Genomic DNA, 51,212 nt, shown 5'->3' on the forward strand with positions numbered 1-51,212 from the left:
CGCGATGCTCGAGGGTTCGTTTCGAATAATGAAACCCATTGAAGTCAATGGGCGACCCGAGCATTTTTGTATATCGCCGATGCTCGCTAAGGTTTCCATTTGTGAAAATCTGGGCAATTCAAGAAAGTGATGGGAACGACATAGCAAGGAATAGGGCAGGCGAGGGGCTACATGTTGGGCTGCATCTCAAGTTCCCAGGTCCCACTATTAAGCCACTATAGCGGCAAGAGTGGGCCCCCCCCCCCTTCCAACAATTTTTACTTCTGAAAAGCCCTCATTAGCAATGCATACCTTAGCTAAGCACCACACTACCTGCAACAAAGCACAATCACTGCCTGCATGACACTCCGCTGCCACTTCTCCTGGGTTACATGCTGCCCAACCCCCCCCCCCCCCCGCACGACCCAGTGTCCACAGCACACACCAAAGTGTCCCTGCGCAGCCTTCAGCTGCCTTCATGCCACGCCACACTCATGTCTATTTATAAGTGCATCTGCCATGAGGAGGAACCGCAGGAACACACTGCAGAGGGTTGTCACGGCTAGGCAGCGACCCTCTTTAAAAGGGGCGGGGCGATAGTCCACAATGCTGTACAGAAGCAATGAGAAATCCAATCCTGTGCCACCTGCATCAGGAGCTGCACACGTGGGCATAGCAATGGGGAACCTATGTGCCACACACTATTCATTCTGTCAAGGTGTCTGCATGCCCCAATCAGACCACGGTTTTTTATAAATAGTCACAGGCAGGTACAACTCCGCAATGAGAATTCCGTGTGCACCCACAGCATGGGTGGCTCCCTGGAACCCACCGGCGGTACATAAATATATCCCATTGCAGTGCCCGGCACAGCTGATGTAATGTCATGTTAAATGCAGGTGGGCTTCGGCCCACACTGCATGCCCCAGTCAGACTGGGGTTCTTTAGAAGTAGACACATGCATTTACAACTCCCTGTGGACCCACAGCATGGGTGGCTCCCTGGAACCCACCAGCGGTACATAAATATATCTCATTGCAGTGCCCAGCACAGCTGATGTAATGTCATGTTAAATGCAGGTGGGCTTCGGCCCACACTGCATGCCCCAGTCAGACTGGGGTTCTTTGGAAGTGGACACATGCATTTACAACTCCGTGTGGACCGACAGCATGGGTGGGTGCCAGGAAGCCACTGGCGGTACATAAATATATCCCATTGCATTGCCCTGCACAGCTGAGGTAACGTCAGATAAAATACAGGTGGGATTCGGCCCACACTGCATGCCCCAGTCAGACTGGGGTTTTTAATAGATAGACACAGGAAGGTACACTGCCCTAATGTGAGGTCCGTGTGGACCGACAGCATGGGTGGCTCCCTGGAACCCACTGGCGGTACAAAAATATATCCCATTGCAGTGCCCTGGACAGCAGAGCTAACGCCTGATTAAATACAGGTGGGCTTCGACCCAAACTGCATGCCCCAGTCAGGCTCGAGTTTTTTTATAAGTATACATAGGCACGTACATCTCCCTAATGGGAAGTCCATGTGGACCGACAGCATAGGTGGGTCCCAGGAAGCCACCGGCGGTACATAAATATATCCAATTGCAGTGCCCAGCACAGCTGATGTAACTTCAGCTTTAATGCAGGTGGGCAAAAAATTAATTGGATTACACTTAAAGAGATTTCCACCATATTGTTGTAAAAATACACTCAGTGGAAGTGTAGTGTCCCAGAACATCATTTTGGACCCCTCTATAATTTTCATACATGTTTGTCTTATGTGGATGCGCTGTGCAAAACTGTCATGTCTATTTTCTGTATGTGTGTTGCACAGCTGCAGCATCTGAAGGGTTAACTCCCTTAAAACCATTGTCTGTCTGCTGAATGTATGTTTCTGTGTCATGTGGTACAAGTGGGGTGAATGAGAGCGGGAAAGAGGTTAATGATTTTCTATCTCACCATGCCGTTGGAAGACCCACAGAGATGCAGAGAAGTACCTTCAGCTTCCCTGTATCGAAAATGGAGAAGAAATAGATGCTCCCTAGTAGGAGCTCAGTATCTTCCCTCTTCCCCGATCAGCTGGAGAAACTGCAGGGGTGCAGGGATACATCTCTGGTTTCTTTGCATCTAATATGGAGAAGATGGAGAGACTTCCTAACTGTATGTGAAGCGCATGGGAGTGAGTAAGCCTAAATGTTTTTCCCAAAAGTCCTATTACCAGAGAGCCATTGTAAGTAACTTCTTGTAGTGACTGTATGTTTCCTCAAACAAGACCATTGCAGAAGTCTACCAAATCTCTGAAAATAATCTTAAATCTGCCTACGCAGATATCTGAAGTCTGGATCACCGTATAGTGGTAAACCTTTAATGCGTACTGAAGTCTATGAGAGCAGGTTGATAATTACTGCCATTCTGTGGCCATTGACTTTCATGTCAAGTTGTCTGAATATTACTAATTTGCCTGCTCTGTAAAGTCTGCCTGCTGAATTTTGTTTGAACTGTGTTTAAAAGTCACTAGTAAAGTTTTACGGGGCCTCAACCGTTCCTGACGTACGATACACTTGTCCCGTGTTATTTTATCCACCGTGTATGCATGCCGGTGTGTGGAACGGTGGCGTCACAAACGGACAACTGCTACCCCCTCATCCTGAGGAATACTGGCCCTATCCTTTGCTGCGGTAACTCCCTCCGGTAACAGGAGTTGGTAAGTGCCACCGCGACAGGTCCATGCACTACACCCTCCCAATTCCAGCCGTGTGCTTGGGTAGTTAGCCATTTCCCAGCAGCATCCCAAGCAGGGGTATTACAAGTTGGCCCCACGATCAGGCTGTTACAAGTTAGCAGTCACTCACAGGATAAATTTATTTATATTTATATATTGGACCATTACAGAAGCATGCACTGTGTTTCCCGCGACCGGATCATTGCCGCGGGGAACGCAATTCAAAAACGCCCGTGGAGAGGTACTCTAACGAGTGTTTGTCCATTATAAAATTAAGCTCCCTATCCTATCCCAGCAATCAGCTGTTATTGTTGGAGGAGGCAACAGCCGGTCACTAACTCCCCATGCAGGGGTTGCTGCAGGGAAAATGCAGCATTGCAAGCCAGGAATTCAGAGTAGTGCATGGATGTGTCGGGTCTATCAAAGTGCTTCTCTCTTCTGGCACATACAGAGGACCTTTCCTTATAGGATGTTCATATGCCCTAATATCAGTTGTGGGGAAGCAACTGCTTTAACTGCTAATAAGCTCATTTTGGTTGAAGTGTGTGGTTAATAATTAAAAGATCTACCTCCAAATATACTACAAAATCGTATGACAAGGAGCAGTGCACCATCCAATTGTTCCAAAAGTTCAAAGGTTAAAGCAGTCACATATAAATAAGCATAATCTGACCTTCTGTACTCAATCCACTATCACTGCGTCTTTAGAATGGAGAAACTGCATAGTTCTCAAAGGTAATTTATATATATATAGATGTATAATGCTTTGCTGATAAAATATTTCCTAGCAAATAAATACAAATGATGCATTTTAGGTTTGAAGAAGCAACAATGGACCAAGATACACTTGATGAAACCCTGAATGCACTAATGTTTAAACATAAAGGCATATACTTTGAGAGCCTTTTTACATCACCTGAAGCTGTAGATGCTGTAGAACATATGGAAATTAGAGACAGTGATGTGTTTCTTGTTACCTACCCAAAATCAGGTAAGTTCACAGGTAGAAATTTTTTATCAACTAGTACCTTAAGAAAATATTCTTATGTTATTGAAGTAGATTATTAAAGAGAAGCACACATACTGTATATGTACATTCATGGAAGAACACAGTCATAGAAGACATTTCTATAATTTTAAATTTTGCAATCAATGTTATTCATTTTTCTTAAAGTTTGAGAAAATGGTAAAGTTCCTCTATCAGATTTGGAAATACAGATGGGTCTTTCTTTAGCTTGAGTTGTAGGTTGCTTTTAGATGGAACTATTGTTCCAAAATCGTTCAAATGAGCAAAAGGGAACGATAATCGTTCAGTCTAAATGTGAGCCGGGGTTTGACCCTTTCAGGCCTTAGTCAGACGGGCGATTTATCGCGCGATTTGCGGATCGCATGACGGATGCGCATCCGCAAATCGCGTGACCGGTGCGCGCAAGTCGCCCGCAAATCGCCCGAAAATCTGCTCCTAGCCGCGTTTCATTAGAAACGGGCCGGAGCTGTCCAGCGCATTGCATTCAATGGAGACGGCAATACAGCCGTCTCCATTGAAAGCAATGCGCTGCAGGCGAGCCCGGGATGAATTGTCGGTAAGGGCTTAAATATATAAGCCCTTCCCTGCAATCCATCCTAAAATGTGTTAAAATAAAAAAAAATTGTATACTCACCTTCTCCCGGCAGCCGGAGCTCCGCGTGGCCGTCCTGCAGTGGGTGTGAAAGGGGTGTGAGTCAGACCTGCCCCCTGATTGGCTCAGCGCTGAGCCAATCAGAGGCATGAATTCATGAATGGATGTGAGTCAGACCTGCCCCTGATTGGCTCAGCGCTAAGAGGCAGCAGTCACTCACCCATTCATGAATTCATGAATGGGTGTGTGAGTGTTTTCAGCCTCTGATTGGTCAGGGCTGTGACCAATCAGAGGCAGATCATTCAGCAGGCGGGGATTTTAAAGCCCCACCGGCTGAATAGTGCCAAGAAGCAGTTCAGGAGAACTGACAACGGCCGCGGCTGGACTCCGGCTGCAGCGGAAAGGTGAGTATACAATTTTTTTTTATTTTAACACATTTTAGAATGAATTGCAGGGAAGGGTTTATATATTTAACCCCTTCCCAACAATTCACCCCGCGCACGCCGGCAGCCCATTGCTTTCAATGGAGCGGCTGTATTGCCGCTCCATTGAATTTAATGGGCAAACATCGTTCTTCTCTGCCACAGCTGTTACAGCTGTGGCAGAGAAGAATGATTTGTCTTCTATATGTTCTCAATGGGGTCGGCGCTGCTGCCGCCGGCCCCATTGAGCGCATATAGAGAAGAGAACAGGAATCGCAGATCGCAGATAGGTGCGATCTGCGATTTTTTTGTTCTATAATTTATCGGACGAGCGCATAAAAAGCGCTCATGTGTCCGATACCATTGCAAAGCAATGGTTTTATAAAATCGCCGGACGCATTCGCATGAGCAAATCGCGCGAAAAATCGCCCGTCTGACTAAGGCCTCAGTGTTCATCGAGCCAACGATGTGTATGTCTATCTAAACAGGCTGCACAATAGGAAACCAACTAGCGATGATGTCACCTGCTTATTCAAACAAGAATTGGCTTGTTTAAAAGAACCTTTGTTGCAAGATGATATCACAGTGTGCAGTTCTATCAGGGTGGTTTATTTACTCATTGAATTGCTTTACAATGGGGTTTTGTTGTATTTAGGTAAGAGAACAAAAGCTTTTTATGGCCGCATGCCCACAGATGGAAATTCTGCTGCAGGATTTCCCGCAGAATTTTCCCCGTTTCACGCTGCCATTGGATTACATAAGTTTATGCAATCCTATGCAGACAGCTGTGATTTGACTGCGTAAAAACTCACGCGGTATTAAAAGTCTGGCATGTCCTATTTTTGTGCGGGCCTCACATCGGCCCACCCAGAAACGTCACCGCTATCATGCCAGCTCTGCTCTGCCCATGCACAGGTGTGCACCAGTTGGCTCATCGCAGAGCAGAGGGAGAAGACGCCGGAAAGGTAAGTGGGAGGTCAATGCCGGGGCACGGGTTGCATCCCGCTGCGAGAATCTCACAGCAGGAATCCACTCGGCCGAGGGCATGAGGCCTAATGCGTTAAGATAAGATAACTTTCTGTACTATCACAATAAAGGTAAAATGTGTTTTATCTGTAAAACTCAAAACCGCTTTGTTCCCACGAGCGTATATCGGCTGCCTTTTTCACGACTGTCCAATATATGCTACTATCTGAGAGTTAAAACTTGTGAATGGGCGCACAAATCTAATATTTGTGCGCCTGTTCAGATGGCATGGGCCTCGGTGCATATACGCCAAGGCCGCCATGCCATTGCCCCTTCCGTTCCCCTCGCTAGCTCACCCCCTCTCTCTTCTCCTCTGGCTGATTGCAATGGGGGTGGGATGGGAACAGAGGCAAGCGCAGCCCGTCCCACCTCCTTCCATTGCTGGCTGTGGACAAGGGGCTGGAGCTTAGCTCCGCCCCCGTCCCACTCCTTGTCTGCAGCTAGCAATGAAAGGAGACAGGAACGGGCAGCACTTAGGTCCATCTCTGTCCCGCGCCTACCCATTGCAATCAGCTGGAGAGGGGGAAAGAAGAGAGAGGGAGTTTAGCAGTCACGTAGCTAAAGTCCCTCCCATCTCCCTTCTCCGGCCGCTGTCATTGGCTCCAGTAGGAGCCTATGCAGCGGCCTACATACTTCAGCCAAAAGATCTTTTGGGCCCGACGTGAAAATACTCGGCGCTATATTGGCCAGCCGGGAGCTTTTAGTCAGGGGAATACAGGGATATGATCTGATGCATTAGAATCAAATGCATCAGATCACAGTGTATATCGGCCGACCATGAAAAAGGCGGGCCGACATATGCTTGTGGGAACAAAGGCTAAATCTGACATTTACCCTTTAAAGTGATCCCCTCATCCTGGACAAACAAAGATGGCCACACTGCTTCTCTGACTATCTGATGCACACTGTGCACTAATATGTATTATTAGCCTAAGGCCACTTTCACATGGCCTAGAATCTCGTGAGATTTGTGCGTCTCGCAATGCACAAATGTCGCATGAACATGAACCCTAATCTTTTGAGTGGGGTCATACACATGAGCAATTCTGTTTCCAATGGTGCGATGCAGTGAAAAAGTCGTGGCATGTCCTATCTTTGGGCGCGCCCTCGCATTGCATTGCACATTGTTTTTATTGGGGCCAGCAAAGCATCACCTCGCATGCTAGGTGCATGCAAGTGTGATCAAAGCAAGTTTTCCCATTGAACATAATGGGAAACACTCTGATTTTCTGTCGTGCCTGTCAAGCATGCCACAGGATCACAACTTCCCTAAAGATGTTTTTGATACAAATATGCCACAAAGTGCACTTGCCCGTCTAAATACCTGTGGCAATGTCTGAGGCACCAATAGGGTTGCCACCCGGCCGGTAATCCACCGGCCTGGATGGTATTTTTCAGTCAGGCTGGTGCCGGTATTTTTTTACCGGCCCTATTACAGGCCGGTATTTTTAGAGCCTGCACTGCCCCCTAGCCCCGGTTAACCCTCCTCCGGCACTCCTGACATCAGGGGAAACACAGACCTGCAGAGCCGACAGCTTCCAAGACCTCCGATGAGGTCATGTGGTACCCTGTGTGGGAGGAGTTAGGGATCACATGACCATGGAGTGGGGCTCAGTAAATGTAAGACTCTGCAGGGTTCTGTTTGTGTGTGTTGGAGCTGTGGGGGTCTGGATAGATAGAGTGAGTGAGTGGAGTTGTGTGTGTGATGTGTGGGGGTTAGGATGGATGTAGTAGAGCTGTGTGTGATGTGTTGGGATCAGGATGGATGTATGAGAGCTGTGTATGTGCGATGTGTGGAGATCAGGATGAATTATAGAAGAGCTGTGTGTGCGCGATGTGTGGGAATCAGGATGGATGTAGCAGAGCTGTGTGTGCGATGTGTGGGGATCAGGATGAATGTAGCAGAGCTCTGTGTGTGCGCGATGTGTGGGAATCAGGATGGATGTAGCGGAACTGTGCGCGTGCAATGTGTGGGGATCAGGATAGATGGCCAGCCGGCGCTGCAGTGACAGTGTGGGGACCCGAGGAGGAGAGCGGTGGAGCAGTACGAGGTATGTACCAAGTACTGCATGTACTCTTGTATGTTTAGGTGGTATACGTTATACCAGCTGTACATATTATTATGTACGGGACATATCTACCTTACATCAGCATCACTATATACAGGGGAGGTATATCTCCTCCATATAGTGATATGGACCATGCTGGGGTAACCTGGGTATAATTATATATGTGTAGATTGTATGTGATGTGAGCGTCTGCAGCATGTACTCACGAGTAGATGATATGTGAATCACACTAAACGTCATCTACTCGCGAGAACACGCTGGCCTGGATCCTGCACATGCGCACAGCCGCTGGACGAGATCCAGGAGATAAAGGAGGAAAAAAATGCAGCGATAACCCACGCCCCAAGTCACGCTCCCGACACGCCCCCTTTTTTTACCATGGCCGTTTTTTTCATCGTGACAAAGGTGGCAACCCTAGGCACCGACAATAATTATATCACCTGTGCCATATTGAGGAAATCCTGAAAACATCACCTGTTGGGGGTCCCTGAGGACTGAAGTTGAAAAATACTACGCACAGTGTACATCTGGTAGTCATAGAAGTAGTGTAGCCATCTTTGTTTTCCAGGACTGGAGGGTCACTTTAAGGACCTGAAGATTTTTTTTTGTTTTTGGATTGTCACATTCTGAAATCCACGCTTTTGTTTTGCCGTCGCTGCCATATGAGGACTTTTTTATACAGTGAGCTGTATTTTTCAATGGCGCCATTTAGTGGTTCATATAACCTATTCCTTAACTTTTGTTAACACTTTACGGGTCAAATGGAGGAAAAAACAATATTACCCTTCATTTTTACACATATTACACCATTTACCATGTGGCATAAATAACATGTCACCTCCGTTCTGTGGATCAGCATGATTGCCGCAATACCAAATGTATATAGTTTTCTACTTTTGCACAATAAAAGTATTTTTTATAGAGAAAGCCCTTGTGCCGGGGTCTTCTCTCCCTCTGTATCAATCTGTTAGTCATTTAGTAGATCTTTATTGTTCCTGTCATTATATAATGTATTTACTCCCCTCTTCTCATATATAAAATATCTGAAAACTTCCAGCTTGTCAGTTACAGTAGATGCTGTAAATAATAAGAGCTATAACCTATTGTGCAGGTACAATTTGGACACAACAAATTCTAAGCCTGATATTTAATGAAGGACATCGAAACGGAACAGAACATGTTGAAAATATAACAAGAGCGCCATGGATAGAATATAACATTTACAATGTTGACTTTAAAAGTCGTCCATCTCCTCGTCTCTTCTCATCTCACCTACCTTACTATCTAATGCCAAGAGATCTGAGGTTCAGGATGGGAAAGGTAAATCACATTAGTACTATCTTACAATGGTTCTTGTATTGATTCTTGCATTAATAAGTTGATTGATTTATAATACATGCATGGTTTTTCATTTCACAGTGCATAATATCAATCTTTTAATAGCGATTGCCAAAATATATTCTATTTTTTAACATGAAACCATGTATTATAAATTCCTGTTATGTAAGTCAGGATGGTCTGCCGCATCACAGAAATTATTCCAGTTGTCATACGGCAAACAGACAGGGCTGAACAGTAGTGGTAAGCATGGAAGGAAATTAAATAATACAAGAAACACACAATACAGAGAAGCAGTTTTTCTAGGGAAGCCATACTCTTCTAGTAAATGGGCATGCACAAGGTACGGTTGGCAGGCCTCACCACCACCCCTTTATGCATGTGTAGCAGGCTTGGAGGGCTTACTCATGAGGTTTCGACGATACAATGCCGAAGAAGAGGACAAGTCGGGTAAGAACAGTAAAATACAGTTTATTTGGAGAACAGTATAAATGAGAATTCATAATAAATATGTAACTGGCTCCTATGAAATGCCTAACTCAATGAATCAAGAAGGGTGTCTGGGACAGCCTGTGGTTACTATGCCTATACAACCATATAAGACACTGTATAAACACCTCTGTAGGATCGCATAACTAGAACTGTAGTGTAGCCCGGTTTTGGGGGTATGGGCACAACAGACCTTGACGCTAAACCTGTATGGGACAAAGAGACCTAGAAGCTTTGCTGTCCTCACCCAGGATAAAGCCTCCATATTTAAGGAAGGGTCTCCTCCTAAGAATTAACTATAAATTACAGATAAACGAAGAACTACTGTTCAGATTACACAACATCAGTATAAGTGTGCAGAATTATCAAAGAAGGTTATAACAATAATTTTATACAAATATAAATGACAACAGCACATGTATATAAGATACCCAAAATAACATCAGTAAGTACACAAGTCAAAGGTCCGATAGATAGATAGTCACAGAGCGCCCTGTGGACAACTGTAGATACAGGATTCCTCCACAAGACGACCAGCATTTGATCAGATGATGGCTGGGATACAGGCAGTGAGAGTAGATGCAGCATGACTACACCTGTTTGTTTCTCAAAAATGTTATTGAATTTTGTAATAATACATTAAAACAAATATAAACAAAGCAGTCCTTGTTTGATAAACATCAAATATAGATTACATCAACGAAATGTATAATCCTGATAGAAGGTCATGCGTATCTTGTCAAAATATAAAAAACAAACTACTTCCTTTTATCCAAATCAGAAGTCTAATCATTAGAAATAATGATCCAGAATTAAGATTACCGAAACAATACCAAAATAGGGGGAGAGAAGAAAGACTACACCTGTTTGGACTTGATCCCTAACAACCAACTAATCTAGCATTGCAACTGGACCGCTAACTACCCATTGGCCGTTGGATGCCTAACCTATCTCTATCCCATATTATAAACTGATCCCTAGGCTACTATTACTGTCACGCTGAATACACTATATACAATCAGTGGGGAGCTGCTTAAAGCTTAGAACTTAAGTAACAGGTCATGTCTGTGTCATACGCAGAAGGTATCACAAGACCTATTAGACATATAAGTAAGCAGAGTCTACGGGCTCTATGTAGGAAAGCTGAGGAGAGTCAAACAGTAATACCTGTGTTAATCCCTGGGGTCTCGACTGCCACCCAGCTGGGGCAGAAGCGTGTGGCAGAAAACAGCTATCCATATGATGTTGGCCAAGTCCATTATTTTCAGTTGCTATTAGAGATGAGCGAACGCGTTCGTCCGAGCTTGATATTCGTGCGAATATTAGGGTGTTCGGGATGTTCGTTATTCGTAACGAACACCATGCGGTGTTCTGGTTACTTTCACTTACTTCCCTGAGACGTTTGCGCGCTTTTCTGGCCAATTGAAAGACAGGGAAGGCATTACAACTTCCCCCTGTGACGTTCAAGCCCTATACCACCCCCCTGCTGTGAGTGGCTGGGAAGATCAGGTGTTCGCCTAATATAAAAGTCGGCCCCTCCCGCGGCTCGCCTCAGATGCGGTGTGAGTTAGATGAGGGACAGTGCTGTTTATACCGGAGCTGCTGTAGGGAAAGAATTGGTAGTTAGTGTAGGCTTCAAGACCCCCCAAAGGTCCTTATTAGGGCCACTGATAGCTGTGTGTTGGCTGCTGTTAGCAGTGGCATTTTTTTTTCTCTCAAAATCGCCTCTGCAGACCGTTGCACCTGGCATTAGGGACAGAAGTGCTGCATAGGCAGGGAGAGTGTTAGGAGTGAGTGTAGCCTTCAAGAACCTCAACGGTCCTTTCTAGGGCCATATTTATCCGTGTGCAGTACTGTCCAGGCTGCTGTTGGCTGTGCTGCATTTTTTTTGGGCTTCTCAAAATCGCCTCTGCAGAGCATTCCACCCTCCATTGATACTGCAGGGAAAGAATTGTATAGGCAGGGCCACAACACAGTTATTATTCATTGAATATACGCAGTGCTGCCTTTTGGTGGGAAAAAACTGAAAACAAATCTATTTGTCCAGCCTCTGTCCGTCCTTACGGGCGGTGGAGACGTGTGAGCTGCGTGAAGAACAGTGCTAAATCATACGCACCCAGCTACGCTTTACTGCTGGCTTCGCCATTTGCTTTCCTTAATTGGGAAAAAAAATACCTGCTCTGCCAGAGTTATAATAACTCTGCTACCCTCACGTTCTGTGACACATAAGCAGGGACACAGCACAGTTATTAAACTTCTCATGTTCATTGAATATACGCAGTGCTGCCTTTTGGTGGGAAAAAACTGAAAACAAATCTATTTGTCCAGCCTCTGTCCGTCCTTACGGGCGGTGGAGACGTGTGAGCTGCGTGAAGAACAGTGCTAAATCATACGCACCCAGCTACGCTTTACTGCTGGCTTCGCCATTTGCTTTCCTTAATTGGGAAAAAAAATACCTGCTCTGCCAGAGTTATAATAACTCTGCTACCCTCACGTTCTGTGACACATAAGCAGGGACACAGCACAGTTATTAAACTTCTCATGTTCATTGAATATACGCAGTGCTGCCTTTTGGTGGGAAAAAACTGAAAACAAATCTATTTGTCCAGCCTCTGTCCGTCCTTACGGGCGGTGGAGACGTGTGAGCTGCGTGAAGAACAGTGCTAAATCATACGCACCCAGCTACGCTTTACTGCTGGCTTCGCCATTTGCTTTCCTTAATTGGGAAAAAAAATACCTGCTCTGCCAGAGTTATAATAACTCTGCTACCCTCACGTTCTGTGACACATAAGCAGGGACACAGCACAGTTATTAAACTTCTCATGTTCATTGAATATACGCAGTGCTGCCTTTTGGTGGGAAAAAACTGAAAACAAATCTATTTGTCCAGCCTCTGTCCGTCCTTACGGGCGGTGGAGACGTGTGAGCTGCGTGAAGAACAGTGCTAAATCATACGCACCCAGCTACGCTTTACTGCTGGCTTCGCCATTTGCTTTCCTTAATTGGGAAAAAAAATACCTGCTCTGCCAGAGTTATAATAACTCTGCTACCCTCACGTTCTGTGACACATTAGCAGGGACACAGCACAGTTATTAAACTTAGATTATTCATTCACTAAAGGCAGTGGGGCCGTTCGTTTTCCAAAAAGTGCAAAAATAATATTTGGCCTGCAGTCTTGCGCCAATTTATTTCCTGCCTGTGAAATCAAATCACTGGTAATACAGCATGCTGAGGGGTAGGGGTAGGCCTAGAGGACGTGGACGCGGCCGAGGACGCGGAGGGCCAAGTCAGGGTGTGGGCACAGGCCGAGCTCCGGATCCCGGTGTGTCGCAGCCGACTGCTGCGCGATTAGGAGAGAGGCACGTTTCTGGCGTCCCCACATTCATCGCCCAATTAATGGGTCCACGCGGGAGACGGTTATTAGAAAATGAGCAGTGTGAGCAGGTCCTGTCCTGGATGGCAGAAAGTGCTTCGAGCAACCTATCGTCAACACGCAGTTCTGCGCCGTCCACTGCTGCAAATCCGAATCCTCTGTCTGCTGCTCCTCCTTCCTCCCAGCCTCCTCACTCCACTACAATGACACCTGCTCAGGAGCGGGAACACTCCCAGGAACTGTTCTCGGGCCCCTGCTCAGATTGGGCAGCAGCGGTTCCTCTCCCACCAGAGGAGTTTATAGTCACTGATGCCCAACCATTCGAAAGTTCCCGGGGTCCGGGGGATGAGGCTGGGGACTTCCGCCAACTGTCTCAACAACTTTCTGTGGGTGAGGAGGACGATGACGATCAGACACAGTTGTCTTGCAGTGAGGTAGTAGTAAGGGCAGTAAGTCCGAGGGAGCAGCGCACAGAGGATTCGGAGGAAGAGCAGCAGGACGATGAGGTGACTGACCCCACCTGGTGTGCAACGCTTACTCAGGAGGACAGGTCTTCAGAGGGGGAGTCAAGGGCATCAGCAGGGCAGGTTGCAAGAGGCAGTGCGGTGGCCAGGGGTAGAGGCAGGGCCAGACCGAATAATCCACCAAGTGTTTCCCAAAGCGCCCCCTCGCGCCATGCCACCCTGCAGAGGCCGAGGTGCTCTAAGGTCTGGCAGTTTTTCACAGAGACGCCTGACGACCGACGAACTGTGGTGTGCAACCTTTGTCGCGCAAAGCTCAGCCGGGGAGCCAACACCAACAGCCTCACCACCACCACCATGCGCAGGCATATGATGGCCAAGCACCCCACAAGGTGGGACGAAGGCCGTTCACCGCCTCCGGTTTGCACCCCTGCCTCTCCCCCTGTGCCCCAACCTGCCACTGAGATGCAACCCCCCTCTCAGGACACAGGCACGACCGTCTCATGGCCTGCACCCACACCCTCACCTCCGCTGTCCTCGGCCCCATCCTCCAATGTCTCGCACCGCACAGTCCAGCCGTCGCTAGCGCAACTGTTGGAGCGCAAGTACGCCGCCACGCACCCGCACGCTCAAACGTTAACCGTCCGCATCGCAAAATTCATCAGCCTTGAGATGCTGCCGTATAGGGTTGTGGAAACGGAGTCCTTCAAAAGTATCATGGAGGCGGCGGCCCCGCGCTACTCAGTTCCCAGTCGCCACTACTTTTCCCGATGTGCCGTCCCAGCCCTGCACGACCACGTCTCCCGCAACATTGTACGCGCCCTCACCAACGCGGTTACTGCCACGGTCCACTTAACTACGGACACGTGGACAAGCACAGGCGGGCAGGGCCACTACATCTCCCTGACGGCACATTGGGTGAATTTAGTGGAGGCTGGGACAGAGTCAGAGCCTGGGACCGCTCACGTCCTACCCACCCCCAGAATTGCGGGCCCCAGCTCGGTGCTGGTATCTGCGGAGGTGTATGCTTCCTCCACTAAAGCACCCTCCTCCTCCTCCTCCTCCTCTGTCTCGCAATCAAGATGTGTTAGCAGCAGCATGTCGCCAGCAGTCGGTGTCGCGCGGTGTGGCAGCACAGCGGTGGGCAAGCGTCAGCAGGCCGTGCTGAAACTACTCAGCTTAGGCGATAAGAGGCACACGGCCCACGAACTGCTGCAGGGTCTGACACAGCAGACCGACCGCTGGCTTGCGCCGCTGAGCCTCCAACCGGGCATGGTCGTGTGTGACAACGGCCGTAACCTGGTGGCGGCTCTGCAGCTCGGCAGCCTCACGCACGTGCCATGCCTGGCCCACGTCTTTAATTTGGTGGTTCAGCGCTTTCTGAAAAGCTACCCACGCTTGTCAGACCTGCTCGTAAAGGCGCGCCGGCTCTGCGCACATTTCCGCAAGTCCCACACGGACGCTGCCACCCTGCGCACCCTGCAACATCACTTTAAGCTGCCAGTGCACCGACTGCTGTGCGACGTGCCCACACGGTGGAACTCTACGCTCCACATGTTGGCCAGGCTCTATGAACAACGGAGAGCTATAGTGGAATACCAACTCCAACATGGGCGGCGCAGTGGGAGTCAGCCTCCTCAATTCCTTTCAGAAGAGTGGGCCTGGTTGGCAGACATCTGCCATGTCCTTGGTAATTTTGAGGAGTCTACCCAGGTGGTGAGCGGCGATGCTACAATCATTAGCGTCACCATTCCTCTGCTATGCATCTTGAGAAATTCCCTGCAAACAATAAAGGCAGCTGCTTTGCGCTCGGAAACGGGGGCGGGGGAAAACAGTATGCCGCTGGATAGTCAGGGCACCCTCCTGTCTATTTCTCAGCGCGTACAGGACGAGGAGGAGGAGCATGAGGAGGATGAGGAGGAGGGGGAAGAGACAGCTTGGCCCACTGCTGACCGTACCCATGCTGCTTGCCTGTCATCCTTTCAGCGTGTATGGCCTGAGGAGGAGGAGGAGGAGGAGGAGGAGGAGGATCCTGAAAGTGATCTTCCTAGTGAGGACAGCCATGTGTTGCGTACTGGTACCCTGGCACACATGGCTGACTTCATGTTAGGATGCCTTTCTCGTGACCCTCGCGTTGCACGCATTCTGGCCACGACGGATTACTGGGTGTACACACTGCTCGATCCACGGTATAAGGAGAACCTGCCCACTCTGATTCCCGAAGAGGAAAGGGGTTCGAGAGTGTTGCTATACCACAGGACCCTTGCGGACAAGCTGATGGTAAAATTCCCAGCCGACAGCGCTAGTGGCAGAAGGCGCAGTACCGAGGGCAAGGTAGCAGGGGATGTGCGTAGATCGAGCAGCATGTACATCCCAGGCAGTGCAACAGTCTTTAAGGGCCTGGCCAGCTTTATGGCTCCCCACCAAGACTGTGTCACCGCTCCCCAGTCACGGCTGAGTCGGCGGGAGCACTGTAAAAGGATGGTGAGGGAGTACGTAGCGGATCGCACGACCATCCTTGGTGACGCCTCTGCCCCCTACAACTACTGGGTGTCGAAGCTGGACACGTGGCCTGAACTCGCGCTGTATGCCCTGGAGGTGCTTGCTTGTCCTGCGGCTAGCGTCTTGTCGGAAAGGGTGTTTAGTGCGGCTGGGGGAATCATCACAGATAAGCGTAGCCGCTTGTCAACCGACAGTGCCGACAGGCTAACACTCATCAAGATGAACAAAGGCTGGATTTCCCCAGACTTCTGTTCTCCACCAGCGGACAGCAGCGATACGTAAGCAATACGTAGGCTGCACCCGCGGATGGAAGCTACGTTCTCTCTCACCATCCAAAACGGGGACATTTCTGCTTCATCAATCTGTGTCTAATATTCCTCCTCCTCCTCCTCCTGCTCCTCCTCCTGAAACCTCACGTAATCACGCTGAACGGGCAATTTTTCTTAGGGCCACAAGGCTCAGTCAAATAATTTTTCAGAACAATTTTTAAAAGTTTCAATGCGCTTAAAAGCATTGGAACTTTAACTTGAACCAATTTTTCGTTACACTGGGCTGCCTCCAGGCCTAGTTACCACTTAAGCCACATTAACCAAAGCGATTAATGGGTTTCACCTGCCCTCTTGGCTGGCCATGGCCAATTTTTGGGATGTACATTAGTACTGTTTATACAGCAATTTTTGTGGGCCCTCGCCTACAGTGTAATCAAATTAATTTTTAGCCCACCTGCATTACAGCTGACGTAACCTCAGCTGTGTTGGGCAATGCAATGGGATATTTTTATGTACCGCCGGTGGGTTCCAGGGAGCCACCCATGCTGTAGGTGCACACGGAGTTTTTAATACATCTGTACACTTCTAAAGAACCCCAGTCTGACTGGGGCATGCAGTGTGGGCCGAAGCCCACCTGTATTACGCACAACATTACTACCTCAGCTGTGTTGGGCAATGCAATGGGATATTTCTATGTACCGCCGGTGGCTTCCTGGCACCCACCCAGGCAGTGGGTCCACAGGGAGTTTAACCTACATGTGTCCACTTGTAAAGAACCCCAGTCTGACTGGGGCATGCAGTGTGGGCCGAAGCCCACCTGCATTAAGCACGACATTACTACCTCAGCTGTGTTGGGCAATGCAATGGGATATTTTTGTGTACCGCCGGTGGGTTCCAGGGAGCCACCCATGCTGTAGGTGCACACGGAGTTTTTAATACATCTGTACACTTCTAAAGAACCCCAGTCTGACTGGGGCATGCAGTGTGGGCCGAAGCCCACCTGTATTACGCACAACATTACTACCTCAGCTGTGTTGGGCAATGCAATGGGATATTTCTATGTACCGCCGGTGGCTTCCTGGCACCCACCCAGGCAGTGGGTCCACAGGGAATTATAAATGCATCTGTTTCCACTTATAAAGAACCCCAGTCTGACTGGGGCATGCAGTGTGGGCCGAAGCCCACCTGTATTACGCACAACATTACTACCTCAGCTGTGTTGGGCAATGCAATGGGATATTTCTATGTACCGCCGGTGGCTTCCTGGCACCCACCCAGGCAGTGGGTCCACAGGGAGTTTAACCTACATGTGTCCACTTGTAAAGAACCCCAGTCTGACTAGGGCATGCAGTGTGGGCCGAAGCCCACCTGCATTAAGCACGACATTACTACCTCAGCTGTGTTGGGCAATGCAATGGGATATTTTTGTGTACCGCCGGTGGGTTCCAGGGAGCCACCCATGCTGTAGGTGCACACGGAGTTTTTAATACATCTGTACACTTCTAAAGAACCCCAGTCTGACTGGGGCATGCAGTGTGGGCCGAAGCCCACCTGTATTACGCACAACATTACTACCTCAGCTGTGTTGGGCAATGCAATGGGATATTTCTATGTACCGCCGGTGGCTTCCTGGCACCCACCCAGGCAGTGGGTCCACAGGGAGCTTAACCTACATGTGTCCACTTGTAAAGAACCCCAGTCTGACTGGGGCATGCAGTGTGGGCCGAAGCCCACCTGCATTAAGCACGACATTACTACCTCAGCTGTGTTGGGCAATGCAATGGGATATTTCTGTGTACCGCCGGTGGGTTCCAGGGAGCCACCCATGCTGTGGGTCGACAGGGACTTCACAATAGGGAGTTGTACCTGCCTGTGTCTATGAATTAAAAAGCCCGGTCTGACTGGGGCATGCAGACACCTTGACAGAATGAATAGTGTGTGGCACATAGGTTCCCCATTGCTATGCCCACGTGTGCAGCTCCTGATGGCGGTGGCACAGGATTCTATTTCTCATTGCTTCTGTACAGCATTGTGGGCTATCGCTCCGCCACTTTTAAAGAGGGTCGCTGCCTAGCCGTGCCAACCTCTGCAGTGTGTGCCTGCGGTCCCTCGTCATGGCTGACGCAATTCTAAATAGACATGAGCGTGGTGTGGCATGAGGGCAGCTGAAGGCTGCCCAGGGACACTTTGGTGTGCGCTGTGGGGGGGAGGGGGGGCGGTTGGTCAGCATGTAACCCAGGAGAAGTGTCAGTGGAGTGTCATGCAGGCAGTGATTGTGCTTTGTTGGAGGTAGTGTGGTGCTTAGCAAAGGTATGCCATGCTAATGAGGGCTTTTCAGAAGTAAAAGTTGTTGGGAGGGGGGGGGGCCCACTCTTGCCGGTATTGTGGCTTAATAGTGGGACCTGTGAACTTGAGATGCAGCCCAACATGTAGCCCCTCGCCTGCCCTATCCGTCACTGTGTCATTCCCATCACTTTCCTGAATTGCCCAGATTTTCACACATGAAAACCTTAGCGAGCATCGGCGAAATACAAAAATGTTCTGGTCGCCCATTGACTTCAATGGGGTTCGTTGTTCGAAACGAACCCTCGAGCATCACGGGAAGTTCGTTACGAATAACGAACACCCGAACATTTTGGTGTTCGCTCATCTCTAGTTGCTATACTTTAGAAAAATAGCAGCTCCCTTCGGTAGTAATTTATGTGCATCTGCTAATAATGTGTAATCCTGCTATCCAGTAATGTTGGCTCTCATGCAGTGTCTTATGTAGTAATACTCGTATAATGTAGAAATGCCCTGCACTCTGTTTTATGGGTAGATCTTAGGGCGGCATCACATGGGCGTATTTTCCCATGCAATATGCAGAGAATAAAACCCATTGATATCATTGGGTTTCTACACATTCTCTGTGTTTGCACACACAAACAGTAGAATCTGCTCTATTTTTGCGCAGCCATTTAAATTAGGGCCTGTTTGTCTGCTGTGCACAAATGATTGCGCTGTGCATGCGCAAACAGAACAGTGAAATGCACCGATACAACCACAAATCAACTCATTGGCGCATACACTTGTGTAACACCGCCCTTAGACTCAACTGTCAATCTGCAACACAGCTTATGTGAACAATGCACACGCTGTTTGTTCTTGAAGGCTTACGTTATGGCTATTGGTTTCAGTAGAGCTCAAAAGATTGAAAACAATCGCATACTTGTATACACCTTGTTTTGTTGTTCTCCCCCTCCACTGGTATAATAAATGGAAATACTCTATAATAAACTAAGGCCACTTTCACATATGCACTGGAACCTCCATCACAGATCCGACACAATATTTTTTGTCCAGTAAAATGACAGACAGCTGAACAGAAATGAAACGGAGCTCATTACAGTTAATGTGGTCCGTTCAGTGCTGTTTGGTTCCATCATAAGACAGCTCGGTTCCACCATGGAATTCTCTTTTCCTGCTCCTATAACAGGGCAGAAAAACAGAATCCCCCAAAAGCACATGTGAAAGCACCCTAATTCTTCTTTGGATGAACTTGAATGAGTCTTATGGGCATGTTCTTATAAGTGATGATCAAATGTCAAGTCCCTGCGCTTGAGATGTGAGGAAAAAAAGAGAAGAAAAAGAGGTGTACACAAGTGAATGTTGTTTTTATCATCATCATTATGATTATTGATCCTCTTTAGATGTGTAGTTATTGATTAGGAAATAACATTATTTCTTAATATTTATTAGCTAATTGATAAATGTGTTGTGCCCCTGTTCATACGTCCTATTAGCAGAATATAAATATCATAGAATGTGATGGGACAACCTCTTTGAGCCAAAATTTTAAGAAATGTTCATTATTCCTATTTTTTTCAGATTATATATGTGTGTCGAAACCCAAAAGATGCCATGGTGTCCTTTTACCACTTCTACAAAATGAATCCAAACATAAAATGTACAATAAATTGGAAAACATTTTTCAACCTCTTCATATCAGGGAAAGGTAATACAGAAGTAGGCATAGAATTATTTTTTGATCTAATTCTAAGGAACTCAATCGTATTTTTTCCAGTTTGTAAAGTAGTTTTGTGGTGTGGTGACCTGAAAGATCAGATTGACTGTGTGAGGGATGGTAAGCGTTACACTTGTCACAGTGTGTTGTATCCCAATCTGCTCAGTCGTGCACAAGAAAAATGTATGTGGTAATAGTTAGGTGCACTTGAGGTGGTCTCTGCTCCCTAGTGAGTAGATGGTAGTTTGTAGTTCCTATTCCAAATAAAGTAAGTCCAAAGAATCAGGAGAGGTAACAGGTAAAACTCACATTTACTTGTTCCCAAAGCTTAATGGTATAACATCCAGAAGGTGAAGGCACATTCCTTAGAAATTAGCAGTTCGAACACTGATTGTGGTGGCTTGTATGCTTCTGGATCTCCATCCTACACTACTGTGAATGTTTCATCATAGCCCTAGAGCAGTGGTGGAAAATCTATAGCCGCGCGCCAGAGGTAGCACGCGGAGCCCTCCCTGCTGGCATGCACCGCCGACGCCTGCACACCACGGTAGTAATTACCGGCTGGGGTGCCGCTGGTCTGCTCCAGTAATCACGCAGTGTGCACCTGGGATCCTCCTCCCCTGAGTCCTCTCCTCCTTAGTTCTGCAGGAGAGGACAAGGGAGGAGTGGCATTGTCTACAAGGAGGAGGTAAGTATATGGGTTGGGGGGACTATAACTACTGGGGCTACTGAGAGGGGTTAATATTACTACTGGGGCTACTGTGGAGAATAATATTACTACTGAAGTGGTTAATATTATTATTTGGTCTTCTGAAGGGGTTAGTATTATTACTGGGGCTACTGAGAGCGGTTAATATTCCTACTGGGACTACTGTGGGGAATAATATTACTACTGATAGGGTTAATATTATTAATAAGGCTACTAAAAGGGTTAATTTTATTACTTGGGGCTCCTATGAGTGTTATTATTACTCGGGCCACTGAGGGAGTTAATATTACTACTGAGGGGCTTACTATTATTACTGGGGCTACTGAGAGGGGTTAATATTACTACTGGGGCTACTGTGGGGAATAATATTACTACTGAGGGGATTAATATTATTACTGGGACTACTGAAAGGGTTAATATTATTACTAGGGCTACTGAGGGGGCTGCTATTATTACTGGGGGATACTGTGGGTGTTATTATTACTCGGGCCACTGAGGGAGTTACTATTACTGGGGCTACTGAGAGGGGTTAATATTACTACTGGGGCTACTGTGGGGAATTAATACTAGTGAGGGGGTTACTATTATTACTGGGCCTACTGTGGGGCTATTACTAATACTCAGGCTACTGATGGAGTTAATATTACTACTCGGGCTACTGTGGGGTTAATATTACTACTGAGGTCCACTGTGGGGCGGGGGGGGGTCATTATTGTTACTGAGGCCACTGTGGGGTCCCTATTGTTACTCAGGCCACTGTGGGGGACACTATTACTACAGGGGGTCAATGTTAGGGTCACCATTACTACTGAGGCTATTGTGGGGGACAGTGTTACTACTGCGGCAACTGTGGGGGACACTATTACTACTGAGGCCATTGTGGGGGTCACTATTGTTACTAAGACAAGTGTGAGCGACACTTTTACTACTGAGGCCACTGTGGAGGTCACTTTTACTACTGAGGCCACTGTGAGGGTCACTGTTACTACTGAGGCCACTGTGGGGGACACTGATACTACTGACGCCACTGTGGGGGGTCACTATTACTTTTGGGGCCACTATGCGTGTCACTATTGTTACTGAGGTCATGTGGGGGACACTATTAGTACTGAGGCTACCGTGGGAGACACTATTACTACTGAGGCCCCTGTGGGGGTCACTAATGTTACTGAGGCCACTGTGGGGGTCACTATTGTTATGAAGGCTATTGTGGGGGTCACTGTTGTTACTGGGGCCACTGTGGGTGACACTATTACTACTGAGGCCACTGTGGGGGACACTATTACTACTGAGGCCACTCTGAATGTGGCAGCATACCTCAAGCTGACTTAAGGTATGTCTACACGTGGTGGAAATGCTGCAGAATATCTGCAGCAAAAATTTCCGTGGCAATTTCCACATCAAAAATACAGTGAAAATCTGCACTATTTTGCTTATTTTTCTTTCAAAATGTATTTATTGTTTGTTTGTTTTTTACAAATCACATACGTTACAATAACTGAGCATGACCCGCTTATCAAGGTTACACAGAGATACTCTACGTTGTACAGTAGCATAGAGTATATTATGGTCTATTAATATTCCAAAGAAGGAGAGAAATTAGACTTTTGTATATAGTGATGGAGATACTGTTCTAAATACAGACCTTGATCTAGTTATAACCCTGGTAGCTCGATAATTAGATTCTGACAAATTTTAGTAAACCTTAACGTGTGCCATGCGACCTGCGCGCCTGTGCCACTCAGGAGGACCAACTAAGGCCCTGCCAGCGATAGGTTGTGAGTAGAGATGAGCGAGCACCAAAATGCTCGGGTGCTCGTTACTCGGGACGAAATTATCGCGATGCTGGAGGGTTCGTTTCGAGTAACGAACCCCATTGAAGTCAATGGGCGACCGGAGCATTTTTGTATTTCGCCGATGCTCGCTAAGGTTTTCATGTGTGAAAATCTGGGCAATTCAAGAAAGTGATGGGAACGACACAGCAATGGATAGGGCAGGCGAGGGGCTACATGTTGGGCTGCATCTCAAGTTCACAGGTCCCACTATTAAGCCACAATACCGGCAAGAGTGGGGCCCCCCCCCCCAACAACTTTTACTTCTGAAAAGCCCTCATTAGCATGGCATACCTTAGCTAAGCACCACACTACCTGCAACAAAGCACAATCACTGCCTGCATGACACTCCGCTGCCACTTCTCCTGGGTTACATGCTGCCAAATCCCCCCCCCCCCACGACCCAGTGTCCACAGCGCACACAAAACTGTCCCTGCCCAGCCTTCAGCTGCCCTCATGCCACGCCACCCTCATGTCTATTTATAAGTGCGTCTGCCAGAGGCAAAGCAGGCACACACTGCAGAGGGTTGGCACGGCTAGGCATCGACCCCCCCATAAAAGGGGCGGGCCGATAGTCCACAATGCTGTAAAGAAGCAATGAGAAATCCAATCCTGTGCCACCTCCATCTGGAGCTGCACACGTGGGCATAGCAATGGGGAACCTATGTGCCACACACTATTCATTCTGTCAAGGTGTCTGCACGCCCCAGTCAGACCGCGGTTTTTTATAAATAGTCACAGGCAGGTACAACTCCGCAATGGGAATTCCGTGTGCACCCACAGCATGGGTGGCTCCCTGGAACCCACCCGCTGTACATAAATGTATCCCATTGCATTGCCCATCACAGCTGAGGTAATGTCGTTGTTAATGCAGGTGGGCTTCGGCCCACACTGCATGCCCCAGTCTGACTGGGGTTCTTTACAAGTGGACAGATGTAGGTTAAACTCCGTGTGCACCTACAGCATGGGTGGCTCCCTGGAACCCACCGGTGGTACATGAATATATCCCATTGCAGTGCCCTACTCAGCAGAGCTAACGTCAGATACAATACAGGTGGGCTTCGGCCCACACTGCATGCCCCAGTCAGACTGGGGTTCTTTAGAAGTGGAAAGATGTAGGTTAAACTCCGTGTGCACCTACAGCATGGGTGGGTGCCAGGAAGCCACCGGCGGTACATAAATATATCCCATTGCATTGCCCAACACAGCTGAGGTAATGTCGTGCTTAATGCAGGTGGGCTTCGGCCCACACTGCATGCCCCATTCAGACTGGGGTTCTTTAGAAGTGGACAGATGTAGGTTAAACTCCGTGTGCACCTACAGCATGGGTGGCTCCCTGGAACCCACCGGTGGTACATAAATATATCCCATTGCATTGCCCAACACAGCTGAGGTAATGTCGTGCTTATTGCAGGTGGGCTTCGGCCCACACTGCATACCCCAGTCAGACTGGGGTTCTTTAGAAGTGGACAGATGTAGGTTAAACTCCGTGTGCACCTACAGCATGGGTGGCTCCCTGGAACCCACCGGTGGTACATAAATATATCCCATTGCAGTGCCCTACTCAGCAGAGCTAACGTCAGATACAATACAGGTGGGCTTCGGCCCACACTGCATGCCCCAGTCAGACTGGTAATATGTACCTTAACAGTAACCTCGTTGGTGGTAATGTGGTGGTGACTGCGGACCTAGTAGCGCGGTTTTATGTAGTTGGTTCTCGGAATGTGGCCATGATTAAGTGGTCCGTGGCGGGGGGATGGTGGTGGTGCTTTCTTGTTGTGTCGTTAAAGGTGAAATTCTTGGACTGCCACCAGACGGACCAATGCAAAGGTATTTGCCAAGAATGTTTTCATTGTTGAAGGAGGAGGGGGATGTTTTGGAGGCACTATGTGTCCTCTCCACGTGTCCGTGGTTATATGCACCTTAACAGTAACAGCGTTGGTGGGAAATGGCCTCGCCGCCATCATGTCTTTGTGAAGCCTCTGTTTCCACACCCCAGTGACATACCATTAGCTGCGGTATAGGCAGAGCCCAGAATTATTAACATTTCAGCGGTAGTATTAGGGACAGGCCCCACTAACATATCACTAGCAGCAGTATAGGGGGAGCGCAGTCTTAGTTCCATTTCAGTAACAGTAGCACTCAAGACAGGCCCCAGTAACAATTCCGAAGCAGCAGTATAGGAGGAGCGCAGTCTTAGTTCCATTTCAGTAATAGTAGCACTCAAGACAAGCCCCAGTAACAATTCCCATTGCAGCAGTTTAGGGAGATAACAGTCTCTTTCACATTTCAGTAGCTGCAGTATAGACAAGGCCCCAGTTACATTTATGTAGCAAAAGTGTAGGCCAACCCCACACACCTTTCTGTACCATGAGTGCAGGCGAAGAACATAGAAATTACAATGATTACACTGTAGGTGAGGGCCCAAAAAAATTGGTGTAGCAACAGTACTAATGTACCTCAGAAAAAATTGGCCATGCCCAACCAAGATGGCAGGTGAAACCCATTAATCGCTTTGGTTAATGTGGCTTAAGTGGTAACTAGGCCTGGAGGCAGCCCAGTTTAACGAAAAATTGGTTCAAGTTAAAGTTTCATCGCTTGTAAGAGCATTGAAACGTATAAAAATTGTTTGGAAAAATTATGAGTGAGCCTTGTGGCCCAAAGAAAAATTGCCCGTTCGGCGTGATTACGTGAGGTTTCAGGAGGAGGAGCAGGAGGAGGAGGAGGAATATTATACACAGATTGATGAAGCAGAAATGTCACCGTTTTGGATGGTGATACAGAACGATGCTTCCATCCGCGGGTGCAGCCTACGTATTGCTTAGGTATCGCTGCTGTCCACTGGTGGAGAAGAGAAGTCTGGGAAAATCCAGGCTTTGTTCATCTTGATGAGTGTAAGCCTGTCGGCACTGTCGGTTAACAGGCGAGTACGCTTATCTGTGATGATTCCCCCAGCCGCACTAAACACCCTCTCTGACAAGACGCTAGCCGCAGGACAAGCAAGCACCTCCAGGGCATACAGCGCGAGTTCAGGCCACGTGTCCAGCTTCGACACCCAGTAGTTGTAGGGGGCAGAGGCGTCACGGAGGACGGTCGTGCGATCGGCTACGTATTCCCTCACCATCCTTTTACAGTGCTCCCGCCGACTCAGCCGTGACTGGGGAGCAGTGACACAGTCTTGCTGGGGAGCCATAAAGCTGTCAAGGGCCTTAAAGAGTGTTGCACTGCCTGTGCTGAACATGCTGCTCGATCTCCGCACCTCCCCTGCTACCTGGCCCTCGGAACTGCGCCTTCTGCCACTAGCGCTGTCGGATGGCAATTTTACCATCAGCTTGTCCGCCAGGGTCCTGTGGTATAGCTACACTCTCGAACCCCTTTCCTCTTCGGGAATGAGAGTGGAAAGGTTCTCCTTATACCGTGGGTCGAGCAGTGTGTACACCAAGTAATCTGTAGTGGCCAGAATGCGTGCAACACGAGGGTCACGAGAAAGGCATCCTAACATGAAGTCAGCCATATGTGCCAGGGTACCTGTACACAACACATGGCTGTCTTCACTAGGAAGATCACTTTCAGGATCCTCCTCCTCCTCCTCCGCCTCCTCCTCCTCAGGCCATACACGCTGAAAGGATGACAGGCAAGCAGCATGGGTACCGTCAGCAGTGGGCCAAGCTGTCTCTTCCCCCTCCTCCTCATCCTCCTCATGCTCCTCTTCCTCCTCCTCAACGCACTGAGATATAGACAGGAGGGTGCTCTGACTATCCAGCGACATACTGTCTTCCCCCGCCTCCGTTTCCGAGCGCAAAGCATTTGCCTTTATGCTTTGCAGGGAACTTCTCAAGAGGCATAGCAGAGGAATGGTGACGCTAATGATTGCAGCATCGCCGCTCACCACCTGGGTAGACTCCTCAAACTTTCCAAGGACCTGGCAGATGTCTGCCAACCAGGCCCACTCTTCTGAAAATAATTGAGGAGGCTGACTCCCACTGCGCCGCCCATGTTGGCGTTGGTATTCCACTATAGCTCTACGCTGCTCATAGAGCCTGGCCAACATGTGGAGCGTAGAGTTCCACCGTGTGGGCACGTCGCACAGCAGTCGGTGCACTGGCAGATTAAACCGATGTTGCAGTGTCCGCAGGGTGGCAGCGTGCGTGTGGGACTTGCGGAAATGTGCGCAGAGCCGGCGCACCTTTACGAGCAGGTCTGACAAGCGTGGGTAGCTTTTCAGAAAGCGCTGAACCACCAAATTAAAGACGTGGGCCAGGCATGGCATGTGCGTGAGGCTGCCGAGCTGCAGAGCCGCTACCAGGTTACGGCCGTTGTCACACACGACCATGCCCGGTTGGAGGCTCAGCGGCGCAAGCCAACGGTCGGTCTGCTCTGTTAGACCCTGCAGCAGTTCGTGGGCCGTGTGCCTCTTCTCTCCTAAGCTGAGTAGTTATAGCACGGCCTGCTGACGCTTGCTCACTGCTGTGCTACCACGCCGCGTGACACCGACTGCTGGCGACGTCCTGCTGCTGCTGACACATCTAGATTGCGAGACAGAGGTTGAGGAGGAGGAGGAGGAGGGTGGTTTAGTGGAGGAAGCATACACCACCGAACATACCACCACCGAGCTGGGGCCCGCAATTCTGGGGGTGGGTAGGACGTGAGCGGTCCCAGGCTCTGACTCTGTCCCAGCCTCCACTAAATTCACCCAATGTGCCGTCAGGGAGATGTAGTGGCCCTGCCCGCCTGTGCTTGTCCACGTGTCCGTTGTTAAGTGGACCTTGCCACTAACCGCATTGGTGAGGGCGCGTACAATATTGCGGGAGACGTGGTCGTGCAGGGCTGGGACGGCACATCGGGAAAAGTAGTGGCGACTGGGAACTGAGTAGCGCGGGGCCGCCGCCGCCATCATACTTTTGAAGGACTCCGTTTCCACAACCCTATACGGCAGCATCTCAAGGCTGATAAATTTGGCTATGTGGACGGTTAACGCTTGAGCGTACGGGTGCGTGGCGGCGTACTTGCGCTTGCGCTCAAACACTTGCGCTAGCGACGGCTGGACGGTGCGGTGCGAGACATTGGTGGATGGGGCCGAGGACAGCGGAGGTGAGGGTGTGGGTGCAGGCCAGGAGACGGTAGTGCCTGTGTCCTGAGAGGGGGGTTGGATCTCAGTGGCAGGTTGGGGCACAGGGGGAGAGGCAGCGGTGCAAACCGGAGGCGGTGAACGGCCTTCGTCCCACCTTGTGGGGTGCTTGGCCATCATATGTCTGCGCATACTGGTGGTGGTGAGGCTGTTGGTGGTGGCTCCCCGGCTGATCTTGGCACGAAAAAGGTTGCACACCACTGTTCGTCGGTGGTGAAAAACTGTGAAAAACTGCCAGACCTTAGAGCACCTCGGCCTCTGCAGGGTGGCATGGCACGAGGGTGCGCTTTGGGAAACAGTTGGTGGATTATTCGGTCTGGCCCTGCCTCTACCCCTGGACACCGCACTGCCTCTTGCAACCTGCCCTGCTGCTGCCCTTGCCTCCCCCTCTGAAGACCTGTCCTGAGTAGGCGTTGCACATTAGGTGGGGTCAGTCACCTCATCGTCCTGCTGCTCTTCCTCCAAATCCTCTGTGCGCTCCTCCCTCGGACTTACTGCCCTTACTACTACCTCACTGCAAGACAACTGTGTCTCATCGTCATCGTCCTCCTCACCCACTGAAAGGTCTTGAGACAGTTGCCGGAAGTCCCCAGCCTCATCCCCCGGCCCCCGGGAACTTTCCAATGGTTGGGCATCAGTGACGATAAACTCCTCTGGTGGGAGAGGAACCACTGCTGCCCAATCTGAGCAGGGGCCCGAGAACAGTTCCTGGGAGTCTTCCCGCTCCTGAGCATGTGTCATTGTAGTGGAGTGAGGAGGCTGGGAGGAAGGAGGAGGAGCAGCAGCCAGAGGATTCGGATTTGCAGCACTGGACGGCGCAGAACTGTGGGTGGACGATAGGTTGCTTGAAGCACTTTCTGCCATCCACGACAGGACCTGCTCACACTGCTCATTTTCTAATAAAGGTCTCCCGCGTGGACCCATTAATTGGGCGATGAATGTGGGGACACCAGAAACGTGCCTCTCTCCTAATCGCGCAGCAGTCGGCTGCGATACACCTGGATCAGGAGCTCGGCCTGTGCCCACACCCTCACTTGGGCCTACGCGTCCTCGGCCGCGTCCACGTCCTCTAGGCCTACCCCTACCCCTCAGCATGCTGTATTACCAGTGATTTCCCAGGCAGGAAATAAATTGGCGCAAGCCTGCGGGCCAAATAGAATTTTTGCCCTTTTTTTTAAAGGAAAGGCCCACTGACTATATTCAATCAATAACAAATGTGTTCTGTGGCCCTGCTGTGTGTCACAGAACTGCAGTGTTATATTAACTGCAGCAGAGCGGTGATTTCCCAGGCAGGAACTAAATTGGCGCAAGCCTGCTGTTAAACTTAGCTGGCTGCGTATGATCTTTTTACGTTCTCCACCCACCACACACGTACCCAGAACGCTGAGGACTGTCAGAGGCAGGCCAAATAGAATTTTTCCCTTTTTTTTTTTTTAAAGGGAAGGCCCACTGACTATATTCAATCAATAACAAATGTGTTCTGTGGCCCTGCTGTGTGTCACAGAACTGCAGTGTTATATTAACTGCAGCAGAGCGGTGATTTCCCAGGCAGGAAATAAATTGGCGCAAGCCTGCTGTTAAACTTAGCTGGCTGCGTATGATTTTTTTACGTTCTCCACCCACCACACACGTACCCAGAACGCTGAGGACTGTCAGAGGCAGGCCAAATAGAATTTTTCCCTTTTTTTTTCTAAAGGGAAGGCCCACTGACTATATTCAATCAATAATATATGTCTTCTGGCCCTGCCTACACAATTCTGTCCCTGTAGTATTACTGCAGGGCGCAATGCTCTGCACAGCCGATTTTGAAAAAAAAAAAAAAGTGCAACACTGCTAACAGCAGCCTGCACAGTACTGCACACGGTTAAATGTGGCCCTAAGAAGGACCGTTGGGGTTCTTGAAGCCTACACTCACTCCTAACACTCTCCCTGCCTAACCACCACTTCTGTCCCTGGACTATTACTGCAGGGCGCAATGCTCTGCACGGCCGATTTTGCAAAAAAAAAAAAATGTGCAACACTGCTAACAGCAGCCTCCACACTACTGCACACGGATAGATGTGGCCCTAAGAAGGACCGTTGGGGTTCTTGAAGCCTACACTCACTCCTAACACTCTCCCTACAGCAGCTCCAACACAATAGCACTTTCCCTCAGCTAACTCACAACGCATCTGAGGCGAGCCGCGGGAGGGGCCGATTTTTATACTCGGGTGACATCTGATCTCCCCAGCCACTCACAGCAGGGGGGTGGTATAGGGCTGGAACGTCACAGGGGGAAGTTGTAATGCCTTCCCTGTCTTTCAATTGGCCAGAAAAGCGCGCTAACGTCTCAGAGATGAAAGTGAAAGTAACCCGAACATCGCATGGTACTCGTTAAGAGTAACGAGCATCCCGAACACCTTAATATTCGCCCGAGCATCAAGCTCGGATGAGTACGTTCGCTCATCTCTAGTTGTGAGGCCTCAAAGGTAGTTTAAGATGAAAACCCTGCAACGAAACTGTCAGAGGGGTAGAAAGAAGAGGCGAGTACATATGTATGTATATGGGCCCACCTGTCGCATACCACTTAACTCTTTATAACAAATATCAAATACAATTTAAGAACAAAAGGAAAGGAGGTAAAAGAAAGAGAGAGAGAAAGATGTAGCAATGGAGAGAAAGGAAAATAATGAATTGAAACTTAGACAAGAAAGAGAGAAGAGGAAAAAAGGAGAAGGTGGGAGGTAGGTATTGGTACTTACTGCCCCATATCCCACACATATTAAATTAAATTAAAATAGGACATTGGCCACCAGTGTCGTTGGAGTGCGCTGTGTCATCTCCTATGTTGAAACATCAGCGAGCCATTTAGAGAACACCGCGGAGCTCCTATAATCTATCCACACTGTCCAAGTGTTGGAAAAGTTGTCGATTCCCTGGTCCATCACCAAGTCAGATCTCCTTATCTCGTCCATGTACCTGATAAAATCTAGAGCCTCTGCCCACATGGCGCTCGTTAACGCTCCCCTCTGTTTCCAGTGAAGGGGGATAATGTAACGCATAGCCATAATACAATGTCTCAGGAGTCCCTTCTTGACTTGAGAGATAGGACCTGGGAACATGGACAGGAGAGCAATCTCAGGAGTGACGATCAGGGAGGACCTACACACTGCGTATAGCCTAGCAACGTCGCCCCAATTAACGAGCAGCTCCACCAGATATTATACATAGTTCCCACCTCTGAGCAGCACCTCCAACACTCATTTGAGGTCAAGGGGAATATTCTTTGGAGTTTTTCCGGAGTCCTGTACCACTGCGTCACAATTTTGTAATTTAGTTCCTGTGCTTTGATCGAGATGGACATCTTGTGTGAGAGGATGTAGGACTTGTTCCAAAGCTCTCTGGTGATACATCTCCCGAGCGTCTCCTCCCACCCCGCCTCCCATCTCAAGTGATCTCCTCTCAGTATCAATCAACAACTCGTACAGCAGAGAGACCAGGGATGCTTCCAGTAAAAGTTCTGACAGTTGCCCGCCAAGCTTCTTGTAGAACCTTGGCGTGAACCCTTCCGGCCCAGGGATTTTTCCTATTTTCAAGTCTTTCAGAACTTGGGATAGCTCTGAGGAAATTATATCTTCTTCGACGGTTGCTGCCTCTTCTGCCGGGACAATTTTGACGATGTTTTGTCGTAAATATTGTGTAATATTATCTTTTAATTTGGCCTCGTTGGACGCCGCTGGGCAAGAATGTTATACAATCTAGTAGAGTATGTTCTAAATGCCTCCAGAATTCCTTCTGAGGCATGGGCGACTGTCCCATTGGGTGAGTTGATAGAAAATATGTTTGCCTGGGAAATCCGAGGGTGTAAGGCTCTCGCCAACCATCTCCCACTTTTGTTGCCGAACTCATAACATCCTGCCTGAAATCTGTCTCTTATATGTAATGTATTTTGATCGAGTATAGAGAGTATCTCGTGTCTAATATTAGTAATTTCTATTAGTAGGGCGTCTGACCTCTTTTTCTTATTGGCTGCCTCTCGTGTCCCTAAGGAACACAGGAGTTGATTGAGTTTAAATGACAATTCTTTCTTGAGTCTTGAGCCATGAGCTATGAATATCCCTCTTAGGACGCATTTAAGTTCTTCCCATTTAATTGGCGCAGGGGTAGTATCAGACCTATGAGCTTCTAGGAAGACTCTGAAAGTTTCAGACAGATCAGCCATGCAAGTTGGGTCCCTAAGTAGGTTATCATTTAACTTCCCTATTTGACTTCTTTTTGACAAGAAATCAGTTGCGTATCTACTGCTGATTTCATACTATGTGGCGCTCCCCCTCACCTCCTCTTGGCTTCTGGTTCCCAGCGGCCTGGTCAGGTGAGGCCACTACAGGCCACTGGGAATCAGAAGCCAGGGAGGGCTGACAGCGCGAAGCCTGCGGAGGAAGTGAGGGGGAGCGCCACATAGTATGAAATTCAGTGAGAATCTGCACCAATGGTACTCTATGGCTCCAGCTAGGAAGTAGAACACAGTGCGTTCCTCCCTATCAATTTTAAAACGGCCCTGTCATTTTTATAATGACGGAGGTAAAATCATACGTCGTGATAAGCCCTACCCCCTGAGATGTTGGCACTTTGCTATAAATAAGTAGATTTTGGGTGGCAGTTTTGGGCACTTGGTCTCTAAAAGGTTCGCCATCACTGCCCGAGAGTGTTTCTAGTCTTGGTGGGAGCCTTTTACCATCAGCTATAAATCAATTCCTACATGTAGCGATCCTGGGGCAGGATGATAATGCCTATCACCCAGTCAATGGTGGACCACCATACATACTTTACTTAGGCTAAGAGTAAAGCCACCACCTGTAATACAATGGTTAAGTACATTTAAAGTCATATATTCATATAGCAATGACTTATAGTCATATTGAGAATACAAAAGCATAAGTGCATTGTATAAAACATTACAAAAACATTTTGAATTCGGTGGGAATAGAATTTCACTCCAGGAAACTACAGTTCTAGATCCCACAAATATCATTTTACATTATATATGCAAAAGGAACAGTCATATCAATGTACCCTAAAAGTAACCTTTAGACTCTGTTCTCTTCTGTTTTGCGGTTTCTATTTATGTAGGAAGCCCATAATGCTCCAATGGTGGGTGAAGAAAAAAGTAAAAAAGGGTCCAGCGCTCCCAGGAAAACCCTCTGTTCCAAATTAATCCACGAATTCTTATCATCAAAGTACAAAGGATTCTTTATTAAAACATGTCCGACGCGTTTCGTCACACAACTGCGACTTTTCCCACTTGAGAAAGTCGCAGTTGTGCGACGAAACGCGTCGGACATGCTTTAATAAAGAATCCTTTGTACTTTGATAAGAAATCCTGGATTAATTTGGAACAGAGGGTTTTCCTGGGAGCGCTGGACCCTTTTTTACTTTTTTCTTCACCCACTACTGCACGCTCGCATCCCTGTCCAGGGTTGTGACCGGCCACGGCTTGCCCCCCTCCCCCTTTCCTGTTGAGGAGAGAGGAGTTATAGGAAACCAGGACAAGGTCTTTCAACAAGTTTGGATACAACGCCTACCAGGACGTGGAGGTGCTAGGTGGGGGACTCACCTGTGGGGCTCCCCCACCTACACCGGGTAAGTCCCACTCTGCATATTTTTGCACTTTTACAAGTATAAAGTACTTGGTAATTCATCATAGTGGTTAGAGCGCCGTCCATCACCAGTTTTTTCATAATGCTCCAATGGATCCATCAAATGATGGATGCCAACAACACCTGAATGAAGTCTTTGATGTGATTATGAAAATAATATTTGTTTCATCTGAAGTAAAACCATGGGCAGCAAAATACATTTAAAAGGGGATTTCAATTGGAAAGATTTAACCTCTATTGAAAGTATGAGGTACAAAGTAAAACTCCTCAATGTAAAGCAATCAAATCTTTTTAGTTTCTCACATAACCACTCATCACTTAGTGGCACAAAAATATGATGTCTATAGCTCACTGCATGGGGTTACAACCTGTAGTCCAGTTAGCTGGTCAAACATGCTCGGTTCTACATTCATTTTCACATTCCAGAGGGATTTATGATCATATAAATTAAATCTCAGAAGCATTATTATTAGTGTTACAATGTATTCTAACCATCATTTTTAAATCTCTGTCTTCTTAAGCCATAGTGTATAACATCACAATATCAAATACTGAAGTATTTGGATAGTGACTAGAGATGAGCGAACGTACTCGGTAAGGGCGAGTAAGTACCTTTCGGTAAGTACTCGAAAATCGCGGTGCTCGATTGCGAAATCGCCCTTACCAAGTACGTTCGCTCATCTCTAATAGTGACACAATATTCACAATTTCGCCTCTGTACGCCACTGCAATGGATTAAAAAACAAAGCCACCAACATGTTATTGAAATGCAGACTTTCAGCTTTAATTCAAGAAGTTTAAGTAAAAATTGCATCAACCATTTAGGAATTATAGTATTTTATATAGTCCCTCCACTTTCAGAAGCATGAGCAAGAAGCACTTTTATGGTACAGTGTAGCATATTCTTTCGAGGAACAGGCGAAGATAGGAGATAAAAAGAGATAACAGGGTTAAGATGCTGAATTTGCATTCGTTAGCTGTTAATGAGAACTCTCAATAACAATGAGGTAGAATCCAATTTAGTCCATTTTGGGGGAAAAATTCCTTCCCAACTCCATAGTGGCAGTCAGAATAATTCCTGGATCAACATTTGAGAAGATACTACCTGAGGGCTCAGTCACACGGGCGTTTGTACGCGCGTCTGACAGTTGCGTTTGTGATCCACATCTATATAGACCCAATGCTTTTCAATGGAAGCGGTCACATGTGCGAATTTTACATGCGCACAAACGCATGCGGCGAAAATTATAGGTCACAACATTTTGCATAATGCATGTAACTGCATTCTGTGGCAAATCAGTGTTCTGTGTATGTCAAACCCCTGGATGCTGTCGGATGCAGGGGTTTCACCTTGCGCCCAGTGGGGCCTGCGGCAGCAGCGCCCACCCCATTGAGAACTTGTACTGAAGATCGTGATCCTCTGCCAAAGCTGTCTCAGCTGTGGCAGAGGAGAACGATGTTCTCCCATTGAATCATCATGAAGCAATGGGCTGCCAGCAAGTGCTGTAGTAATTTTCGGGGAAGGGCTTCAAATATAAGGGCTTCAAAACCATCTTAAAAAAGTGAAAAAAATAAAACAAAATCTATACTCACCTCTCTGCAGCTGCCAGGGCTCAGCCGCGTGCAGCCAGCTCTTCTCCTGAACTGTTCTCTGTAGTATTCAGCAGGCGAGAGCTGCCTCTGATTGGTCTCTGCACTTTATTGCTGGCTTCATTGAATTCAATGTGAGAATATCGCGCTGCTCTGTGACAGCGCTCTTTTTGAGCATCAAAACGCCCGTGTGACCGAGCCCTTTTCTGTGGATAAACTCTGCTAGCAGCGTATTTTTGCCGTTCCACGCGCTTAGGGCACGCATTTTTTTTTTAACGCATCAGTTATGTGCACAAAAAATCGTGCGACAAAAAGCCCATGTGACTGAGCCCTGACTCCAAGACCCGGATCACCAACGTTGCTGTTTAATTTAATGTCCATATCCTGTAATATCGTAGTGCTCTAAAAAGATGTCTAGCCCCCTCTCAAAATCTTCTATCAATTTTGCCATCACTATATTTCCTCAGGTAGAGAGTTCCACGGTCTCACTGCTCTTACAGTAAAGAACCCCTTTCTGTGTTAGTGATGGGGATCATGGGAGAGATCATTGTATTGTCCCCTAATGTATTCATATATAGTTATTTGGTTGCCCTTTAACCGTCTTTTTTCTAGGGTGAATAATCCCAGTTTTGATAGCCTCTCTAGGTATTCCAGTCCTCTCATTCCTTTTATTAATTAAGTTGCTCTTCTTCGAACCCCCTTAAACCCTGCAATGTTTTTCCTGAGTACCGGTGTCCACAACTGTACACAGTATTCAGTATGAGGCCTGACAAGTGCCTTATATAGTGGAAGAATAATGTTCTCGTCCCTCGCCCGTATACTTCTTTTAATGCACCCTAAGCCTGGGTTCACGCAGGGCGGATTTGCTGTGGTTTTGTCGCGGTTTGCCGTTGCACATCTGCACTGCGGCAAAACCGCTGCGTTTGCAGTGCAATGCAGTTGAAATGTGTTTGGGAAAAAGCTGTTCTCACAGGACGGATTTTTCCCGCACAGCCGCAGTGCGGAAAAGCAACTGCAGCGCAGTTTTTCAAGACACAGCATGTCCATTCTTTTGTCTTTTCCGCACTGCTTTTTTGTCGATAGACCTCTATGGACGCAGCAAAATACGGAACAAAATACGCTGCAAGAGTAAAAAAGCGCTGCGGAAAAAACCGTTTGCGTATTTTCCCGCAAGAAAATCCACAAGACAAAAATAATCTTCGAAGCGGTTTTGCCGCAGAAGCAGTTCTTCTGCGGCAAAACCGTAACGGAAAAAAACGCAGCTAAACCGCAACAATTCTGCCCTGTGTGAACCCAGCCTAAGGCTTTATTTGCCTTTGCAGTAACTGACTGCCATTGATTGCTCCAGTTAAGTCGACAGTCCACTAGTACCCCCAGGTCTTTTTTCATATCACGTTTCCCTAGCAGTACCCCATTTAGTGTATATTGGTGACATCTGTTCCTCCTGCCCATGTGCATAACCTTGCATTTATCAACATTGAACTTCATTTGCCATTTTCCTACGCAAGCCCCAGCTTATCCAGGTCCATTGTACTCCGTTGTATTAATTAAATTATATTATTATTGTGTGCAAATATTGATATTTTACTGTGCAGTCCCTCTATGAGGTCATTGATAAATATATTGAACAGAATGCGGCCTAATACTGAACCCAGTGGCACTCTGCTAGCAATGGTGGCCCAATCAGAGTACAAAACAATTTATTTTCACCCTCTGCTTTCTATCTCTGAGCCAGTTATTTACCCGGCTACTCATGTTTTCACCCAGACCGAGCTATTTCATTTTATATATCAAACTATTATGCGGCACGGTGTCAAAAGCTTTAGAAAAATCCACATATATAAGATCAATAGACGCTTCCACCTCCACCTTAGAACTTATTTTGTTGGAGAAGCTGATCAAGTTGGTTTGACATGGTCGACCCCTCATTAACCTATGCTGATGGACAGTTATGCAGTTGTTTTCCTTGAGGTATTCCAGGATGGCGTCTCTGAGAAACCCCTCGAATATTTTTCTAATTATTGAAGTGAGACTGAAGGGAGTCATTTTATTCCCCTGCATCTCGTGTGCCTTTTTTTTTTTTTGTAAATACACTTGAGAAAAAAATATTTAATAGATTTACCTTCCCTGCATCATCTTCCAAGGTTTCTCTTGCATTATTTGTTAAAGGACCAGTGCTTTCAGTGAAAATTATCATTTATGTAACTGAAAAATAGTTTAGGGTTATTTTTGCTCTTTTGTCAGTCTCCCTGGCTCCTCCTTGGCAGTTTTTATCTTATCCTTACATATTTAGTTTTTTTTCCTTATATTTTTTTACTGCCCAGATGTTTTAGTACTTTAAATGCTTTCTTTTTTTTACTTATTGCCACCCTTACTGACTTGCTGAGCCACATTGGTTTAGTTCAATTTGCATTTCTATTGTTTTTGAAGGGTATGAACTGTTCACATGAGGTATTTAGGATGTTTTTAAACTTCTCCCAATCACTGTTATTTTTGAGGACATTGTCTCATCAAACTTTGCCTTACTAAAGTTCAGGTTTTTTTGTCGCTCCCTGGTAAGGCTTCCTATTGAATAACAGCTGGAAATTATTATATTGTGGTCACTACTTCCCAAGTGCCCCTCAACCTGCACCCCCTTGATTCTGTCCGGTCTGTTGGGTAATAATAAGTCCAGAATGGTCCTCCCTTTAGTTGGCTCCCATACAAATTGGGTAAGGTAGTTATCTTTAATTGTTCTCAAGAATTTATCGCCCTTGTGATATTCGCAGGTTTCATCTTCCAATATTATATCTGGATTATTAAAATCCCCGATAATAATTACTTTATTTTGGTTTGACACTTATTTTATTTGTCTTAGTAATAAGTTTTAATTTTTTTCTGTTATTTTTGGTGGCCTATAGAAAACCCCTATCAAGATTTTATTAGTCTTTCCTCCCTGTATTTCCACCCATAGAGACTCCACATGTTCGGTTGTTATTTGTATTCATTATGCTACTTATGGTTCTATTACTCGCTCGGCCCCCATTTCCATTGCTTAATCCTAGAACTCTGTCTACACTATCTTCCCACCTATATCTCTTGCGGTCCTCCCCCCAGTCCCTAGTTTAAACATTCCTACAACCTTCTAGCCATCCTCTCCCCCAGCACAGATTCACCCTCCCCATTGAGAGGCAGCCCATCCCTACGGTAGAACCTACAGCTGACAGCAAACTTAGCCCAGTTCTCCAAGACCCCAAACCCGTCCTTTCTACACCACCCCCGGAGCCACTTATTCACTTCCCTAATGTCCCTCTTAAAGACACAACACGTGCACCCAGCTTTCCAGTCCCTAGCAAATCCAGACAGACTCTTCTCCATTGATAGATGGCTAAAAATTTAGTCTTCTAGCATACAAAGGTGTTAAAGGGGTTTTCCCGCGGCAGCAAGTGGGTCTATACACTTCTGTATGGCCATATTAATGCACTTTGTAATGTACATTGTGCATTAATTATGAGCCATACAGAAGTTATAAGAAGTTTTTCACTTACCTGCTCCGTTGCTAGCGTCCTCGTTTCCATGGAGCCCGCCTAATTTTCGGCGTCTAATGGCCAAATTAGGATGCAGGATGCCAGCTCTGTGTAGCTCCGCCCCGTCACGTGCCGATTCCAGCCAATCAGGAGGCTGGAATCGGCAATGGACCGCACAGAAGCCCTGCGGTCCACCGAGGGAGAAGATCCCGGCGGCCATCTTCAACCGGTAAGTAAGAAGTCACCGGAGCGCGGGGATTCAGGTAAGCGCTGTGCGGTGTTCTTTTTTAACCCCTGCATCGGGGTTGTCTCGCGCCGAACGGGGGGGGGGGGGGGGTTGAAAAAAAAAAAACCCGTTTCGGCGCGGGACAACCCCTTTAAGGTGCTCTCTCTGCTCTCCTGGTTCTAATTCATGACCATAACACTCAGCTTTCCTGTCTTTTCTACTCCCAACCTCAGCTTGTTAATTGACTATGCTTACTCTCTCTACTGCCTGCCCTGAACCTTGGGCTGTCTAACTGTTATGAAACTATTCCACTTTTTCTTACCTCGGCTGTGTTCTATGAGCACATCTCTACTTACATTCCCTAGTACTGTATTACTGTAACTTTTACCATTTTCATTAGCAGCCTCATGACTGTGACTCTCTGGCACAATGAACTGTCTCCTGCAGTGAAAACCAGAATCTGATTGGTGGGGTAAAGGGTAAAAATCTGGGAACCCCAGGTACAACCTCCAGATCAAGTCTTAAGACAAATTGGTTCTGTGGCACAGCAGATTCACATCCACTCAATTTCTCCTTAAAGCTTGCCCAGCTTTATGGGTGACTTTTCAGAATAAGCTGCTGTGTGTTCATGAGCTATAACACTATATCTGACCTTATAATGAGTTGTATTTATCAGCAATTTTCCCCACTGCAGGCTGTATCTCTAATTTTCAGTTTTCTTTGAGCTTGAAGGAAAATACTGCTGCTACAGTATTTCTATATGGACTGCACATGGAGAAAACAGATGCTGTGCCCTAACTCTCTATAGCACACACAGAGAAATAACATCATTATGAAGGAATATTGTACAACAGGACTGAGCAGTGTAGATGTGATTCCAGTAAAAAAGTGAGACAGTAAATTACTCACCAATATCTCTAGCAGCCACGTCTTTGTGACTCTCTACTTCTGTGTTCCATGTCTCCAGCGACTTATGTGGTGTTAGATTCATGCAAACTTATCCACCTGGCCTGCACAAATGAACTAATAAAAGGGTCACACCAAGACATATAACGGGGAGCCACATAGGTATTCAACATACAGATGTCCACATATGTTTCTTATGCACGACAGATAAGGATGACACATAACAGCAAACAAGACCTGGATTCAGGCGTCCGCACACCATCAGACAGAAGGGAATTAATTCAAACCAGGCATCTGCACAACAATGGACATAAGAGAATTAATTCTGATTAGGCGTCTGCAGACAGATAGACGGAAGGGGATTCATTCAGACCAGACGTCTGCATACCTGCAGTATCAGTAATAGTACTTGCAGGCAAAAAGACGATCAGAAGTTTGTTGCTTATCACTCAAATGACAGAAACCGCAAAAGTGAATCTGCACTTTTAAAATCAAGCACATTAGGCCCTTAAAACCATACAGAGTTCTAAAGTAAAAGGGATTCACAAAGTTTAGAAAACTTTCTGCATTTATAATGATACATTTAATCTTATTTTACAGTCTTAGGTGGTTCGTGGTTTGATCATATTAGCGGCTGGTACACGCACAAAGAAGATTTCAACATACTATTTTTGACATATGAGGAAATGAAAAAGGTAATTATTGGTTTATTAGATAATAACAAGCTGTGCAGTATATAAAGTGAATTTGACAACTATAGCATCCACTTGGAATTTACATCTATGTTAGGACTTCATGGCCAAACACAGCAAATCTGTCTCCGTTGTCATGCCTAATTCCATCTTCCCAGTCCAATAAGAGGATAAGGCCTCTTTCAAACAGGCTACAAAACACATGTTTGTGCAGCTAATGGTTTCCAATGGATTCTTTCAGACTACAAAAAATCGCTCATGTGAAAGAACCCATTGAAAACCATGGGCTTCACATAAATGCATTTTGTACCGATGTCGCATCTCTACAAAATCGCGAGATTTTGTAGCCCATGTAAAAGAGGCCTAAAGCTGCTTCCACATTCAAGATTTTCTCACAAGATTTTGTCACAATGCCACAGTGCTACAAATTTCATGTATGTAGAGCCCATGATTTTCTATGAGTTCTTCCACACGAGTAATGTTTTGTAACCTGCGCCATTGCAGTATCGCAGCATGCTGTATACTGCCGCAATTTACGATTTTTTTATTGCTCGTGTTTTCCTATGGAGCCTTCTCATGTGTAGCATTGCATGGCACAAAAACGTGGTTTTCGTGTGATGTGATGCAACTTTTGCAATAGGAAATCCTACTGTAAAAGCCCTAAACTAATCCCTAGCTGCATAAAAAAAACAAATAGATCACCTATCTGGCGCTATTATCTTCCCGCGCATCTCCCCTGAAGCTCCCACGGTAGTTGCTTGCAGTTCTCCTGCAGAGCTTTCTGGTTGGGACTTTGAAAATACCCACCTCCAGGAAGTTCTGCCTCTGATTGGTTCCGAGCACGTGATTAAGCCATTTAGAGCCAGCGCTCGAGGAACCAATCACAGCCTTTTATTGAATCATTTTTACTTTTTTAAAATAATTTGTAAAACTTTATTGTTCTTATTTTTACTTTTTTTTTAGTCCCAAGGGGGGGACAACAACTTGCAACACTTTGATAGGCAGGCCGCATATATGTGCTATCTTTTCCGGTCGGACGATTTTACAGGCTGGAAAATTGCCCATCTTAACAAATGCATTGGCATCCAATGCTTCAGATGGTCATGATTTTTGGTCACGATAAAACATTTGTGAGAATAATTCTCCTATCTGTGTGTTTTGTGGTTATTAATTAATGTCTGTTTCAGGACCTTCGATCTGCTGTACGGAAAATATGCACATTTGTGGATATAAAGCTCAATGAGAAAGACATAGACACCGTGGTGGAAAAAGCAACTTTTAAAAACATGAAAGAAGATCCTCTTGCTAATTATACTTTTCTTCCAAATGATATATTGGACCATACTAAAGGAAATTTTCTACGTAAAGGTAAAGTAAAATGATAGGATTGTTTGAAAATTGAATTAAAAAAAGATCAAAAACCGTAAAAAAGAAAAAAGAAAAGGCAGTTACCTCTTAAATCTCCACCAATCTAGGACTTAAGCTGATGTGTTCCCCTGGCAATCTTTTTATATAGGCTGTGAGGAATGATGCGCTATAACGGCGCAGCAGTAATGTGGTGAACATACTGGGATCACTGCTGGCTGGGCATGTTTATGGGGAGAGTGGTATAAACTGTTTCTAGACAACTCTAATAATGAATAAAGTCCAAACTTTCCTTTGAAGAATCATAGAATGGTAGAGTTGGAAGGAACTTCCAGGGTCAACAGGTCTAACAACCTGCTCAATGCAGGATCACTAAATAATGCCATTCAGATGTCTGTTCAACCTCTATTTGAAGACTTCCTTTGAGGAAAACTCACAACCTCCCATGGCAACCTGCTCTAATCATTAATCACCCTCACTGTCAGAAAGTTTTTTCTCTAATATCTAATCTGTGTCTGCTCCCTTTCAGTTTCATCCCATTGCTTGTAGTCCTTTCTTTCTTGTGCAAATGGAAAAAGGCTGATCCCTCTGCACTGCGACAGCCCTTCAAATATTTGTAGACAGCTATTAAGTCTCCGCTTAGCCTTTTTTGGAAGTTAAGCATTCCCATATCTATAATTAAAAAATCTAAATCATAAAATAAAAATACATAGTTGGTATCGCCGCATCCGTAAAAGTCCCATCTATCAAAGTAGTGCATTATTTTCCCCACACGGTGAGGATCGTCCGAAAATAAGAACACCAGAAATGCGCTTTCTCAGTAACCTTGTCTCCCAGAAAAAAATGCCATAAAAAGCGATCAAAAAGTCGTATGTCTTTCGAATTGGAACTAACGTAAATGACAGGACATCCAGCAAAAAATAAGCTCTCGCAATACTACATTGATGGAAAAATAAAAAAGTTATTGCGCGCAGAATATGGCAGCAGAAAATAATTGAAAAAAATTAAATGTCTTTGAAAAAAAAAAGAGTAGTACAGTAAATAAACTATACAAGTTTGGTATCGTAGTAATCGTACTGACCCATAGAATAAAAAGATCATGTAATTTTTGCTGCAGTTTGTGCGCCGTAGAAACAAGACGCATTGAAAGATGGCAGAATGCCATTTTTTTTCATTTTACTCCACGTAGAATTTTTAAAAAGTTTTTCAGTACATTATATGGTACAGTAAATGGCACCATTTAAAAATACAACTCGTCCTGCAAAAGACAAGCCCTCATATAGCAACGTCGATGGATAAATAAAGGAGTTACGTTTTGTTTTGACGGGGGAGGAAAAATGAAAATGGGGAAAAAAACAAAAGCGGCCACGTTATTAAGGGGTTAAAGTCTCTGCTGATAGTTGCAAAGTCCTTTTTTGCAGTGTCATTTGTCCCTACATGTACTACTAGGAATGGGTAGTTTTTTGTAGAACTGTGGAAGCTTGATAGCCTATCAGACACATCTTTGATTTGTGCACCTGGAAGACAGCACACCTCTTATGAGTTTGTGTCAGGTCTGCAGACAGCGGCCTCTGCTCCTCACAATAGGGAATCCCCCACAACCAGCACTATCCTTTTCTTCACAACAACACTTTTTTTCTCCATCCAAGAGGATTCTTAGTGCTTAACAGACTTACTAGACTTTGTGGGGAAAAAAGTAATTTTTTGATGTAGCTCTTCGTTATTCTCCTGCATGAGAGCCTGTTACCTGTTCCTGATGGGTGCTGACTGACTTCTGATCCTCCTGTATCTTTGGGTCACATGCTTCTGTTCATCTGCTTTTGGAGATACACTACATTTGTTTTTAGGAAATCCTCATCTTCCTTAATGTGTTTCAATGTAGCTGTTCTCTCCTGAAGACTTTACACATTTTCCTCCAGTATAAAAGTAAGCTTGCATTTCCATCATCTGAAGTATGGCTTTTCCTCTGGTAGGTTTGTTAACATATAGTAGATTGAACATGGACAAGTTGTTGTCCATATTCAAACTTCTAAAAATCAAGAATTCTAGTGATGATATAGCCTACGACATGCTACTAAGTTCCAGCTCACAGTGATTCTTCACTCTACCCAGAATGCAGATTGGACGGAAATAGTACCCATTATTTTGAAGGGTGTATGCAGAAGGGCAATTTTTAACTTGGATGAATAGTCTAAGTAAAAACATCATAGAATGACCTATTTTTATCCGACTTTCAGGTGAGAAAGGTTTTATCTCCCGCACATTGAATAACACAGGGACAAGATGTCCGAGTGCTGACCGAACTGAGTTATGCTTGGGAATCTCAAGTACAACTTTTTATTCGTCCAAGTGCAGGTATTCTAAGGCATCAGGCTACTTGCACATGGATGAATAAGAACCTCCGCACGAGATTCCATCTATATGCTCTCTGAAGTGTGGTAGACTGCACATCGGCATGTGCTACTCTCGTCCAAAAATCTGAGAAGAATAGGGCAAGTGGAAGTTTTTTTTACTCAAACTATTCAACTGATTTTTAAAAAAGCCTGAGTGCATACACCCATTCAAATAAATGGGTGCTGTTTCTGACTGATTTTCAGACTGATTTTTCGATCAGATGGAAAAAAGGTCATGTGCATGTACCCTAAGGCAGCATTCAGATGGCTGTATTTCCCGTCCGTGTACTGTCCGTTTATTTCATGAACAGTGCATGGACTAATTGTCTCCTATTACGCTTTTCATATGTGCTAGTTCTGACATGGACCAACAGTCCATGTGAAATAAGAATCATAGCATGTCCTATTCTGGTCCATATAACGGATGAGAATAGGGCATGCATGTCCACTGTCCGTGGAGATCGGTCAGCACACAGATTTGTCTCCATGTGCCGTTTGATACAAGTTGTCCCTGAGATTGTGGCCTTACTCATCTCTAATGACAGACAGGCTTGGTGGGAAAAATACAACATTAGCCGCAGTCACTGCAGCAAGTGTGAATGTGGAGCACTAAGAGAAAGTTGCTGGATTGTGTAAAATGCATTTAAACAATATTAAAAGGGAAATACTTCCAAATGTTCCGTCATAGACTAATTGCTTAGAAGTATGCATACATATTTCCTGAGAATGCTCTCCCTGCTGTGTAGTGAGTGTCTATCAGTTTCCCTGGATATCTGTGTTAGGCGGGGTTCACACGACCCGGTTGGATTATGCATGCGTGAGGCCTGCAGCAGACTCTGGCTGTAAGTCCGGCTAGTAACTCTACATTCGGCAATTAACTGTATTGTGCATGACCACAGAGGCTCGCAGCGGTCATACGCAGTACAGGGTTTATTGTTTGTATTTCCCGCGCTGCCACTTAGCAATGATGCGGATACTCGCAGTGCATATGCAATGTTAGTTGCAAATGGGCTGGGGGTCATATGCCTCCATTGACATCAATAGAGGTGGTGTGCACGGATTCAGCAGCAAAATAGAGCAGGCTTCAATTTTTCTTCCATTCGCAGAATACGCAGTTTGCATCCGCAAGTGTGGAGGAAAAATTGAAACTACATGCCTTTCAGTGCCTGCGTTTTGCAGCGGAAAGTCTACGTGGATGCCAATTGCAGAATCTGCAATACAAATCCAATGGCGTGAGACCGACCGTAGGGTTCATTACATCTATTGAAGGAAAATGTAATGGCTGTAAGTGCACTTGCTAAAAATGTCACTGGAATCTGTTTCTTAATATGCTGGTAAGGATGTGGATAGAGATGAGCGAGCACCAAAATGCTCGAGTGCTCGTTACTCGAGTCGAACTTCCCGCGATCCTCGAGGGTTCGTTTCGAGTAACGAACCCCATTGAAGTCAATGGGCGACTCGAGCATTTTTGTATATCATTTGTGAACATTTTGGAAATTCACGAAAGTGATGGGAACGACACAGAAACGGATAGGGCAGGTGAGGGGCAACATGTTGGGCTGCATCTCAAGTTCCCAGGTCCCACTATTAAGCCACAATAGCGGCAAGAGTGCCCCCCCCCCCGCACTGTCAGCATAAAGATCGTTCTCCTCTGCCACAGCTGTAAAAGCTGTGGCAGAGAAGAACGATGTTAGCCCATTGAATTCAATGGAGCCGGTAATACAGCCGGCTCCATTGAAAGCAATGGGCTGCCGGCGAGCGCGGGAGTGAGACCACCCCCCCCCCCCCCCGCACTGTCAGCATAAAGATCGTTTTCCTCTGCCACAGCTGTAACAGCTGTGGTAGAGAAGTACGATGTTAGCCCATTGAATTCAATGGAGTCGGCAATATAGCCGGCTCCATTGAAAGCAATGGGCTGCCGGCGAGCGCGGGATGAATTTTCGGGAAGGGCTTAAAAATATAAGCCCTTACCTGAAAATCATCCTAAAATGTGTACAAATGAAAAGAAAATGTATACTCACCTTTCCGGTGAAGCCGGAGTTCAGTCGTGTCTGGCCGGCAGTTCTCCTGAACTGCTCTGAGTAGTATTCAGCAGCCGGGGATTTAAAATCCCCGACTGCTGAATGAGCTGCCTCTGATTGGTCACAGCCTCACCAATCAGAGGCAGCTCTCACTCACACCCATTCATAAATTCATGAATGGGTGAGTGAGTGCTGCCTCTGATTGACAGCTGAGAGCTGTCCCTGATCGGTACCTGTGCTGAGCCAATCAGAGGCAGCACTCACCTATTCATGAATTCATGAATGGGTGTGAGTGAGAGCTCCCTCTGATTGGCTGAGCACCTCAGCCAATCACATTCAGCTCTTTCAGCATGCTGGGATTTTGAATCCCCGGCTGGTGATAGATCAGCAGTTCAGCACCACAGTGCAGGGGACAGCAGGAGAAGACGCGGCTGTGCCCCGGCAGCTGAAGGGAGGTGAGTATCTATTTTTTTGTTTTTTAAATCACTTTTAATTCATTTCCAGGGAATGGCTTATATGTAAAGTCCTTCCCTGAAAAGGAATGCAGGGAGCCAGCAGGCCATTGTCTTCAATAGAGCCGCCGGCAGCAGCAACGGCTCTATTGAAGAGAATGCCTGCATTTTTATTCTTTTTTACACTAAAATCTTTCTTTTTCAGGGAAGGGCTTATATGTAAAGTCCTTCCCTGAAAAGGAATGCAGAGAGCCAGCAGGCCATTGTTTTCAATGGAGCCGCCGGCAGCAGCCGCAGCTCTATTGAAAACAATGTGTGCATTCCCTATGGTGCACGCATGTCCTATCTTTGCAGGCACGCACCTGCAAAGTACGGACATGTGCACACACCATAAGGGAATGCAGTGCTGTAAATACAAGCGTGTTTTTGTGCATGCGTATGCACGCACCAAAACACGCTCGTCTGAACGCACCCTTAGGATGATTTTCAGGTAAGGGCTTATATTTTTAAGCCCTTCCCGAAAATTCATTCTGAGATCGCCAGCAGCCCATTGCTTTCAATGGAGCCGGCAATGGTCAGTGCTCGTTTAATCAAGACGAGTACCGCGTGGTGCTCGTCTCGAGTAACGAGCATCTCGAGCACCCTAATACTCGAACGAGCATCAAACTCCAATGAGTACGCTCGCTCATCTCTAGATGTGGACTTTAATCTAATTTTTTTAACTATATTGTTATAGAAATCCACTGTCTCAGCTTATTTATACTCTTTACCAGGGATTGTTGGTGATTGGAAAAATATGATGACGGTGGCACAAAACGAGATGTTTGATAAAGTCTACAAAGAGAAGATGGGAGATCTGCCAATCAAAGTTTTGTGGGACCTCAAAGAAGTAGATGCATCCTAGAGTTCTCTTATCTTCATAATAAAAGTGAATATTCATCATCAACCAATATTTTGTGCTTTCAGTCTAAATAGATCTAAATTCTGTGCTGTTCAATTTCTTAATATTTATTTAACCCCTTAAGGGCATGGCCTATTTTGGGTTTAAGGACGCAACGATTTTTGGCGGATTTTAATCTGTATTTTTCAAAAGCCATAACTCTTTTATTTTTCCGTCGACATGACAGTATAAGGGCTTGTTTGTTTGCGTGGCGAACTGTAGTTTTTATCGGTGCCATTTTTGGGTACATAGACTTTATTGATTTATTTATTTTTTTAATAACACAATACATTTTTCTGCGGAACGGTACAATTACAAGGAAACCAAAAGTCTTATTTTTTTAAGATGTTTCCACTTTTCTGCAATAAAACCCCTTTTCTTGGAAATCTTTTTTTTCTAAATCGCTACATTCAAAAGTCCTATAACTTTTTTATTTTTCCATGGATGGAGCTCTGTGAGGGCTAATTTTTTTGCGAGACAAGCTATAGTTTTTATTGGTACTAGAGATGAGCGAGCACCAAAATGCTCGGGTGCTTTTTGCTCAAGTCGAACTTTCTGCGATGCTCGAGAGTTCGTTTCGAGTAACTAACCCCATTGAAGTCAATGGGCGACTCGAGCATTTTTGTATATGACCGATGCTCCGCTTAGGTTTTCACTTGTGAAAATCTGGAAAACATACGAAAGTCATGGAAACGCCACATAAACAGATAGGGCAGGGCAGGGGCAGCATGCAGGGCTGCATCTCAGGCTTCCAGGTCTCACTATTAAGCCACAATAGTGGCAAGAGTGTGCCCCCCCCGCTAACAATTTTTACTTCAGACAAACCCTTATTAGCAAGACACACCTTAGCTAAGCACCACACTACATCCAACCAAGCACAATCACTTCCTGCAGGTCACACCGCTGCCTCTTCTCCTGGGATACATGCTGCCCAACCCCCCGCACGACCCAGCGTCCACAGCACACACAAAAGTGTCCCTGCGCAGCTTTCAGCTGCGCTCATGCCACACGCTGGCTGCATAGCCATACCACCCTCATGTCTATTTATAAGTGCGTCTGCCATGAGGAGGAACTGGAGGCACACACTGCAGAGAGTTGGCAGGGCCAGGTAGTGACCCTCTTTAAAGAGGGGGGGGATAGCCCACAATGCAGTTGGGAATCAATGAGAAATTGACGTTCAATCTTCATTCCAATAAAGCGCAATTGCAGTTCCCCCGGGACATAGGCCTCGGCCAACAGCTTCAGCAATCATAGGCATGAAGCGGACTTCGATGCGAGTTCATCTGTGACGGGCACATTAAATCAGTTACATTTTCTTTCACTGCTCCAATGACTGGATTAGCAGGAAAAAGTTCCACAGGCCCAACCTGCCGCAGTTGCAGTTCCCCCGGGACATAGGTCTCACCCAACAGCTTCAGCAATCATAAGGGGACTTCGATACTAGCACAGCATTGATCGTCTCATTAATGCAGTAACGCTCCTCTTCTTTTGCCCAAACCAGTGTATCAGATAACTGTGGTAACACGAGAGCAAATACGTAATGCCCAGTGCTGATCCCCTGACCCCAAGCAGGAGTAGGAGGTGGCCTTACAAGGCCAAGAGACCATGACCAGGACCCGCTGTAGCCTGTGTGGGAAGTATGTGAGCGGGACCAGGGTCAGGCTCGGTCCCAGCAACACACTGTGTGACCCAAGGTGCCGCGAGTTACATAGCAATGGGCAATCCGGGTCCCCTCACACTATTCATTCTGTATTAGTTTCGGATTGCTCAATCGACACCGCAAGGGGAAAGCCATCTGCACTCTGCACCTTACCCAACTCAGTCAGTGACTTGGTGCCCGACAGGTAAAACATCGCAATGGGAAGTCTTTGTGCCCCCACAGCATAGGCAGGCAGAAGGAACCCAAAAAAAGTAATACACATGAAGAAATTATAGTGCCCAAACATGGCAGACTTTCACTCCGCGAGGACATAGGCCACTGCACACACCCTCAGTAAACGCAGGCATAGAGCGGACTCTGATGCTAGTGCAGCTGTGAACGTCTCCTTAAGCCAGTAAAGCTCCTCTTCAGTGGCCCAAATGAGTTTCAAAGATATCTGTGGTAACGCGAGAGAAAATACATATTGGCCTCAGCCCACAATTTATGCCCTAGTCAGTGAGTGTTTTTGGGCAGATAGTAGAGATGAGCGAGCACCAAAATGCTCGGGTGCTCATTACTCGGAACGAACTTTTCGCGATGCTCGAGGGTTCGTTTCGAATAACGAACCCCATTGAAGTCATTGGGCGACCCGAGCATTTTTGTATTTCGCCGATGCTCGCTAAGGTTTTCATGTGTGAAAATCTGGGCAATTCAAGAAAGTGATGGGAACGACACAGCAACGGATAGGGCAGGCGAGGGGCTACGTGTTGGGCTGCATCTCAAGTTCACAGGTCCCACTATTAAGCCACAATAGCGGCAAGAGTGCCCCCCCCCCCCTCCCAACAACTTTTACTTCTGAAAAGCCCTCATTAGCAATGCATACCTTAGCTAAGCACCACACTACCTCCAACAAAGCACAATCACTGCCTGCATGACACTCCACTGCCACTTCTCCTGGCTTACATGCTGACCAACCGCCCCCCCCCCTCCCCCCCACAGCGCACACCAAAGTGTCCCTGCGCAGTCTTCAGCTGCCCTCATGCCACACCACCCTCATGTCTATTTAGAAGTGCGTCTGCCATGACGAGGAACCGCAGGCACACACTGCAGAGGGGTTGGCACGGCTAGGCAGCGACCCTCTTTAAAAGTGGTGGGGCGATAGCCCACAATGCTGTACAGAAGCAATGAGAAATAGAATCCTGTGCCACCGCCATCAGGAGCTGCACACGTGGGCATAGCAATGGGGAACCTATGTGCCACACACTATTCATTCTGTCAAGGTGTCTCTGCATGCCCCAGTCAGACTGGTAATATGTACCTTAACAGTAACCGCGTTGGTGGTAATGTGGTGGTGACTGCGGACCTAGTAGCGCGGTTTTATTTTGTTGGTTTTCGGAATGTGGCCAGGATTAAGTGGGCCGTGGCGGGGGGATGGTGGGGGGGCTCTCTTGTAGTGTCGGTAAAGGTGAAATTCTTGGACTGGCACCAGACGAACCAATGCAAAGGCATTTGCCAAGAATGTTTTCCCTGTTGGAGGAGGAGGGGGATGTTTTTGAGGCACTACGTGTCCTCTCCACGTGTCCGTGGTTATATGCACCTTAACAGTAACGGCGTTGGTGGTAATGTGGTGGTGACTGCGGACCTAGTAGCGCGGTTTTATTTTGTTGGTTTTCGGAATGTGGCCAGGATTAAGTGGGCCGTGGCGGGGGGATGGTGGGGGGGCTCTCTTGTAGTGTCGGTAAAGGTGAAATTCTTGGACTGGCACCAGACGAACCAATGCAAAGGCATTTGCCAAGAATGTTTTCCCTGTTGGAGGAGGAGGGGGATGTTTTTGAGGCACTACGTGTCCTCTCCACGTGTCCGTGGTTATATGCACCTTAACAGTAACCGCGTTGGTGGGAAA

At 46.8% G+C, this 51,212-nt stretch overlaps 1 protein-coding gene across 2 annotated transcripts; it reads left to right on the forward strand.

The window, feature by feature from the left end:
* Window positions 1–2,127: 2,127 nt before the first annotated feature.
* LOC136611557 (amine sulfotransferase-like) lies at window positions 2,128–47,670 on the forward strand. Of its 2 annotated transcripts, none has more exons than XM_066591265.1 (7): window positions 2,128–2,160; window positions 3,519–3,694; window positions 8,951–9,159; window positions 20,139–20,265; window positions 40,408–40,502; window positions 41,687–41,867; window positions 47,504–47,670. In XM_066591265.1, the coding sequence occupies exons 2-7, from the start codon at window positions 3,535–3,537 to the stop codon at window positions 47,632–47,634; spliced, it is 903 nt and encodes a 300-aa protein (XP_066447362.1). In that variant the 5' UTR covers window positions 2,128–2,160; window positions 3,519–3,534; the 3' UTR covers window positions 47,635–47,670. The 2 variants fall into 2 exon arrangements, with proteins under 2 accessions (XP_066447362.1, XP_066447352.1); XM_066591255.1 differs by lacking the exon at window positions 2,128–2,160 and adding an exon at window positions 3,402–3,438.
* The last annotated feature ends 3,542 nt before the right edge of the window (window positions 47,671–51,212 follow it).

The sequence above is a fragment of the Eleutherodactylus coqui genome, chromosome 1 (genome assembly GCF_035609145.1).
Source record: "Eleutherodactylus coqui strain aEleCoq1 chromosome 1, aEleCoq1.hap1, whole genome shotgun sequence".
Classification (NCBI taxonomy): Eukaryota; Metazoa; Chordata; class Amphibia; order Anura; family Eleutherodactylidae; genus Eleutherodactylus; species Eleutherodactylus coqui.

Bases quoted from the DNA above. Each gene is read 5' to 3' on its own strand.
- LOC136611557 (XM_066591255.1), top strand. From the start codon at position 3,413: ATGGAGAAACTGCATAGTTCTCAAAG. The intron at 3,439-3,518 runs GTAATTTATATA...GATGCATTTTAG, and splicing joins AAACTGCATAGTTCTCAAAG to GTTTGAAGAAGCAACAATGG. The intron at 9,160-20,138 runs GTAAATCACATT...TATTTTTTTCAG, and splicing joins TGAGGTTCAGGATGGGAAAG to ATTATATATGTGTGTCGAAA.